Raw genomic sequence first — 72,089 nt, 5'->3', positions numbered from 1 at the left:
CAAATACTGAGCTTCAGTAAAGAGTAGAGTTGCATTTATTTATATTTCCCATCACCTTAAATCTTCACTCAAAGACAAGTATCTTTGACAGTGTATCTATAGATGTATTATATATAAGAGACAAATATTGTTCTTTTAATATGTTGGCATTACTAAATTTGGCTCAATGCTTACATATATGTGTAAAAACAAAGTGTACGAGCTGTGATAACTGTTTCTGATAGAATGAAGAGTAGACTGATAAATTAAATATTCCTTTAATGGGTGAGAAAATAATACCATGTCATAACTGCTTTAAGTCATACAGAATAGATATCAGAGCCTTAAACAGGCTGACTTCTGCTAAATGGGCCAAACTGGGCAGAAAGTATATAAACACATAACATCCTTATAGAATATGATGTAGATCAACTTACCTTAGAATATATAAAGCATATAAACAATTACAGCAATATGATGCAACAAACACAGCAGTGCTACTAATCCAAAATACTCAAAGCTTCACAGAACTGAAACAAACATTTATTTTTAGGTCCATTCTGCTGCTGATACATAGTATTTAGTATTTTAGTATTTAGTATTTATTTATTTATTGTCATTGTCAAGAACAATGAAATTGCGTTTGGGGCTTCCATACAACCCAAAAAAAAGAAGAAAATAATAAATACCCCTTAAAACCCAAGTGTACATATTTAACCCAGTGTGACTCCAATGCAATAAGACAATCCTTAGCAATAATGTTCGTAGAAATTCAGACAAAGACCTGAGAAACATGACAAAATACAACAATGCAACCCATTCAATATTATTGTACTGTGAGATATGATATCAGATATGATAGTTATCTATTTAAGAAAGAGGAGGGGGGGGGGGGGGCAGGAGGGGGAAGAGAATAAAGATATGATGCACCAATGCAGACCAGTTCATTGCTATTAAGAAGTTGGATATGGTTATTGTCCGTGAGAGGGGGGCAGAGAGTTCAGGAGCCTCACAGCCTGTGGATACAGGCTGTTGGCCAGTCTGGATGTTCTGGCCTGTATAGACCTGTACCTTCTCCCTGAGGGCAGCAGATGGAAAAGGTGGCGCGCAGGGTGATGTTGGTCCCGCAGGATACTGTGCACCCTCCTCAGACAGCGAGTGGGGAAGATATTACTGATCTCTGGCAGACTTGTTCCAATAATTCTGCCAGCTTCCTTCACCACCCGCTGGAGTGCTTGCTGATCGGCCTTGGTGCAGCTGGGGAACCACACTAGAAATCCATACGTCAGAACGCTGCTGATGGCACAGTTGTAGAAGTTCAACATCAGAGATCTGGGAATGTGTGCGCTCCGCAGTCTCCTCAGGTAGTAGAGGCGCTGTTGGGCCTTCCGTACAACTGAGGTGATATGGTTGCCCCAGGACAGGTCCTCGGTCACAGTTACCCCCAAGAATTTAAAACTGCTCACCCTCTCCACCGCCTCACTGCCAATGAAGAGAGGCAGATGGTTGTTATGACCCCTCTTCCGGAAATCTACAATGATCTCCTTGGTCTTTTTGGTGTTTAAGACCAAGTTATTGTCGTGGCACCATGACTCTAGTTGTTGCACCTCTGTCCTATAGTTTGTCTCATCATTGTTGGATATAAGTCCGAGCACTGTAGTGTCATCTGCAAACTTAACAATGAGATTGGACGCGCAGGAGGAAATACAGTCATGGGTGAAGAGAGTGTATAGCAGAGGGCTCAGAACACACCCCTGAGGGGCACCGGTGTTGACCACAAGGGTGGAAGAGGTGTTCTTACCCACTCTGACACTCTGTCTACGGTTAGTGAGGAAGTCCACAATCCAGTTGCACAGAGAGGAGTTAAGTCCCAGTTGGTGGAGTTTGGGACGTAGTTTGTATGGCCGGATGGTATTAAACTTTAGGTTTCTGAGTATTAAACTTGTTTCTGCCTTTCATAGTGTGTAACTTTAAGGCCCTGAGTACTTTCTCCCACACTGAAAACACTGGGATGATAAAATTATTTGAACATTACCTAATAAGACTGATTCAGGACAGACCATTAGTTATTCTAAACTTTTCTATCAGTCCTTCACAAACAGGGAACAGTCTGTCTATTCTCTCCATCTGTCAGCTACTGCTGGCTCTTCCTCCTACTCTTCCTCACACACTGCTGAGTTTGTCCTGGTGGATCATCAGGGGTGCAAAGCCTCACAGATGATGTGCAGCAGTGGGTCCCTCAGCCTGTCCTCACTCTGGACACTTGCAGTTGTCACACATGGAAATCAAATGTGTGATAAGCTGCAGGATTCAAACACAAGTGTAACTTATAAATACAAGTTCATACGTTTATTCCACAATCAAAGAAAAAGAGAGAGAGTGCAGGACAGAGAGACAGGTGACAGTCTCAGGTGTATACACTAGAGATGGACCGATCCGATATTACGTATCGGTATCGGTCCGATACTGACCTAAATGACTGGATCGGATATCGGAGAAAAATAAAAAATGTAATCCGATCCATTAAATATCACGAAAGCACCTCACAAAACTTGCAACACGCCGTAACTCACCTCAGAACGTTAGCATGTCGGAGCAGTATGCATCACGTGATAGAGCGGCTGTGGCATGCGGGACCTGTGGTCTGGATAGCATTTGGAGCTTCGCTAGCAACCTGGCATTTCATCTCCGACAAAGTTATCCCCGACAGAAGTAAAGCAAGTGTGTAAGTCCATCTCTGAATGTTTGTAAAGCATTCCTGCGTTAAGCTTAACGAGCGACTGCCTCTCGCTCTCCGGCTGCTACTTCAATCGTGAAACTGCTTAAATGATCAGCTGATCGGCTTTTCTGTCGCGAGTCCGTCTTTGTTTTTGGCCCACTTTGCACCAGAAAGAGAAAACCAGCGGCTGAACAACAGCAGCACGTTTAAGCTTGATCAGCTGTTGTTAGAATTTATTTAATATTACTTTCTACTCGAGGATCTTTTTCTACGTAGCTGACGCTGGTAACTGTGCAGGGGCGGATCTAGCAAAGTTTAGCCAGGGGGGCCGATAGGGCATTAACTGGGAAAAGGGGGCACAAAGACATACTTTTCTTTCTTATTCTCATTTAAAATGTCTAGCTTTTAATAAATAATTATCTGACACACAAAGTTTTAATTTGATGTAAAATGAATAGAAGTCCATTACTGTATATAGTGACTATTAAGTCTAATATATATACCCTAGTAAGCTATAGTACTTTTTCCTTTGGGAAGGTACCATCTGTGCAGTCTGCAATTTTGTTGAAGAAAGATGTTGAATCTATTTAATATTTCTTGAAAAATAATTGATTTCTGTGCATTTTTTTTTCACACTGCATCAAATTAAGGTTGATTACGTCGATTAAGCATCATGAGGTGGCGCGTGAGGGGTGGTTCCCTATTTTTTATTTATTTATTTTTGTTGTTGCTGGGAGTTGGAACCCTATTAGTTAGGTTGCTTAATATTTACGCTAAGTACTCTTTAAAATACCAGAATAGGGAGGATGGTGTAGGTCTAAGTTTATTAGATTGATCAGTATTGCTGAACTATGAAATATTTTTTTTGTATACAGGTATAACAGAATAGCTTTAGTGTAGTTGTTGTTTTAAACTTGAGTATGAACTTGCAGACTTGCAAAATGCAGCAAGATATTTAAAAAACAGTTTTGTTGATTAAAAAACACTATATCGGATTCATATCGGTATCGGCAGATATCCAAATTTATGATATCGGTATCGGACATAAAAAAGTGGTATCGTGCCATCTCTAGTATACACTACTACAAAAGAGCACAAGAGAAGGAGGATTTAGTGTTTGTGTTATTACGAGTGCTAAACAAAAAGAGTTCCCAGATGGTACAGTGGACACATGTGTGACTCCTGTGATTAAAGCATCTTTCTTCCAGCTTAACGAGTGAACCGTCAGCTCGTTCAAACACACGTTAAAGTCCGTTTGGCTCGACACCACCGAACAGAGGCAGCAATATAACATAGCTAACATTAACAGTGCAGTGAATCCTGCTTGTGCCGTGATATTCAGGACTGCAAACCGAGCAGCATCACTGACTTTCAGCCTGTTGTGTTTGTGGATATATGACTGACTTTAATTATCCGCAAAATCATCAGATTCTCTGTAAGATTAAGGTCGACTATCAAACGGCGTATAAATTAAAGGCTTTAAAACAAAGTAAATGCTGTACGTACAAACATCGCTAATGTCACATAACTTTGCTGGCATGTGGCCAACAGTAATGTTTTAATGTTCTTCATTATTAAACATTTACACAAAAATAAGTGTTTTCTGAAGTTGCAGTCCGTTTGGCCTCTCAGGGCCACCGTATGTTACAGACCAATCTTTTGAACATGTTGTTGCTGCCCAACAACAGTAACATGCACAAGAGACCGAGAAAATTTCCTGACTGGACCTGTTGCACAGGTGACATCCTATTACGGTACCACACTGGAGTTCACTGAGCACCTGAGAGCGAGTCGTTCTTTCACAGATGTTTGTAGCAGCAGTCTGCATGCCGGGGTGCTGATTTTATACACCTGTGGCCACAGAAGTGATTCACCTAAATATTGTATTCTTCATTCAGACCATGGGACTTCAGGTTTTCAGATATCAGGTGTGCTGCTCTGGTCTCAGCTCTAAAGTCCAGCCCCTCCCATTTGGAACATCTGGACCTGCAGTCCAGATATAAAGCAGCTGTTTTTGTAAAAAGTCCACACTAGAGGATTTGAGGTCAGTATAGGGTTCAATTTAGTCCATGTGAATTTCAGCAGTATTGTGCTAAATACATTTGGTATTAAAGTAAAGCTCCTCCTCACTGGCTGGTTTTCACAGTGAAGCAATGAATGGAAACTGATGACAAACAATAGTCACCCAATTAGATCAGCCAGAAGCTTCTGGTAACCATGTGTCTGCATTGATGTGAAGATAACTGCTGTTGTTGGTAGTTGGTAGTCATCTGATATTTCAGAAATACATTAATGTTCATCAATACACAGAGACTCTTGTTTCAGGAGGGATTCAACATTCTTTTTTACTTCAGTATTCAGGATTGTCAGTGATTTATTCCACTGTGGACTTGAAATGTACTCAATACTAAAAGTTATCATGTCCGTTCTATCTTCTTTCCACAACTGACTTGGTGTTCCCATTAGTTCACCTCTTCAGTGACTGTGAACTATGGGAAGTGGTTATGTGGGTGTTTTGTGCCAAAGCTCCATCCTGTGGCATGATGAAGAGCTGCAGTTGCTGTTTCAAACATCAAAAGTTGATGTCACACAGCCTACAGCCAGAGGTGGGTCAAGTATCCAAAAATTGTACTCAAGTAAGAGTATCATTACTTTAAAATATTATTACTCAAGTAAAAGTGAAAAGTAGTCATCAAAAAAGTTACTCGAGTAAGAGTAAAAAAGTATTTGGTGAAAAGGCTACTCAAGTACTGAGTAAGTAGCGAGTAACTGTTTGAAATGTCCGATTTATTTTATAAATAAATGCTATCAGACAAACAAAAATAAATAAATATACAAATTTTAGTATTTTCAAAAGGAATATATGTAAAAAGATCCACAAAATAAGGCACAACAATTCTAATTTCAAGATTTCAGTTTTTCACAACGTAAAGCTTTTTCAAGAAAAACCCACAGTAAATATATTCACATTTACAGCAGCCTCAGAGAAAACATAACAGGCTACAGCTGATGCGCCAGAATGTCATACTAGGGGTGGTTCTTTTAAATACAAGGAGGGATTAAGTAAATCAGAAACAAATGACACAGAGATGCAACAGGTATAATCAGGAAAAGTTTGTTCCCAAGGAGGACAGCAGGAAACACACACACACACACACACACACACTAAAATTCCACAGGAATAGACATTCTAACAAAACTATAAAATGTTCTTTGTATACTAAAATACCCTCGAAGTATGGACAGTGGATTAACACAATGTAATATGTAAAAATGTAAAAACTACACTAACAAATAAACACTGAAATCAGAGTAAAACTATTTATAAAAGAAATACAAATTTCCAGTATGTGGATGTACATATGTGTATGGCTCACTTTACCATAAATTGTTTCTTCAGTCAGTGAAATGGTGGTTCAGCTTCAGCAGCAGTTGGCTCTCAAGGTTCTTGCTGTGAAGCTGTGACCGTTTGGCAGTGAACAGGAGGGGGGTTAGGGAGGAGTTAGGGTTAGGCAGGAGTCCTGCATGACTAAGAAGTCTTTCAGAGGCTCCTGATGCAGGAAGAGCTGTATTGATTTTGATCGACAGCTTCTTGATGTGAGGAACGCCATGCAATAGAGCCACACCTCCAGTGAATGGACATGAAAGGTAACTCTCCAGCTCCCCTGCCTCTGGCTTTCCTGACCCCATGGAGCCATCATCTTAGTCGGTTAGGCTGCTGTTTGCGCTGGCCTCATCCAGCTCTGTGTCTAGGTGACGTCTGATGAAGTTGAGACCTGTGGAAAGATGTATGGTTTTAAAAAAAAAAAATTAGGTCTGGGCATTATAGTGCTGTATACACTGCCAAGCTGCAGATGTTTGGCAAGAAGATTTGATCACACTGGAGATGGTTTTTACTAACTCTTGTAGAAAAACAAAATCTTGTCATTCATATCCCGCACAAACAGTTTACAATGAATTCCAGATTAAGTTTAAAATAAGAATGCATGCAAGGCTAAGCAGTGCTCGCCAATAGATCCTCCTGTGGACACTGAATGGCGCGGCCACGTCCAGACGCCTTCCTGACCGCTCCGCTCCAACTATCCACTTTTCTTGTTTTTTTACTTATTTTTTGCTCTGGTTTACATCCCAAAATCCTCTAGTCTTATAGTATACGACAGCGGATCACTTGTGACATGAGGGACTGCAACATTCTGTGCTTCACGGAGACATGGCTGACCCCCACCGTGCCGGACCAGGCCATAACTCCGTCGGATTCATTCTTTGTGCTCCACGCAGACAGAACGGCAGAGTCGAACAAAACCAAAGGTGGAGGAGTGTGTTTCATGGTAAACTGAAAGTGGTGTGATGCCAGGAGCATTTCTACTCTTTCCAGCGGCTGCTCGCCACATCTGGAGTTCCTGAGCATTAAGTGCCGCCCTTTCTATCTGCCCCGTGAGTTCACCTCGGTCATTGCCACGGTGGTCTACATCCCACCCCAAGCGGACACAGGTATGGCTTTGTACGAATTACATGATGTGCTGAGCTCGCTTCAAAACAAGGACCCGGGCGCAGTGGTTAGACTACACGCCTTTGGAACAGAGGATCGCAAGTTCGATTCCTGCCTGGGGCGTCTGTATCCAGTAAGGGTCCTAAGGTTAGACCCCCTATGCTAAGCAAGCCTACCACAGATATGAGCGAGACAGATAAATATGAAGGCATGCCGGCTCGGACGTCGCCCGGATCAACAAGGTCCGCGTCAGGTGTTGAGGAACCAGGGCACCCTGACGAAAAGTGGGCTACTGGAACAAGAAGGCATCGGTGGGCAAGAGACGAAAACAGGGCGTTGTTGGAATGCTACTACGCAAGTAACCCCGGCGGAAGGGGCTATATGAATAGGATGAGGGACCTATGGATTCTTCGATACCCAACATCCACAATGACGGCGAAACAACTAGTAGCTCAGTGTTCCAACATTCGAAAGAAGGGACTGCTCTCACAGTTGATTGCGAGAGGAACTGACCTGAAAAAATAGGATCATGGCCAAGCTTGAAACCTGGATCCCCCGTAGCCGGTTACCAAGATTATGTGAAGTACCCTCAGAAGGTCTGCTAGATGATGTTAATGCAGCACTACGGACAATACCTACAACCACAATTACCGACACTAACAAGCTGATCTACAATACGGCAGCAGTGATCAGTGAGATGCTTGGCTACAAGTTGAACAGCCACAAGGGGCAGTACCCTCCATGGAGAAGGAGGCTAGAGGGCAAGATCAAAGTAGCATGGAGGGAGGTTAGCCAACTATCGGAGTTGCAGAAAGGTGCGACAAAGAAGGTGCATAAGAAATACAGCAAGCTGTCCATACCTGAGGCCTTGGAAACTGCCAAGCAAAGACTCACAGCCTTGGCCAGCCGCTTGAGGAGGTACACCAGAGAGATAGAAGGCAGGAGAATAAACAAGCTGTTCTCCACAGAACCAGCAAAGGTGTACTCTCAGTGGCAAGGGAACAATAATAAGAGAACAGCACCACCAAGGCTGGAGACGGAGCAATACTGGAAGAGCATATGGGAGAAGGACGCAACCCATAAAGGCAATGCTCAGTGGCTAGTGGATCTGAGGGCAGACCACAGCGACCTCCCTGAACAGGGTCCAGTAACCATCACAGTGGCAGATATCCAAGAAAGGGTCTCCAGTATGAAGAGTTGGACAGCACCAGGGCCCGACATGGTTCACGCCTAGTGGCTAAAGAAGCTGACTGCACTCCACGAGCGTCTGGCAGCACAAATGAACCAGCTGCTAGTTAACGAGAGACACTCGGAATGGCTAACCGAAGGTCGGACTGTCCTGATCCCCAAGGACCGGTCCCCTCCAACTACCGACCAATAACCTGCCTCAGCACTACATGGAAGCTCCTGTCAGGCATCATATTGGCTAAGATGAACAGGCACATGGGTCAATACATGAGCAGGACACAGAAAGGAATTGGCAAGAATACCAGAGGCGCAAAACACCAGCTACTGGTAGACAGAACAGTCAGCCGAGACTGCAAGACCAGACTGACCAACCTGTGCACTGCCTGGATTGATTACAAGAAGGCCTATGACTCAATGCCCCACAGCTGGATACTGGAATGCCTAGAATTGTACAAGATCAATGGGACCCTAAGAGCCTTCATCAGGAACTCAATGGGGATGTGGTGTACAACACTAGAGGCCAACTCCAAGCCCATAGCACAAGTCACCATCAAGTGCGGGATCTACCAAGGAGATGCTCTGTCCCCACTGCTGTTCTGCATAGGCCTGAACCCCCTCAGTGAGATCATTAACAAGACTGACTACGGATACCGACTACGGAACGGAGCAGTTGTCAGCCACCTCCTGTACATGGATGACATCAAGCTGTATGCCAAGAGTGAACGAGACATCGATTCACTGATCCACACTACCAGGCTATACAGCAATGACATTGGAATGTCGTTCGGACTGGAGAAGTGTAGTCGGATGGTAACAAAGAGAGGGAAGGTAGTCAGAACTGAGGGGATTGAACTACCAGAAGGCAACATTGCAGACATAGAGAACAGTTACAAGTACCTGGGGATCCCGCAGGCGAATGGGAACCATGAAGAGGCCACTAGAAAAGCTGCAACCACCAAGTACCTGCAGAGGGTCAGGCAAGTCCTGAGGAGTCAGCTGAATGGTAAGAACAAGATCCGGGCCATCAACACGTACGCCCCGCCCGTGATCAGGTACCCTGCTGGGGTAACAGGCTGGCCAAAGGAGGAGATAGAAGCCACTGACATAAAGACAAGAAAGCTCCATACCATGCATGGAGGGTTTCACCCCAAGTCCAGCACCCTGAGGCTGTACGCTAAGCGGCAGGAAGGGGGCCGGGGACTGGTGAGTGTCAGCACCACAGTCCAGGGTGAGACAACGAACATCCAAGAATACATTGGAAAGATGGCCCCAACTGACCGAGTGCTCAGTGAATACCTCAGGCAGCAGAAACCCAAGAAAGAGGAGGGAGACGAGGAACCATCATGGAAGGACAGGCCCCTGCACGGTATGTACCACCGGCAGATAGAGGAGGTGGCTGATATCCAGAAATCCTACCAGTGGCTGGACAAAGCTGGACTGAAAGACAGCACAGAGGCACTAATCATGGCAGCACAAGAACAAGCTCTGAGTACAAGATAGGGCTGAACGATTATGGAAAATAATCTAATTGCGATTTTTTGCCCCAATATTGCGATTGCGATGCGATATGCGATTATTTTTTAAGGTCTTTGTCTTCTGTATTATTAAACAAAGACAAGCAATACATCATATAGTATGGCCAATACTATATTACATTAATTTTAAACTGTTCTTTCCTGGAAGACAGACCTCTGTTATGATGACATGAGGTGATGCATGAATTGATGACTGACATTTTTATTTAACTTCTTCAATCACAACAGTATATTTGAACATACACAATAGTTTATTTTTAGCTTACAAACATCTGAGCATAAAGTGCTGACAAGGAACCCTGGTGTAAACATTAAAATGAAAGTCAGTACAATGTGCAGATTGCAGAAATATACATAAAAAAAATCAGTGGCTTTACCACACTCAGTTTTTCGACATCTGTGAACTACTAGACAGTCATTCAATTAAAAAATAATATTAAATAAATAAAACTAATAAATAAAAAATACACACATCTTACTGATCTCTGCAGTCAGTAACATTACACATAAAGTGCAAACATAATAGCAATTGTATAAACACACACAAACACGCCTTTAAAATTTAAAGGCGTGAAATTGGACGGTCTAGCCTTCTGAATCAGAAGGCTAGTTCTGATTAGCGTCACCGCTGTCTCGGTGGAGTTTAATAAACTCGGCCGTCTGCTTCTTGCTATCTAAAATATAACCAGACACTGGCGTAAATTCTCGACTGTCTCATACTTCTGTTTAATAAGTTTTCTGTTTGACGTTTAGTCAGCTGTGTGAAAACCAAGGAGGAACCCACCCGGGGGATTAATAAAGTTTTATTTTATCTAATCTAATAACTTTAATCTCAGCCAAACCGATTTACTCACGAACAAACAAAACACTGAAAAAAGCCCAACAATAACATTTTTAGGTTGTCTAAGTGACTTATATATTACGTTTAACCCGAGCAGCGAAACTCCGCGGTGATCTGAAAATGATGTGCCGGGAGTTGTGCCGTTCTCGGCCGCATCAGTAACCCTCGAGCTCCCGGCTAGCTGTCGAGCTGGTGGGTAGCAGACGCCTCTGAAAACGTCGAAGCACTTTTGCAAATATGGGATATCTTGATAAACTGAGCAGATATTTGATGTTTACACAACTACTTTCTCGCCTGAAAATATTTTAAAAGTTTATTTTGTGACCCAGAAAGATTAGTATGAGTAATTTAAAAACTTAGTAGCGGCCGCCATTGTTGGAAACTGGAGTTTGGCTGGGCCGCGCTATGAATTCTGGGATATGGTAGTAATTTGGACAGCCTTCGGCGCGTCGCTGTGACGTAATCGGTCTACAAATGCGGCCTCAGGAGGATGCAGCCCATGAATTTGGACATGTCCAGAGTATAATCGCAGCCTTTGCGGTTAGAAAATTGCACTTGATCATGTCGCGATATTATCGCAAATGCGATATATCGTTCAGCCCTAGTACAAGATCCATAGAGGCTGGAGTCTATCACACCAGGCAAGACCCCAGGTGCAGGCTGTGTAAAGATGCCCCAGAGACAATCCAGCACATAACAGCAGGGTGCAAGATGCTAGCAGGCAAGGCATACATGGGACGCCATAACCAAGTGGCCGGCATAGTGTACAGGAACATCTGTGCCGAGTATAACCTGGAAGTCCCGAGGTCAAAATGGGAGAACGAGGGACAGATTTTGTATGATAAGCTTCATGTTATGAATGCACAGTTTGAGCACTCAGGTCGCATCAGAGCATCAGGCCTTATAGTGTGAGACCCTGCATCGTGACCTATTAACTTCTAACCCCTGCGATTTAATTGTACAGTTTGAGCAGGTGCTGAATAACGCGACTGAAAGTGTTTGCCCAGCTTAATGCAGACTGTTTAAACTAAACAAGCTGCTGTTTCACATAATAAACCCTGTCAGTCGGAGTATTGCCTTCTGTTTTAACAGTTAAAGCAGTAGAGACGGGCTGTTTGCATGTGCGTGGAACTCTGGCGTCATTAACCAGGCTAGTTGTTAGCTTATAGCTCATGCTAGCTAACCAGCAAGCAGTTAAAAGGACAGCTGAAGCTGCACAAAACACCCACAAACTTATCTCACTACAACGTAGTGCCAAAAATATGACTCGCAGCTCGAGCTCGACACAGCTGCTGTAACATAAGACTGACATCCAGCTAACCACAGCTAAAAGATATTTAGAGAAAACTTACCATTTCCTCAGGTTACACGAGCTGAGTTTTTTCACGCTGAAAAGTTGTTGTTTTGGCTCTCACTGAAGACACTGACGCTGAAGACATAGCTGTTCTTTTGTACTGCTTTTTAAGCGAAACATCCTTTGTATGTAAGGCCAAGGGTGATCATCCTCTTCAGCTCTAGCCATAGCTGGACTGGCCATCGGGCATACCGGGGCCGCTGGCGATTTTTTGTTTTTATGGGCCGATGGATTTTTTTTTTTTCTTTTTTTAGTAAGGGTATATATAATGAAAGGTGTTGGATTGGCCAATTGGTCATGATCGACTCTGGGCTGGACCAATTACAGCCGAGGAGGCCGGATGCACCCGCCCCCTTGTTTAGCAATCACGTGATTTTCGCGCATTGCATGCCGGGAACTCGTGGCAAAACAATCCAAGTACCGCATCAAATGCAAGCATTTGCAGCTCCGCAAAACGTTCATTCTCCGGTTCCAATACCTTCTTGTTTTTTCTTTGCCGCACAAAAAAGGAATGTACAAAACAAAAGGAGAACAATGCCGGTCCGTACAAAGACAGACTCAACGAAAAGACAAAGAAAAGATACGAGGAAAAAATCAAAGGAGTGAAAGGGTCAGACCCTTACGAGAACACAGAGTGGACAAAATACGTTAGCGTGCTGCCCAACTTTCATCACGCTCAGATTTATAATTATACGGTTCTTGGAGTGAGTGCATACACTCATGAAGTTTAGTAACTTCAGGTCACTGCAACAAGCCCAGGTACAGTTTACCGACGGATGGGTACAGGACCTTGAAATGCACCGTGTAGAACGAAAGACCATCGTACGAACAAAGGTAAGTTTACCAGCCTCACAAATCGTCATCATAAATACACATTCATTAACCGTTTATTAATATAACCTTTGAGCTCAACGGTAATTAATTAGTAGTGGAAATAATTTCTGGTAGCATTACAGAAATGTAGCAGTGACAATAATATTGTATGCTGTAATCGCACTGGACAATTAGTGATACAAAACAACTGTTTTATCCTGTGAATAAAAGTATATGTTTTTGTCAATGTACCATGGTAATAACTAGGGGTGTGTATTGGCAAGAATCTGGCGATACAATATGTATCATAATACAGGGTAGACGATACGATATATTGCAATACTAAAAGCCAGACGATATTTGTGTTTAGTAGGACTAAATTTAATTAGGAAAACTCACAGTAAACAGTCCAAACTGTTTAATGCTTGACATGAAACATCTGAAACAAAAACACTCTAAGTTCAAAATGAATGGAGAAATTAACATCTGCCTTATTAGAAGTCATGTCAAATAAACAAACAAAAACTACTTTACTGAAATATCAAGTATTTTTTAACATGAAAAAAGTAAACATGTAACACTGAAGTCTTTCTAAGTACTATGATTGTAAAATACTTATCCAAAAACTGCTCTATGGAGCATCAAAACAAAGTACTTTTTATGTGACCTTAACATAAACAAATATAAATCAAAAATGAAATTGCTTGAAGAATCCATCCAAGTAAACATTAACAAAAAATGTAAAGTGCTATTACAATTAAGTGTTAATAAAATAAAGTACAGCTCTGCAGTGTCCATCAATGGAACACTTTTAGTACAACCTGAAAAAAGGAATTTACTCATCTAAATAAAAGTGCTTATGAGACTCAACCAAAATACCAAACATTCTCATATCAGAGATTTTACATGTGTAGTGTTTTCTCAGTGTTTATTTTTCAATTTCCAGATTTTTGTGCAGGAATACAAGCTGATCGACATGGTCAGCTCTCAGGACACTTCTCTGTGCATTTACTATGTCTCCTGCAGAGGAGAAAACTCTCTCTGCAGAAACACTTGTTCCAGGAATGCATAGGAAACTCCTTGCTACTTTGGATAGCTGAGGGTATTCCTGTTCATCGTCCTTCCACCAACTGAGAGGATTTCCTGTGAGAGGCAAAGGGGTCTCATCTCTATACCTCTTGATCTCAGCTGCAGCAACATCATGTTCTAATTTTGGTGCAGTATTGTCACTAGTAGAGGCAAACGTAGCTCCGAGCAAGTCCACCAATGCACATGAGGTCCTCTGTCTCTTTAGGGGTGGCCGAGGGATGGAGTCAAAGTTGTCTTTGATATGTGGGTGATGAGCCTCCTCTGTGGCATTCTCTTCCTCCACCTGTTTGTCAGTCTCCTCATTCTTTTGCTGCTGAAAAACATTAAATTCAAATAGTATTAATGTCAGAAAGTCAAAATTCAAATCCAAGATTCACCCTGTTTTTCACTAATATTTGATGACAAATGTCATCAATATGCATTTTTATTTTTTTGCTTTTTACTTTATTCACTTGCTTATAACTTCAGTTGAATTTTTCCAAATAAATTAATTTATTTACTTACATTTTCTTCCTTCTTTATCACAGTCACCACAGTGTCCAACAGTCTGGAATAGGTCTCACTGGTCTCTGCTTCAGACAGGAAGGGCAGGTCCTTAAACCGAGGATCAACAGTTGATGCCATCCATAGTGTCTCCCTCTCATTTACATATCTCTTTCCCAGATCTTCTGCTATGGCAGTCTTAATGTCCCTTACTGTCGGTGTATCATCAACACTTTCTTGTGCACCCATCACAAGCTTGGAATGAAGAGGAGCAATAATGGACAGGGTTGGCATACTCTCCTCTGACATCACCAGGGTGGCGTCCTTCATAGGCTTGAGTGCCTTGACAACTTCTTCTGCACATCTGATGTCAGATTCACTCAATGTGAAAATTTCTGCAGAAAGCAGAGCTGCACAGATGGCTGGTTGCTGTTCTAAAAATCGTTCTATCATATCATAGGAGCTGTTCCATCTTGTAATTATGTCCGTGATCAATCTGTGAGCTGGTAGCTGAAGGAGACACTGTTTTTGCTTCAACTGGTTGCTGGCTGTGGTGCTGGGCCTGAAAAAGGCTGTTACACGTCGGATCCTCCCGAGAAGTCACACCACGGATTGTATTTTCAGTGCTTTCTGTGAGGCGAGATTCAGACTGTGTGCAAAACATTGTATGTGCGTCATGCCTGCAAGTCTAGCCGCGAGAGCCATGTTTGGTGCATTCAATCCCCATTCAGCCACAGCGTCAGTTAGTAACGCTGCAATGTGCTCACCTGTGTGACTGTCATGCATGGCTCGGGTTTGCAGTACATGAGACTGAAGGTTCCACTGGTCCGTTATGTGATGTGCTGTAACAGTTACGTACGATTCAGTTGCTCTTGAAGTCCAAGCGTCGCATGTCAGAGCAACTGTCTCAGCTGAGCTGAGAGAGTCCAGCACTGTCGCTTTGACTTCTTGGTACAACTTTGGCAGAGCGATGTCCGTGATGTGTTGTCGAGAAGGAACGGTGTAACGGGGCTCCAGCGTTTTAATCATATTACGAAATCCTTTATTCTCCACAACACTCAGAGGGCGCATGTCTTTGCAAATAAAAACAAGTACTGACTGCGTTATTTTTGTTGCACGAGTTGAAGTTGCTGGTAGTTTCGAAAAGTTAACTTCTTCAATTGTCCGTTGAGAGGGATCACCTCGTTTCGTTTTAAAATTAGCATTTGACGCTACGTCGCTATGGTGTCTAGACACGTGTGTTCGTAAATTTGTTGTGTTACCGGAATATTTTACTCTGGCGGTGCAGATTTTACAGACTGCATAGCTCTTGTCATAGTCTTTACTGCCTTCTTTTGTCCTAAATCTAAAATAAGTCCACACATCAGCTTTGAAAGCTGCGGGGGCCGGCTGTATCCTCTCCTCTTCAGTCATCAGTTAGCTAGCATCACACACGTCCACTGACTGTTCTACTTCGTTCTTTTGGCAAACTAGACGCTTCTACAGTTATCGCGAGACCTCGTTTTTACGTTATAGTAAAGGCGGTGAAAACTGCAAACCAGTGGCTGGAGTTTGAATTCCAACATACAAAAGAAATAAACAGTAAATGCATGTTATTTTTCAATGAAAAAAAATCGATAACACTGATTTTAAATATCGATTCAGTATCATTGCGCGAAATATCGCGATATTTCGTTGTATCGATATTTTCTTACATCCCTAGTAATAACAGAAGCAAAACGCTGACCTACAGGGAGGAGGTCAGCGCCCTGACCCACTGGTGTCAAGACAACCATCTCACCCTCAACGTCGCAAAGACAAAGGAGTTGATAGTGGACTTCCGGAGGTGCAGAGAAGTACACACCCCCATCACCATCAGCGGCGCTGCTGTGGAGAGAGTGAGCAGCTTCCGGTTCCTTGGTGTACACCTGGCTGAGGATCTTACGTGGTCAGTACACACAAACAAAACAGTGAAGAAGGCGCAGCAGAGCCTCTTCTTTCTCAGGAGACTGAAAAGATTCGGCATGAGCCCCCGCATCCTCAGGACCTTCTATCACTGTGCCATTGAGAGCATCCTCACTGGATGCATCACCACCTGGTATGGCAACAGCACCGCCTACAACTGCAAAGCTCTCCAGCGAGTAGTGCGGTGCTCTGAACGGATAATTGGAGGTGAGCTTCCCTCCCTCCAAGACATCTACAGGAAGCGCTGCCTGAGGAAAGCGGGGAGGATCATCAAGGACTCCAGTCACCCCAGCCATAAACTGTTCAGACTACTTCCATCAGGAAGGAGGTTCTGCAGCATCCGGTCCCGTACCAGCAGACTGAGAGACAGCTTCTTCCATCAGGCCATCAGACTGCTGAACACGTCATAGACACCTCAGCTTCACTACTGGAACTTTAACATTATGCACTCCATACTGTACAGTAATGCCACTGTTTTGCACATGTCTCAACTCTGTATATTTTTATATATTTTATTTATTGTTTACTCTATTTAATTTGTAAAATATGTGTGTACACACACACACACACACACACACGTAGAAAAATATTTAGTATACACATCCAGAAATGCATATACTATTATATATTGTACATATATTTATTAGTTTCAGATGTAGCCATTCTTGTATTTTGCTTGTTTACATTATTGTATTTGCACAACTCTGTTGCTTGTGAAGCTCGCACACAAGAATTTCACTCACATGTGCTGTACCAATGTACCTGCACATGTGATGTGACAATAAAAGTGATTTGATTTGATATTGTGTCAGGACAATTCACTATTTATGCACAATAAATAAAGGAGCATAGCGCGACAATTTCTGTTCAGCGCCAGACTTGCTTGTAACCTATATCACCAATTATGTTAAGAAAAATGACGTACTAACTACTACAAAACTCTGACCTTTGTGGGAATGCTTGGAGCAGACTAACATGTGAGCTGGAGTGTTCTGAGACGTTATATTTGGTATATCCAGACCATCCGTCGGCTCTTACTTCGGAAACATGGCTTAAAAAAAATTCTCTTCAACGACGTAATCCGATAAAAAATAAATAAATAAAAAAAAGATCTCTTTACCCGTCGGCTTCCCGTGGCTGTCATGCGACCGGCTATTGCAGTTAATAATACAACAGCTTCTTGCCATTTTTTTGGGTTTCTTTTTATCGCTGTGTAACGGAGTTCAATTGAAAGCCTGTGTGCGCTAGTACCTCTTGCCACAAGTTCCCAGAAACCTTTGCGGTTTTATCCCTGAATGACGTCACATTTTCAATCTTTATCCTGGTGGGCCGGTCTCTAGTCAAAATGCCCGGGCCGATTTTTTGTCCCAGTCCAGCCTTGCACAGATTATCATTTCTTACAGTAGACAGTTGTATTCCCATTTTCTTTTAAACACAATAAAAGTTTTTGTTTTGTAAACATGGTTTTATTTCTGTTCTTAATGATCAGGCTAAGGATGCAAAAAATACTACAACTAAAGACAAATGCCTTAAGTCTGTGATTTATAGGTACCTTTTCATATTTTGATGTATTGTCAAATCTAAAGAACCACGTTTTTGGCATTTCTGCCTATTAAACATGAATCAGGACACAGATGCAGAGTTCACTCACTTTATATTTAACAAAAAGAGGAAAAAAAAACATCATTTGATGAGCTACAACAGCTTATGGTGGCAGCTGGATGGGCTGTACAGGTCCATCTGGTTTACAGGTAAAGCAGTCATCATATAAAAAATAAAACAAAACAAAAAAAAAAAATGTACAGTTAGTGGAATTTAAATGAACATGACGAACCAAATGTTGGTCGTCTCCATGAAGCACCACAAGATCAAAACAGATCCCGACAGTTTTCCTGTCGACCTGCCAATAAACTAACAAAAGTGCTTTTAATGGGGTTTTTTTAAAACACCTTTTTACATTTCTACTTCCTGGAACCATTTTCATCCACATTCCTCGCAATCTGCACAGAAACGTCCCTGGATCTGCAAAGCCTGACGGTAGTCAGAAGGGACGTTTTCTTGGTAAATTCCTCCCAAATACAACAAACAAACTAGAGCTGCTGTATCTCTTTAAACCCAGATTTATCCAAATAATTTTATTTACCAAGTGGAATTCCATGTAATATTTATCAGGACAAATGACTCATCCAATCAGTAAACTCATTTATTCCCTCAAATGTTTCTTTTGTACCTTTTAAATCCTTAAACCTGCCATTATATGAAAAAGTTTTGACTCCAATTTCAGTCAAGCTTGTAGATTTAGTAATTCTTAACAGTATTTTCTTCACATTTGACTTCCCAGATCACAGACTTGACACAACAAAGACTTTAATAAGCTCAAACTCTTCATGGAAGCAAATGCCGATCAGAGGAGAACACAGAGGACCGAGCCGTTGCAGATTATCGAATCAAGGGTTCATGCTATGAGTTCTTGATTCGTGTCAGTCATCTTTTCTTTATCTGTCTTCACACAGTGTAAGTCAGCTACAATAGTTTGTACAGAAAAAAGTTTGATAAAGCTCAGAGAGCAAATGAGAACTTCTCCCAGAGCAGATCATTGTAACTAAAGAACAAAGAAGCTCTCGTACAGATGTGGACACATATCGAGATTGTTGAGGGGGAGTGGGCTGCTAAAAATACTAGGATAGGACAAAACCGGAGTGTAACAGTTTCTTAAAAGAAACTGCTGCTCTTTAAAGATAACAACAAACAGGCAAAGGGGCCTCAAAACCCAGAGGGGGAAGAAAAAAATCTGAGATTAAAGTACTGTACTGGGTAATGTTATTGCATTGATGAGAATAGAATCTGCCCCCGCCAATGCTAATATGCAGATGATGTGATTATATTCATTTATCAAGTTCCTTAAACCCAGAAAAGCTGCTTTTGTCTGTGGCAGCTAAGCATCTGTACAAATATCTTAAACATAAAACATATTGCAGGGGTGGTTATTAGGAGGAAAACAGTTCTCACAGATTAATATATTGAGAAGTCATTAAACTGTAACATGTCTCTGAACTTCACTGGCTCCGTAGACGTTTGACCCCAGAATATCTTTCTACTTTCTACTGTCTTCAGATCATAAAGACAGTTTCTAAAAAATCCAGTGATGAAATGAGAAAACTTCAGTGGAAATATGAAATTCAGCTAGTCTCAACAGGACGCGTCAGAATAAAATCACTTTATCGCTACATGATACGAATTTTGTCAGTGACTGAAAATTTGCCCTCAGTCTCAGACTCCTGAATCTCAAAGTCCTGGCTTTATGTCTTTTTTTTTTTTTTTTTTTTAATACAAACTCCAAGATTAAATACTTTTTTGTTTTTGTTTTAATGAATAAAGGGGGGGGGGGGGGGGGGGGGGGGGGACACAACAAAACAATTATCAAGCAAAAAAAGTATCAAGACGAACTGAAGTTTCTGCTTGCCAGTGGTTTGGGGTTCTGATTAAAATGTTAAAATGTCACGTTTTCACTTGCACCCTGTATTTGGATTCTGACGACAATAAGGTGAATAAAAAGCCAGAAAAGTGGCTTAAAGACCGACATTAAAAAAATAAAAAATGTGTAGAACATCAGATTGTCTTCGAATTCATGCTGGTGTTATTCATCTCCTACAAAAGCAGGAAGGGAAACGAAACTTCTCTGACGATTCATGAAAAAAAGATTGAAGTTCACTCAGAGCGTAAAGACACAAATAGACTAACAGACACGAGCGTCTCATGTTTCTCCTCTGGTCCCAACATCTGCCTCCACGTTGTTTGACAGAGAAGAGAGAGAGAAAAAAAAAAAAAAAAAAAAAAAAAGATTTGGCACAACAGTCCTTCAAACATCAGAGCAACTTTAAACAGACAAGAAAACCTGGATATGTTCTTCGACTGGACTGATGGGAGATTGTCACCGTAAGTTTGGAGTGATTTTCTGTAGAAAAATATAATGAGGCAATATAAAAAAAGACGGAATGAAAAGTACTGCAAGAATTCAATGGATTTACAATGATTTACTATATAGCTTATAAATACGTTATCTACACAATATGTGGTACAAAAATACTATATAGCATTTAGTGGGCACTGGATTTCATTTGTGTGTTTTTCCTCAAAGTAACAACAACATAAAAAAAGGATATGAAGCTGGTCAGGCACAACATCGTGTTCTTGAAGGGGAACGCTGCTTCCACACGTGAGGAAAAACAACAACAACAACAACAAAAAAAAAAAACCCAAAACAGAAGTGGAAACTGAAGAGCGCCTCCTGCGTCCACTGTGCAGCTTTGGCTCGCTTCAGTTGCAGTCGGGCATGAGAACGTTTCGATGAGAACATAAAACACAAGCGTACGTTTTGGTTTAAATCCTGTCTGAACATCAACGGAGAGGTTTGAGGATGTGAGTCATGCTGCCTCAATGCGTTTGTGCCGTGTCTACAGAGGCTCCGGAGAGACACGAGCGCACATGTGAAAATGAGAAGGAAAAGAAAAGAAGAAAAAAAGATTCTTTTTTTTGTCAAGCACTGCGTGGAGGTCAGTGTGAGCACGACGGGTGCCAGTGGAAGTTTGTTATACCGGTAAGTAAAATGTAACAGGGGCTCACACCTGTAGTTTATAATGCACTGCATGTAGGTTAATGGTGTAGTACCAAGCAGTTTGCAGTGAGAGCCGTGGAGCTGAAATTTGCTGAATATAATATGCAGACCTTACACGAAGTTTGCAGAGTGCAAAATATAGCAGGTATTGCGCTGCAGGTAGTTAAACATATGTGTCCATGTAGTTTGTGGAGGGCAAATATGAAGCTGCAGTAACTCACAAGGACATCCAAGTCAAATCCTTGTCATGACTGTAGTTTTCCCATTGACGCTTGTATTTGGCGTCATGCAGTACTTTGCAGCGCATTAGAGTTTGTGCCAAAACTCTCTGCAGTGTTTGACACTTAAAAAAAAAAAAGTTCCTTGTGACAAACAGAAACAAACAAAACCAACAAACAAAACAGAACAGAAAAAAAAAAAGAATCCACGCTCGTGTCGTCTCTGGGGCTCTCAGAGACTGGACCACAGTTGTTTGAACCCCTGCAGCGTCGTCGATACTCAGTGGCTTCTGGTTTGATTTATTGGTAAATATGTGCCTTATTGCTCAGACCGAGTGTCCTGGATTCGCAATCCAGCACATGACTCACACCCACACAGACGAACCGTTCAGTAAAAGAAGGAGAGGTAAGTTCAAATCAAAGACCCAGTACCACATTCTCTCCAGCCGCTCCTCATCCAGTTTACATGGTAACTACAGAGCAGCGCGGCGATGGGAGGAGCCTCCGGGCAGAGCTCTTCTTGTCCCTGTAGCTGTCGATGTTTTTTATATTTGGCATCATAAGTTAAACGTCCCATTGATTTGTGTGCTTTGTGTCCTTCAGCCTCTTTTCTCCTGGTTTAAGGCAACTTATATTTGTGATGATTTTAATAAAACCTTTTCATAAAAAAATGTACAAATTTCTTAATACAAACCTCTATGGCATTATCAGTAAACACTGTATAGAAAATATATAAATATGCTTTTCTCTTTTCAATGTACAAATGTTCTGTAGCTCCCGGTTCACTTTTCCCTTTTTCGTCCTGCATCTCGCTCCTCCTGTTACATCAGTCTCTCTTTCCCGTTTTTTACCTCATATATGCACAATTGCTATTTACAGTGAGGGGGTGGAGCTGTGAGGAGGGGGTGGGGGATCACAGGGGATTTGGCTCATGAGGAGTCCGTGCAGGGCGACGGTGGCGGCGGATAGAGGTGATGGGAGTAGCTGCGCTCGGTGTAAGGCGACGGCGGGCAGCTCTCACAGTTCTCCTCCGCAGACAGGTACTGGCTGCGGGGCGTCGGCGGTGGCGGGAAAGGCTCTGAGTCGTAGTTGAGGTCGCTGGTGTAGCCCTTGGCGGTGGCGCTGGACTTGAGCGGCGCTCGGCGTCCCGGAGTGTAGTCGCTGTCGCACACGTCGGTACTGCAGGGGGTGGTGGGAGGGGCAAAGTGGCGGTAGGTGTAGGGCCGGTAGCTGAAAAAGAGAAACGGCAGAGTGAGAACAAAAAACATTCTTTTTTCTGCTTCTTTCACTTGGTGTAGAGAGGTCAAAGGTCACATGTGTTTTGCATGCTTGAAAAGCAGAGCAACAGCTCCAACTTGTGGAGAAAGAGTCAAATGCCCCCATGAGGCATTCAAGAAGGACGGAACTTCAGAGACAAGACGCAGACTGAGCTGTTGGGCCACAATGACAAGGTGTGTTTGAAGGAGTGAAGAACATTGGACCAACGGTCAAGCATAGCGGCAGTTCTGGAAATCATGAAGGAGGCCAACACCTCCACCTTTTGTGTACTGTGCTTAAAAGACGGGCCTGGAAACCAACCAATCTACCAAGAATTGTTGCTGAATATCAGCCAGAATTATGCCAAATGCTTGTTAATGGCCACCAAACGCACCTGATTAAATGTTAAAATTTGCACCTGAACCAAATATTTGGGAGGGGTGTACACATATAGCTGAGCCTGTGTGAATTAGAGAAAAACAAAAATAGATTTAAAATGGTAAATGGCCTGTATTTATATAGCGCTTTACTAGTCCCTAAGGACCCCAAAGTGCTTTACATATCCAGTCATCCACCCATTCACACACACATTCACACACTGGTGATGGCAGCTACATTGTAGCCACAGCCACCCTGGGGCGCACTGACAGAGGCGAGGCTGCCACCGGGCCCTCTGACCACCACCAGTAGGCAACGGGTGAAGTGTCTTGCCCAAGGACACAACAACAAGACTGTCCAAGCCGGGGCTCGAACCAGCAACCTTCTGATTACAAGGCGAACTCCCAACTCTTGAGCCACGATCGCCCCATGTCCTCAAAGGTTTATGCTATGCAAGCATTCTACTGGGGAGAAAGCTCCATGAAGTCATTAATGCCTCTTTACTTTATATGAATTCTTAACTTGAAGATGTCTGACTCTGAAAAAGTAGCAGACGCAGCTTCTTTCCACAAGAATCTAAATGTCCTCCTATATTAACACACACTTGGTCTCACGTGAAAAAATTGACACACAAAAAAAAAAAAAAAAGGCCGAGGGTCCCTGAAGGCATCTCCGAGGGGTAAACATTCACATGTGTGGCAGGAATTCTGATTACATTTCCAAACCAGCTCCATTACTCTGGAATCCTCTGAATACACAACCAGAGCACTTCAGGGATTTCAGGAATTCACTGCAGCAGACGCTGTTTGGAAGTTCCTGACAGACAGAAGCATACAGACCTGTAGGATCTGTGCGTGGAGGGGCTGTTGGAGGAGTAGCCGAACTCCACTGTGTATTGGGAGCGGACCGTGGCAGGAGACGGAGGAGGGTTCAGGATCTGCGAACCAAAAAAATAAGAGAAATTTACCAATTTGACCCAGGACCAGAGAGTCCACAAGGAGAGAGGCTTAACGTGCAGTGTTAAAAAGAGAAAGCTCAAATAACTCAGACACTGTAATGTTAGCTGCTTTTTAAATCAGCATGAATCCAAATCTACATTCAGCTCAAACCGAAAACAAAAAAAAATAAACAAATAACTGTTAATAACTTCACTGTTTCATTCTTTAACAAAACCTAAAACAAAGAGTTGTTCCTCAGACAAATAGTGGGGGGCAGCGTTTGCTAGTTTAGGCTAATTTACAGCACAGTCACGTTTCCAATCAATCAATGGATCCAGCTAAGGACAGCAGGTAGAGTCTTATAGAAGGAAGTGGGGAGAGTAAGCGTGTGTTTGTCTCTCACCGGTGGGAAGTACGTTCCCTTTGTGCTGGATGAGCTGCTGGATGAAGCCCCGGTGACGTGAGCGCGATCATAGGGCGGGCCGCTGCTCCCACCCATGATACTGAGGGAGCCAATCACAGACTTCCCCCTGGACATACCTGTCGATGGGTTTATACACAAAAATCAGCAGTTATTTATTAAATAAAACATGAATTTCAGATTTTTGGTCAGTTTGAGAAGAGCAGCGGGGAAAATTTGCCATGTGTGACCCAGGATGACATCATCACCTGGCAGCGAGCTGGACAGTGAGCTCGGATGCGGCACGTATCCCAGCGGCACAGACGACGGCCCGTGAACCACGAAGTCGTTGGTGACCGTTTCGCCGTCGTCCTTCATCTGAGGACAGAGGACCCTCTGACACACAAAGTAGATGGCGCCCACCACAAACAATGCCATGACCACGGCCACGATGGAGCCGATGGTGTTGTGAGGAGGCGGCGGTGGCTCCTCAGTTGGATCTGAAATCACAGAAGATTTTTTATTTTTATTTTCTATGGAAATATAAGTTCTAGTTATTATTTTACTAATATAAGATGGAGACAAAGAACTGATTCAGCTTTGGTGTCACACACACACACTAACTCTTGGTGTACAGTAAACCTGTGTGGGTATGTGTGTACCCTAACTCTTGGTGTAGTACACGTACGTATTTATTCATAACTGTTAGACGTTTTTCTGTTTCAGTGATTTGAAGTCTGACAGAAGCACCACAGCTAAGATGTTCCCGCAGGTCAGAACACAAGTGATCAGATTAAAAAAGATAAACCGGATCAAACTGTTCGGATGTTTTGGATGTTTGTGTTTGCAGACTCACAGCAGCCCGTCTCGTCTGAGTTGTCCATGCAGTCCATGTTGTGGTCGCACTTCTTGTGCTTCCCAATACACTGGCCGTTGAAGCAGGTGAACTGATCGGCGGGACACCGAACTGCAGACAAACATTTAGGCAAAAGACGCTCAACAGACTTGTTACAGCTGCCGTTTGTGGTCGGGCCACTGATATTTAAACACTGTGGCTCCTTTGACTTTTATTTCAGGAGTGAAGCGTTTAGAAATTATCAAACAAATGTTGTACACTCTCACAGGTACACACACACAAGCTTTGAAAATTAAATCGCTGAGGAATTAAAGTTTTACTTTGCGGCGATCCCGCCTCAAAGATTCTGTCTTACCCGGCTCACCTTCACACTTGTTCTCGTCAGATTTGTCCTGGCAGTTGATCTCTCCATTGCAGCGAAGGCTCAGTTCGATGCACTGCCGGCTATCGCACTGGAACTCTGAGTCGGAGCAGACCGGACAGTCCTCCTCATCGCTGCCGTCGTCGCACTCGGCATAACCATCACAGCGCCAGGCCTGTGGGATGCAGTCCACCTCGCCCGACGTGCAGGAGAACTGCTCCGGCGAACAGGTGGGCGGCTCTGAGGACGACGCAGACACTGGTCAAACCTTATATTAACGTTGAAACTGTATTCAAATATATGAATATATATCTATATCACATATCTGTCAATATCTACATCAGGGCTGTGCGATATGACCAAAATTTCATATCCCGATATAAGACATTTATTAAAATTCTGTGACTCTCGGGCAACTCGACTTGCGTGAAGTGTTTTCAGCTGGGCTTCGTGCACCTGGAGTTGAGTGTTACATAAGCTCAAACAGCTGCAATTTTCTTTGTGAGTATTTATTACACGGCGTGCTGCGGGGGAAAACCTGTTCTTATGTTTACTTTTTAGCACATGACGTGCTTCTCGTCTGTAAACACTCTGCGTACTCTTTCACGTGATTCGGTTTATTTTGAAAAACCTCAACAGGATCTACAGCTTTATTGTGAAAGGTTTATGTGGAAAATAAACATGCGGACAGCGGAGCCACGCAGTGCATTTATCGTCGCTGTTGCTAACGACAACGCACAAAAACAGTCGCTTGTCCGTCCGTAGTGTGGTTATATTAAATATAAGAGAAAGAGAGAACTTTAAGAAATTAATTCTACAGTGACCATCAAAATGATGAAAAAATGTTGCCGTAAACAGTTTATTTTGTGTCACCACAAAATAAACAATAGGCTAATTTGAAATGATAGACATTTTCCTATCCGATATATATCGTTATCTCAAATAGCCCTTATCTATCTATTTTATTTTACTGAGAGGAGGGTTGCTCAAATCTTTGAGCAATCTTTATTAATGCTGATGATTTTATGCTTCACCTCCACATGAAAGCTCGTCGGGCAGCAGCACCAGGTGAACAGGACATGAGCAGCGCGTCGTCCCATCTCCTTTCACGATGCAGATGTGAGAGCAGCCGCCGTTCTCCCACGTACAAGGATGTTTACCTGGAAATCGCAGAGCTCAGGTGAGCGCGGTTTCAGTTTGAGTTTGATCTGTTAAATCGTGCATGTAAAGCGGACTCACTGTACTCCCTCATGTCGAGCTCGTGGACTGCGTGGATGTCACTTAAGTAGGCGATGCGGGCCTGGATCTTGGTCCGTCCCTCCCTCGTCGTCTTGTCGATGCGTTCGATCATCTGCTGCTGTTTGTCGATCCAGTACAAGTGGTTCCCGAAAACAGTCAGGCCCACGGGCTGCAGGATGTTCGAGTCCGCAATCACGATGCGATTGGCTCCTAAATCATTTCAAAAAAGTGCCGGGAAAGAAAAAAAAGAAAAAAAAAAAAGAACAAGGTTGTAGGGCAAAAACTTCAGGAGCAAAGAAACGGGAGAGAAACTGAGGGGTGAGGCAGAGGGGAGGTGGGAGGATGGAGAGCGATACACCGAGGTCAACAGCCTGAAAATCTGCTCATCAAGGCGGAGTCCCAGAGGCACAAAATTCACAAGAGAAAAAGGATTCACGGCCTCCTGCAGCTAAAATCTGCAGGGCCGAGTTTCCTTTAGGAGGAAACATTTGAGGAACTGAACAGTTTACATTCCTGCCGGCCGGCACGCGGCGCCGGAGAATCACAGGAATGCCGGTCTCCACACCAACCCCCACCTCCGCTGATTTCTGACATTCATGGAGGTTTGTTTATTTCCTGTTTAGGTTCGTACTGCTGAGCATTAGGTTCAGAATCCACAGGAACAGATTTGATTTGAATGTGCAGCAGGATGAACTCCAGTTTTAAATAAATTCCTTTAATATCTTCAAAGCTGAAAAACACCAAACTCAGTTTTTAAGACGAACTCTGAGCCTCTGGTCAAGCTGCAGTAAACAGTAAAATATTTGGACAGGTGACACTGAAGTGGACCCGACGGCCCCAACTCACCCGAGAGGTCACTGCTCTCGATGCGCCGCAGGTCTGAGTCGACCCAAAACAGCTTCCCCACCTCGTTATCGATGGCCAAAGCAACGGGCTTCATCAGGCCGCTGAAGAAGAGCACCTCACGCTCTGTACCGTCCAGCGCCGCCCGCTCGATCTTTGCGGAGCGCTCCATTAGATTGGTGAAGTACATGTACCTGTGGGGACATAATGTACGGGCTGTGAGGACAAAGACTGGAGGTTTGTACACGTTCTCCCTCTCGCTGCTCTGAAGTTAACCAGAACATCTGCAGACTTCATCTCTCGACCACAAGGCCTGAAACTAACCTACAATTATGGCTCAGAGCGAGCGAGCGAGTCAGAGCCAGTGAACTGCAGCAGCCCGACAGAACAAACATGGAGGACAAATTAGAGAGTGATTAAAGGCAGAGTGCACACACACACACTGCCATACAGACGACCTGCAGGTGGGTCAGGTGACATTTTCTGGATCTAAATCAGATTAACTACAGAAACACAGGAGGATGAAAGAGCTGATTTACAACCAGGAATCATGTTAATGTTTATCATTCAAGTGTTTCTCAGCTGTTTAATGTTGAATCCTGAACAGATTTCAGTTTCCATAACGATTTTTTTCAGCCTGGGATGGTGTAAACAAGGAAGATGAAGTACCCCACAGTATTTGTTCCAGTTTATTACCATTACATGCCCATGCTACAAATACTGGGTGTTTTTGTCTGTTGTTAGGTGGTTGCTAGGCAAGATGATAACATCATAATATTTGATCCAGAGACAAACGTTCAGGGTTTGATTTATACTTCTGTGTTAAACCTACACCACAGGTCCATCTCACCGCAACCTGATGCTTTCCAGAAACAAAGATTCAACTCATACACAACAAAAAACACAAGAATCTGAAGAAATCTAAAAGATTTCATTCCTGTATTATCCTTTTGTGTTACACATTTCGATGTTTTTTTCCTCGCTACCTAGCCTGACCTGTCTCCCCAATGTGATGTTTGTGTATTGTATGGTCTGTCATCTCGGTTGTGGGCAAAAGACCTGCAACTGACAAATAAAGGCTATCTCATCTCATAGTCTCTCATTTGAACAAAAAATGTATTTATCGTCACTTATATTCATATATGAATATACTGTTATTTGTAAAGGATTTAATAATATTTATTACGTTGTGTTTTTGAGCCTATGTGGCCATGCTGACAGGGATGTGCATTTACATTTGTTTTTGTTTTGTCATTTTTGACTGGCCTGAAAAAAGTGCCCTGATGATGATGATGATGATGTAATGATGGCGATTACTGGCGTGAGGCCTCAGTGGTACTGACCCTCTCTCCGGGTTGACGACAATGGCCCGCGGCTTGTCGTGCTCCTCCCGCAGCACCACACCGACTCTACTGCCATCGATGCGGGTGACGTTGATGACGTTGGTGACCTCGCTGGTCCAGTAGATGAAGCGGCTGTAGATGTCGATGCTGAGATCGTACAGCTGCAGACCCTGACTGTGTCCGCCCAGAGAGCCCGACACCACTGTCATGCTCTGGAAAAACAAACCAGAAACGGGCAGTTTGAAATGTTTAATCTGTAAGAGACAAATGAAGGTTGTTTTTACTGCCCACACGCACAAAATGTCCTTTTTTTTTTTTTACATATTTATTTGTTTTATGTCTTTTTTTTCTTTTTTTTTTTTTTGCCTGTCCCGTTTGGCTCTTTTGCCATCAGAATTATTGTCTAAAGGCAAAGAAAGATGCCCAACGGATTTACTTTACCAAATTGACCATCCCAGCCTTGCCATAATGGTCCATTTGATTCACCTTTTATTGTTCATTTTATTTTCACTTACTGAATACGGGACAGACTTACGCACAAAATGTCCAAAATGACACCAGCACACCAACACCCTCCATCAAGAACGACATCAAAGTGGCGACATATCGTTTGCACATGCTCACACATGGCCCTCTCCTCTCTATAGATGCTGTCACTAAGGTCGTTTGCGGTGTTTATTTAGGAATGACTTGAACTCCCCCTGAGAAAACTGCAGGTTTAAGGTTTCTGTCTCATCTCTCTGTTTACGTTCAAAGTTGAAGATTCATGAAAAATGTCAAGACATTAAACTGTTGCAGTTTACTGAAACTACAATATATCCCATGATGCTCAGAGCTGATTATACAAAAAAATAATGCTTAACAAAAGCCAGATTTAGTCGTTAGCTTGTTTCTCGTAGTGGATGTAAACTGTCTCCATTTCTGTTTAAATGTGGTGAACTCATCAGGTTATGAATCGTAAATGTTAAAATTAAACTGATAATATTAAAAGGAAATAAATCTTGACTTTTCTGGGTCTGAAACAGCGCTTAAAACAGTATGAAGGTCAAATTGACTTCTGCACATTTACTACAATTATTGCAGTGAAAAATGCTCATGGGGCTCAGACGGGACCTTATTTTATATCCAGTGAGCCCGTCGTTTTCTTTTATGGCACCGGTTATCCGGTCCTTAAGTCTGACGTCCAAACTCCGCTTCAGGTCCTGAAGTCAAACGAACACTGCAGCATCACTGAGAGTTACAAACTGATTAAATTCTTTCTTCTTTGATAAAAGGATCAGTGTGCTGCTCTACCAGGGGTAACAATTAAGTGTAAAATCCAGGCATCCATGAAAACAGAATTTATCAAATTTAACAGAGTTAGAAGTTAGCAGGGAGTTGGCTCGCTAGTTTCCACCTAAACATGATATAGCATGTTCTGACAGAGTTTTGTGAAAAAATCAAAATGTACAGCTCTGCTATCACTTCCAACATAATTGAAGCCAGAAAACGAAACAGTAGTGACGTTACTAAAGTTGAGCTAGCTGGTATATAATGATGTGCTACCTGGTGGCTAGTGACACAGCTATGTTAGCATAACATAAACACAGTGAAGCTGGAGGATGAACCTTTTTCCACTCGATAAAAGTTAACGTGAGAGTTCCCGATGGTTAGAGACAAATGTAATCGCATGGCAGGATGCTGTAAACGGACCAAACTTCAGTCAGGAGAACTACTGAGATAATCCATCCACAATATGAGGTTAGTCATTAATATACTGCTGCACGGGCTGGGCTGTAGCTATATCATAAGGTTTTAAAAACTGTGCTTTAAAATGAGTAGTGGTACACAGTGATCACTGACTTTTTTTTCTTTTTTCTTTTTAGGGGCTTGTTTAGATTAAATAGAACAACATACAAAACATTAAAACATGTTAAAAACAAAACAGCCTTAATAAACAGCAGTTTGGACCCAGAAGCAGGGTTCATACCCCGTCACTTAAAGACCGGATTCATGTGTGTGTGCGGTGATTGGAGTATTTGTAGCGAACTTATGGTAGTGGTTACTCAACATTAGCAACACACCTATATTTGAATCTCTTTCATGTGAATGTAGGAGACAAATTTAAGTTTCTTATAGAAACAGACTCTCCAACTGTCCAAAAACACTTTCAGTTCCTCTGGCAGTTTTGATCTGACTGTTAACTAAAACCACCAGAATCTGGATTTTCTCCCCAGGGACCGGCAGTGGTTCCAGTTTTTCTAATGGATGCAGTACCTGGTTCCCGTCCTCCTGAGCACGGCGGATGACATTTTGCTTGGAGTCGATCCAGTACAGCTGCTTGTCCAGTGGGTCGTAGTCGATGGCGCGGACGTTCCTCAGGTTGTGGATGGGCAGGATGATGTCAGGGCTCTGCTGCTCATCAATCACCATGCGGTTGATCGCTGTCTTCTGGCTGAAGAGCAGGAAGGATGTGGGAGCTGAAAGACAGAAACACGTCAGACAGAATTCTTAGAGCTTCTGTGGGGCAGAAACAGTAAACAAAGATAACTCAAGCTATCAAGCTCAAACTTCAGCTGAGTCTGAGATGTCCCATAAAGGCCACCATACAGAAGTCAAAGATGACGCTTGCCGTTTCAGTTATTTTATTTCTCTCTCAATCTAGGTGTCAAAATAACTCTGCATGATGTTTGTATACATGCAGGGGTGTAAGCGTCTTCTCACCGCTGCAGGTCTTGTTGTCATAGTTGAGGGAGAAGTGGGCGGGGCAGCCGCAGACGAAGCTGCTGACAGGGACAGCAAGGCAGAGGTGGGAGCAGTGACCGTTGGTGGAGGCACAGGCGTTCCAGCCGCCCTGTCTGGACGAGTGAAACACCAGGATGTCCATGACGTAATCCAGGTGACCTTGGATGACAGTGCGGTTCTGCCCGCTGGTCTTGTTGGCACGCTCAATGCTGCGCTGGCTCCAGTCTGTCCAATAGATGTAGTCTTGATACTGGGTGAGACCGAACGGGTGAGGGAGGTCGTCGGCAATCACCTCACGGTCGAGACCTAAAGGGGACGAAGAAGTAAAAACTTTGATGCTTTCTATCGTTTATGTCACACAACACGAAGTGCGCTCTGCTACTCTAACATGAGCTGAATGGTTAGGTTGGCAGTTATGAGGTTGAGAGATTACCCAGCATGTTGGAGGACTCGATCAACGTTGTGTCCAGGTCGGTCCAGTACAGGCGGCGCTCTGCGTAGTCGATGGTGAGTCCATTGGCTCGCCCCACATCGGCCACCAGCGTGATCCGTCCTGTCCCGTCCATGGCCGCTCGGTCGATCTTTGGCTTCCCCCCCCACTCTGTCCAGTACATGTACCTGCAGAGAGGAGACAGGTCAGCACAAACCACACCCACCATCATGACCTGCAGACCGCTTCATGCGGTTCTCACCCTTCGGCCGGATCCAGAGCCAGAGCTCGGGGACTGTCCAGATCCTTCCAGACCAGAACCTGCCGGTGCTGCCCGTCCAGTTTGGCTACCTCAATGCGGTTCGTGCCAGTGTCAGCCCAGTACAGGTTCTTTCCCAGCCAGTCCACCGCCATCCCCTCCGGATAATCCAGACCAAATTCCACCACGTGCTCCAGAGCGCTGCCGTTCATGAAGGCCCGGCTGATGGTCTGCACAGGTCAAAGGTCAAAGTAAAGACTGGATAAACAACAGCAGTTCACAATAGGCCTGGGTATCCTCACTGATTTCTAGAATTGATTTGATTTGATTAGATTTTGACTCAGACAGTCAGAAATATCATCATTTATCAGTACTGAGACTTGAGAGACTTCATCAGAGGTGTGAGCATCACAGCAGATGCCTTTGTGTCAAAGTAAATGAGGATAAAACACAGAAAATCATGAAGGAGATTTTCCTGGCCTGGCTTTTTATAGCAGATAACCTTAAAAATATTCTGCTGTAGATCAAAAACTGAAGAAAAGCAAGAATCAACATATGGACATTACCTGATGCTACTGAAGCAGAGCAAAGTTACAGAGGTTTTATTAAGAGAACCAGCCAAGCGTTTTGCAGTTTGGCAGAATTTTAGTTTTAATTTCTTTGGTATTAAAAAGCAGAAATGAGGCTTTTTTGTTGGAGGTCATTTTTGGAAAACAAAACAAAACAAAGAAGTGACCGACAGCACTGTAAACAACGGTAGACTAGTGCGTAATAAGCAAGCAAATAATACAGAAAACAGTGGTTTGAGATGGGAAACACTTCTTGAAGTACAATTAGAGAGAACTGCCCAGGAAGTGTGATTTTATCATGATGGAAGCAAAACAGCAAAAGTAAGAGGGAATTTATGACAATGTTCATCAAATGTGAAGTGTAGTTTTGATCTTCTTTTGCTGCTGGTTCAGTGAATTTTGGTTGGAGAATGACAAAACCTGCAGCTTCAGAATCAGTGAGCTGTCTTTTTTTGCACCGATGGCGTGTCCATGTACATGCCGTCAGGTGAGAAAGCCGACATCTCACACATTCTGATGCGCAGGGTCCGAGCTTTTTGTTTACATCTTTGTGTGGAATTCGTTTACCTGCTCTCATTTGCCGTTTTAGCTGTTTGGTGGTTGTTGAAATCGTTTTGTGAGCTTTAACCTCAAATTCTCGCGTTTCTGGCAAATACATTTATATTTAGAAAATGATTCAGGATTTAATGAATCGATAGAGCTTTATTCACGCTAAAATTTATTTTTGAAACCCACCCCTAGTTCACAACCAAGGTTCTGCTCACACCAGGAAGTGTTAGAGAGAAAGAAGAAAAAAAACTAACAGAAGAAAAGATTCAGACGACGTGAGGAAGAAAGAAAAAAAACAAAAAAAAACAAAACTGAGAACGACTAAAAACAAGTATGTGAAAATGAGTCCCACCTTCAGAGTGATGTCGGTCCAGTAGATGCGATTGTCGGTGACGTCAAAGTCGAGTGCTGAAGCCTCCTTGACACCAGTGAGCGGGATGGCAACATTGTTGCTGTTGGTCTCCAGGGAGATCCGGCGGATGTCTGTGTGACGAGAGAAGAGCAGGAAGGCCTCGGGGACGATGCAGGTCTTCATGTCGGCAATAAGCTCCAGGCCGATGGGACAGCCACATTGCACGCCCTGAGGCTTGTACAGACAGAGGTGACTGCAGCCGCCATTATCATCCGCACACGGGTTCGTACCTGAGCATGTGAAGCAGAAAGTTAGCATCTGGGGAGAAAATGGGGAGGTTTATTTGCTGCAGACCAGACCATCATCAGCTGGACTCACCAAAAGCTTCATGTACATTCGTGGCCTTGAGGCCCATGAGGTCGGGTAGCTGGTCGATGATGAATTCTCTCACTGCGGTGCGTTTGTGCACGCACTCGATGCTGCGCCGCTGCCAGTCTGTCCAATAGATGTAGTCTCCAAGCAGGGTGAAGCCAAAGATGTGAGGAAGCTTGTCCTCCACCAGCACCCGTCGCCCCGTCCCATCCATGTTCATCACCTGAAAACACAAGGTAAGAAATTATAGTCTGAAGGAGAAGGAAGACATCAGGGGAAGAGGAAAAGCATAATAAAGAGGAAATATAAAGGAAGAGTATGAAAACAAAGCCAATAAGTGGAAAAATGGAATAAGTACATAAAGACAAAGAGGAAGAAGTGAGAATAAAAAGAGGAAGCCAACCTCCAAATCAGAAGATAAGAAAGAGTAAAGAATAAAATGAAGATATAAACAAAATAAGGAGAAGATAAAAAGGAGGAAGAAAAATGGGGATAAAATTTAAAAAATTAATTGTTATGGTTTGAATAAGAGTTTGATGTTTGCTGTATTAAAAGTGCTGACACCAGCAGGAAGAGTTTATAAACCTGCTTCCAATGCAGGTTGCCGCATTTCCAGTATGTTTAAACCAGCATCAAACTATAAACTGAAAGTCCATGCAGTCGCCAAGTTCCTGTAAAACAAAGGGATGAGCAGAGAACAGACCAGGTCCCATCACAGAACATTTCCTCTAGCCAGTGCTGCACAGATGGGGGGTTGGGCAGACTCACTGTGGATACAGAGCATGCTCATAAGGGCTCAGGCGTCCTGGCAGCACATCGCAGAGCCACTAATTAGAAGCAACAGCCGGAGCAAACAAACAACAGCAGCATATGGGTGCCACATTTCCTCCTCTTCTTCTTCTTCTGCTCTCACACAAAATTTGACATCTCACTTCGACAAATACCAGGACAGAGTGCTGTAAAGACCCACTCCACGGGACACAAGCACAGAAAAACTCACACATGAAGCTGCAATCGATTAAAACAAAGACTGAATTGACGTTACAGCCTCCACACACTGACGCACCATCAGAGGAGCTCCAACACACCTCCATCAGCACCACCAAACATGATGCATAAGGACTGAGTCACTGCAGAAACCATGTGGACCCTCAACACCGCTCATTTAACCATTAATTACACTTAGCCAACAACCTAAACGACTTTATTACTTTTAGCTTAACATTTCAACCATCTGTGACTTTAATGATTCATCTGTTCATGTATACATAAATATTTTTAACTTTTTAATAATAACAATAATAATAACTTTATTTATAAAGTGCTTTCAAACAAAGTGCTGTACAGCTATTTGAAAATAAAAAGATATACACTAAGCCACTTGTCTTTAGCTCCTGACTAGCTTACTTTAAGCTAGTCATTTGTTAAATTAGATAAATTAAACTTTTTATCCAGCACGTTTAACATTCAAAAGCCAACTATATGCTACTATTAGTTAAATATTTATGTTCGACTGTTTCTAATTGTTTCTCTTTTAAATCACCAATTCAACCTGCATACTCATAACTTAGCTGTTTCAAGTGTTTATCCTTCAGCTAAATATTTTATCAGAGAAAATTTAACTTAACCCAGTTATTGTTTTTTTAATATCATTAAACTTCTGAGCTGTACGTGCAGGTTAATGCAGTTTTTCCTGTATTCTCTTATATACACTGTTAAAAGTTCTTTGTGTAATTAAACCATGAAAAATAAAAGCTTTACATTTTCATGAGCCAGCAGACCAAAGCACAAAGAGTAAGGTGAGAGGAAGAAAAACAAAACATCGAACCCAAGACTCATTTTTAAAGGCAATTCTTTTTTTTAACTGCAGCAGTGTTGGTGAAACAGGCGAACACATGAAGAGGAGTTCACCTCGATAAGATCATTTCTGAAACATGCAGGGAGGCTCAAAGTGTCAACAGAGACAAATATGTGAGGAATTTGCAGAAAAGAAAAAACAGTGAGGCCTGTAATCTGTATAGCGTCCTTCCACCTATCAGTGCAGCGTGGAGCAATGCGATTCGCTGCTCCCAGAACAGCCCCTGCGTGGCCGGCTGCCATCTTTCAAAAACATCTCCACACACTGGGCCTCGGAGGAACGTGGTGTATAAATATAAGACGAAGTTTCCATCCTCAGCCCGACGGCCTCAGCCAAAAGGTCTCCGCTGGTTTGGGAGTTGAGACCGCAGCGCGGCGACGGTTTCAGATTCTGGGTCTATTCTAAACAGAGCCGACCGCAGCTGGAGCGCAGGCCGCAATCGGAACCAGATGTGGGATCTCACCGCAAAAACTGGGTCCTCGGAGAAACCCGGGGGGGGGGCAGAGGCCCCTCTGCCGGGGCACTGCCAGGCATCAACATGATCTCTGAGGGGGGGGGGTTTAAGAAGGGGTTCAGGTGGGGTCAGATGAAAACCAGAGATATAAAATCAGCTACAAACATGACAGCATGGCGTGAGGATGCAAACCGCAGAGAGAAAGAGATCAGACTTTTACTTTCAGACCCAGCTGGACGGTCGACACCGAGCACAGCTGCCATGAGCACAAAGTTTCACAGCTCTGCGACGAACAGAGAGCTGAAGAGACCGTCCAGTTGCAACGTTTCCTCTCACAGGAAAAAAAACAAAACAATAAAACATCAGCAAACCTTCAGGAGGCCATTTGAAAATAAAACTGTAAACCATTTTAATGTTCATTGTTCACTCTAGTCACTAGAGTGAACAATGAAAAACATTCAGAGCATAAAAAAAAGCACTAGAGTCTAGTGCTTTTTTTATGCTCTGAATATTTTTAGTAGAAAATAACGTCAGCACCAGATTATTTAAAAGGGCAATCAGTGAACATTATTCTGAACGTTATATATTTGCTTGTACTGTTCCTTGAACGAGTCGCTCACCGTCACAAGTTTAGGGTGATTTCATGTTCAGTTCAGCTGTGGTGGTTTGAATATTGGGCTATTACCAAAAATCTGGCTTAATGGCAGAATCTGAGGTTAGATTTTTTTTTGACAGGTTGAAATTACTGAAATTTTTAATTTCTATAAATTTATAATGATGCTTCAAACAAAACCCAAAAAACAGCCCAAAATGAGTGTTGAGTCAGGAGAAGAACGACTTCACTGTCATTTTATGTTCAGATCTACAACATCACAAACAGGAATCATAATTTCACAATAACTGAAATATTTATTCAACTGTTTAACCTGAAGTCCATGTTCCTCATGTTTTACCTGTGCCTGCATGTAAAGCACCATTACCACCAACAGAAAGCAGTAATGTACCTAACAGCTGTTTACCAGCTAAGATTAACCAACAGAACAAAAGCACTGCTAACTACAAGGCTGGATTGATCTAACAGTCCATAGTCAATATCCTTATCTTTCACATATTTGCTTGACATGCCTGCCTCCAACACAGATTATTTTACATACAGGACAGCTGGTGGTGTTTCGAGTGGCCCTATAAGAAGACTTGAAGCTCTGTGCTGACAAAAACTAAAAGAACCTGTGTGAAAACTGTTCCCACCACCCTGTTTAAAATTGACAAAAGATTGAAATCATAAAGGTTGACTTTTAAGAATAGCAGATCAGAGAACCATCAGGACACCAAGACTAAAGAATTCTGAGCATCAAAGTAAAATCTGGAGCTCAAACACAAACCTCGATCTTGTCCGTCTTGGCGTCTCCCCAGTAGATTTTGCGTTCTTCGTAGTCGAGTGCGAGGCCGTTGGGCCAACCCAAAGACGTGTTCACCATCACCACTCTCTCCATCCCATCGAGGTCGGCCCGCTCGATCTTCGGCACATCACCCCAGTCGGTCCAGTACATGTACCTGAAAAACAGGAGGGGAAAAAAACTTTAACCTGACCTTGTTGGTTTAAAGGAGTCAAACACCTGAACTTCTACAAAGAACGTTTTAAAATGATTTCACAGAATTAAACTCTGAAGTTTTGTTTGCAATAACTCCAAATATGAGATTCAGATCTTTGAAATCTTTGATTGAAGCCTCATCTGAGAATTTTTAAAATCCTGACATATGCTTATAAATATTTTGTGCCTTTATTCAGATCACAAAACTCTCTCCTTTATTTTCTTCCAGATGTTAGACTCACCCAGCCACGGGGTCTAGAACGATGGCTCTGGGCTCATCCAGGTCCTCGGAGATCAGGATCTTGCGCATGGTACCATTGAGCCGGGTCACCTCGATGCGGTCAGTCCCAGTGTCGGTCCAGTAGAGGTTCCGAGCGATCCAGTCGACGGCGATGCCGTCAGGGTGGTCCACTTGAGATGTGACCACGAACTGAGCGTCACTGCCATCCAGAAGGGAGCGGCGGATGGCCTTCACATCGTCATCGGTCCAGTAGACGTATCCCTCCACCGGGTCATAATCGATGGCAATGGCGTGACGGATGTTGTCCACCTGCAGGATGATGTCAGTGAAGTCTGGCATGTCAAGAGAGATTCGCCTCAGGTCAGTTCGCCGGGCGAGCAGCAGCATCTCCGTCGCACCTGAGGAGGAACACATAGGTTAGAAACAGGGTCAGAACATCATCACTCAAAGTTTTTTTTACAATTACATTACTGCATCACCTTTAAAAAGATGCCGATTCAAAGTAATGAAGATATCACAGCATTAGAGTTTCACCTAGGCTAGTACAGTATTCATAAAAATTGAGATCAGCAATTATCAACATACTTACTGATAATTTTATAGACCATCTATGGTGTCGTAATAATAACACATTACAGTGGCAGCCTGAACCATTTTTCCATCTCAGCTTTCAACAAGTATGAAGCTGTTTGGTAATCCGCCCACAGCTGAAAATATGACCCATACAAAATTTATCCACTCTGGACCAAGTTTAGACCTCGAATACTGCAGAGAACTAAAACTAAGTGTGATCATTTTGGTCTTGAGTAAAACTGAAATGTAAAAACTGTCCAGTGAAAATCTTTAGCCTTGTTTGAGACCATTATGTCTGCCTTCTTTAAAGTTAAAAGAAATGTAAAAGATATTTGAAGGTTTTGATATCTTACATATAAAGAGCAGTGTAAACCCTGAAGGGGAATTACTGCAGGTCTGAATCCACCTGGTGAAGATTTTCTTTCTGTTAGCACACAGCTAATTAAAAACATGCACAGCAGAAATGAACCCTGGGGCTCTGTGTGAAGGACTTTTACTCGCAGTCCTGATATAACACCTGACTTCATTTCTTTAACATTCAGAGAAGTAACAAACATCGACCCTTCAGCTCACCCCCCTTGGCTGAAATGGTTAAACCCCAGCAGTGAAAGGGGGCATTGTCTGCAGGGGAATCATGTGATCCCGTCTCTCACAAAGGCCTCCCCGCCTTCAAAACTCCCATTGCTCTACAGGCGAGGGTTACTGAACCCGAAAATGTAAATAAAAGGAGGCAGAGGGCGGGGAAACGTCGGGCTGCAGTTCAAACGGCCGGCCCCGCTCATGGAGGCGGATTACCATAGCAACAACAGGTCAGCCCAGCACCACCTTCTGCTTGTACATGACTACGATGAAGAAGAGAAGGAGGAGGAGGTGGAGAGTGGGAGCGAGCACATTATCAGGAGTTTTTAAATTAGAGGAAAAGCTAATGAGGTTTGGCACCAGAAAATCTGCCGGCTTCTCTTCAAGCAGGAACAAAAAGCTCAAACACACTAATGAATCCAATCTGCGTGCTCGGCCTGGATCCTTGTAAACAGTTATACAAGCTCGCATTTTGTGCTTTTTCCCTTTTTTCTGGGTGAAAATAAAAGATAATCTGCATGCATCGACGTTGCTCACTGACGCACTTCAGGAAATATTTGGACTCTTTTTCGGTTTCCATTTGAGTGTTTCTGAAGCCAAAATGCACATTTTGCGAGTTTAATCTGACTCTCTGGATTATATAGACCTAAATATACACCAACCACCTCATTAGGAACACCTTTGCAATCTAAGGTAGCTGAGCTCTAGCATAATTTCTTTGTCCTTATGTTTGTCTGCAGTTTTTGTTTTATTATTAGTCAAAGTCCAACTTTTGACTTTACTATTAAACCCAGACTAAAATGCTTCAGGTAAAAGACAAACAAAGAAACAAACAACAACAAAAAAAACAAAACCCTGAAAAACAACGGCTAAAAATTGACAGATTGCGTCAGGAACCGACAGACAATGAAGGCGGAGAGCGTTCTTACCGTCTCTGCAGGTCTTGCCGTCCTCCAGCAGTTGGACCCCAGTGGGGCAGGCACAGCGATAGAAAGGCCTGACAGGTGAGAGGAGGCAGAGGTGGGAGCATCCTCCATTGTTCAGGGAGCAAGGAGTATTCACTGCTGCCACGAAAGGAAAAAAAACAAGAAAAAAAAAATCCAGTTACCTTCAAGTTACAGCCTCAAAACTGCACTTTACCCTCAGCACGACCCTCAGGAAATCATTCATGTGTTCCAGATGACAGCTCTTACATCAGACACTAAAGGATAAACATCAGGCAGAGAACTGTGTGTTTGGGTGGTCTGCATGTCGCTACAGTGACATAACACAAGCAATTGTTTGGCATTTGTAATCATTTAAAAGTAAAAATGTGTTTTTCATTTTGAATACGTAAAAGTCCACTTTAAAAAAAAACAAACAAGAAATTGACATATAGAGACCTCGCTTGTTTTAAATTATCTTTTTATGTTTTAATGACTCTAACAAGGTTCCTGTGCACTTTTCAACAACAAATCAAGGACTTTTTAGGAACAAAACAGAAATCTAAACAGCATTTTCACAGTACAGTGATACCAAATCTGTCAGTGCTTGGCTTTTTAATTAGTGCCACATGTTCTCAGTGAGGAAACTTTGCTGTTGTTTGGCTTGAATTAACACGGCCAAGCTATTGTTTGCACAAACCACAACACCTCGTTGGGGTTTTTAAAGGATTTTCTAGAGCTTTTTTTTTTTTTTTCCTGTGAATAATTTAACCCCAAGTATAAAAATACACAAGACGAGGAATCTGACTGTGTTTCAGATTCTTTATCAGAGAGCCAACAAAAACATTTGTGCATAAATCCGATGAGGTTTGCTGCAGCTGGAGCTTCACAGACTCCATATGTTGGATATTCTCACATCTGGTTGGAAGGATGTGCCTCTGTTCAACACCTGAAGGGCTCTGTGCTCTCCACAGCCTGAAAGAGGACTGTCTGATCACAGATGAGGACAAGTGAAGACCGAGGAAACATGCAGCTGTTAAACACATCTGCAGAGAGGCCTGGTTTGTTCTTTTCAAAGCTCAGATTCTTACCCGAGTGAGTCAGTGAACATGTCGGAGGGGATGAAACTGTCTGGACTCACCGGTGGGTTGTCTCTTGGTGCTGAAGACGTGGATGTCCATGGGAGAGAAGATGTTGGAGTGGACAACACGCTGGCCACCTCCTGTCTGCTTTCTGCATGAGTGGATGGAGTGGGTGGTCCAGTCAGTCCAGAAGAGCGTGTCCTCAAACAGAGTGAGGGCAAACGGGTGAGGCAGCTCACCTTTAACCACCACCTCCCTGAAAACACACAGCATGTTACAGTTTTGAAAAAACTCATCACCCAGCTTCAAAAACCCTAAAGGTGGCGCTGCATATACCTGAAGGAGCCGTCCAGGTTGGAGCGGTGGATGAAGCTGTGCTTGGCGTCGGCCCAGTACAGTTTCTGCTGGCTGTAGTCCAGCGTCAACCCGTTGGGCCAGTAGATCTCCTTATCGATGATCATGGAGCGATTTGTCCCGTCCATGCCCGCCCGCTCAATCTTTGGGATCTCGCCCCAATCAGTCCAGTACATGAAGCTGAAGACACAGAAAAACGACCATCACAAAGACACGAAACACTAATCACTCCACACTAAACAGCGTGCCCACACATTGAGAGACAAGTGAAATTCACACATGCACCTCATCGTTTTCCACAAACTACTGCAGAACCAGCACAGCTCTCAGCTGTGCAGTAAAAGATGGGTTTTTACACACAGCAACATAACCTACAAGTTTTGACTTTTTCATTTTAAACCATCATTTTCATGAAATGAGACTGATGGTCAGGCAATATAAATTTTAGAGAACCTAAACATCTTCCCTCCCTGCATTACATCATTCTCCACTGCTGTGCGCAAACTACTGGCTGTTATCTGTTATTAATCTGTGCAGGGTTTCTAAATAAACTACAGGAACATCTCAGCTGCAGATAAATGCTATTATCTAGAAACCACCGAGGATACGTCCTTCAGAGGTTTTATTGTAAATATCTGGTAGTGCGGCTGAGTGAACACAGACTCTTGGGAGTGGAGCTCACATAAACAAAATGATGGATGCTGGATGTCCCTGAAACATTTGGATGTGTGATCTCTGTCAGCAGGCCTGAAGGCCTGTAGAAACCACAGTTTGCAGGCAGGGGGCTGGTATTTGATTTCCAGCCTCAGACATACAAACACAGAATATTCTTCATCAGTCCAAATAAGCTGAACTTTTTCCACTCTCTCTCTTTCGTAAAGCCTCAATATGATGAAAAAGGGATACCCAGGGGTGACACCATGTACCAAATCTAAATATACTACTCTTTAGAAAGTTTCTGGTAATATAATATAATGCAGTGTGTGATTGTGTCCTCTGTTATTTTTAGGTAGCTGTTGTCATCGTTAAAGTTTTCCACTGTTTTTACTGCTTGTCAGGTTTAGTCCAGGTCGACTCACCTATGACCAATGTTGGGCTGAAGATTGAGATCAGATGAACTCTACCACAGCCGATTAAATCACGAACAATACCATCAAACCCTGATTAAACGGTTTCTTTTTTTGAATAATCAGTGTTTTTTTGTGGTTTCAGGCTGCTTTGTGAAAGAAAAACTGTTTTAATGTGCTCTCCCAGAGTCCAACAGCTCTAAAAACCATGTCTTCCTCACATGAAGCACACATGTGGAGGTGTTATGAGGAAGGCGGGCTTCCTGCTGTGCAGCTAATTCTCCTCTTTGTTTGCCTTAATTACCATCACAGCTGGACAGCCTCTTTTTCCTCTACCCAGATCCCACACCTCAATCTCAAACCACCTCCCCCCACAGCCCAGGCAGGGATGGAGAGCAGAACAGACCCCTTTATCCCTAGACTCAGGGCCAAACTGAAATCGAACATCAGCAGATCCAAAGAGGCTGATGGAAAACTCACAGCTGGAGTTAGAACCTCTGAAGTTTGAAAACTGTAACCGGATCCTGAAAGTCTTCACAGAGGAAGCTCACTCAGACGTTACTTTGAGTTTGTGAGAAGCTCAATTTTCCAGGAAACAAATTGTAGGTGTGAGTGATCGTATAGCAAAGGGGCTGTGATAAGAAAAAGCTAGAACAAAGCCGAAAGAAAGGAAAGTGGGATTATTCTTGCGGCTTCATATTTATTCCTGGAACCTCTGGTTGCCTCCAACACCCTGTTGACCAATTTCTATGTGATGGACTTGTGTATAGTACAGTGTACAGTACTTACAGTGCATATATTCACACTTTGATGTGATTTAATTGACTGAAAGATGAAAAGAAGCCCACTGATCACACACTAGCCTAGCTGATTTTTCACCCTCAGCTTTAAGGCTTATACATTAATTCCCATCAATTAACTGGATATTTGGGATAACACTTTCACTGTGAGTCAGTCTGATGAGTAAACTGACACACAGGTGAGCCATAAAAGGAAAGTACCGTCACATCCTGTAACTTCATGTTTCTGAATGAAAAACTGACCCAAAAACGGAGCTGCTGGGCCTCTCCACGTAATCCCATTCAGACAAGACAAAAGCTTGAACTGATAGCCTGCCCAGCAGCCTTTAAACGCAGCAGCTGGTTGGGTTTCACTGCGAACAAAGCAAAGCAAAGCGGCCAGATGAGCCGTTGGCTGTGACAGGCCGGCACCGAAGGGTTTCAGTATCTCTTCAAATGAAGAGCTGTGTCCTGAGACGGCACGAGCAGCAGCAGCAGCAGAAGCAGCAGGTAGGACTTCAGAGCTCTGAAACATTCAGGGTGTGTTTTTCCCTCCCTGAACAATGAGGCCCCGGCCAGGCAGAGAGGGGAGAGAAAAGCTGCAGTGAAATGCCGAGCACACAACACATCCCCTCACCACAAGAGCTGCATTGTGTTTGGTACCTGATGCATTAATCATCCCGGTTGAACCGAGTCCAGCTCTGCGTTCCACTGTGGATTTGAAGAACCAGTTTTCCTCAAAGACTGTGTTGCTGCAACACAATGAACCCGACTGCAGAAACACTCGCTACTTCACTTCACCAGAGAAACTTTATTACAAACACTAAAAATGTCCCTCTTTGAAGCTTCTTACAAGCAGCTGTGAACTGAATTCCTGCAGGGTACAGTTTTTAGCATTACAGAGTAGCAAAGACAACTGCAACATCTTCAGACTGTAAGGAAGTCAATCTTTAATGCCCAAAAACTGTAAATAAAAGACGGATGCAGGTAGAATAACATTGCCAGGTAAAGCGTTTCAAGAATATCACCAAAGCTGGAGCCCAGACGTCTTGCGCCCTTTTCTTCGATGCGAACTTTTTTTCTTTTTTTTTTTTCAAAAAACAAAAGGACCCGCCTGTCGCCTGTCTGACTTGTTTAAAGATGAGATGATGGTTTCAAATCCTCTTTGAGGGGCTTCAGACTGGGGTGTAAAAGCACAAAACTGAAATAAGAGTTATAAGAGAGAGATATATAATAAGAGAATAAGAGTTCCTTGGAAAGTTCACATTTATTCTCTGGAAGTCAAAGTTCTGCATTTCTTAGAAATACAGATCATCTGATGGAGGAACTATGAATTGACTATGTGCACGAGACAATGCTAACTTCCTGGTTTGAGACCGGATGTGGGGTTGTGCATTTCCGGTAGCTTTACTTTGCGGTCAATCGCTACTGCGAAGATATACTCCAAAATCATGTCCAAAACTCGAAAACGGAAAGATTGCGTTAAGTTACAAAGAGCAGAAGGTGGGAACACTCACCGCTGTTGTGTCATAAAAAAATCTAATGATCAACTTTGACGTTTAAAGCGTTTAGATCGATCAGTTGTTTACATCACTCAACACAAGCAGAACTGCATCACTGCAGCAGAAGACACATCGTCCACATTCAGAAGCACATCTCTGTATAGTGACTGGTCTCATGATCTAAACAGGCAAATGTTCAGCATTCAAACTACAGGTGAAGAATAGTCAAACCAGATCTTTCCCCAGTTATGTCGATATCAGCTAGTCAAGTACACACCTACACAGCATGTTAACAAACCGTGAAAAAAGCCTCACAAAAAATGAATGATTGCTGGTAACGGTTTCTATACATTAGTATTTACGAAGGGTATGTTGTGACTTACCTTCAAAATTACAGTGGTCCCTCGCTATAACGCGGTTCACCTTTCACCTCGCTGTTTCACGGATTTTTTTAGTGCAAGTTTGCACGTTTTTTTACGTCACATTGTGTCCTGATCGCTGCAGACGATCTCCTCCGTGACGTCTCTCCTGTACAGTACAGAATCGCTGCATCGATCGCTAGCAGTGTGACTCTGAAGTGCAGTACTGTATGTCCACCAAACGTTTTGCACCGTCAAAAAATAAATTTGGCTACTTGATTTCACCTATCGCTGGTTATTTTTAGAACATAACACCCGCGATAAACGAGGGACAGCTGAGAAATATAACATTTGAATCCCTTTTCTCTTTTGCTCTGAGGCGCGGGGGAAAAATATCGACAAGTCGATGAACATCATTTACAGATATATTGGGTAAATGCCCAAGACATCTAGAGAAATGTAAATCGCTGCTTGATTCATTTGCTTAACTTGTTTTGGACCGTAAACCAGGCGCGAATAGGACACCGGAAACAAAGCTCCCCACAGGAGGTTCCGCACCGGAAGTAGCATATGCTAACGTGCACATAGTCAATAGAGAAAAAGGTTATACAACTTGATTCACTTCCTTTTCGTTACCAAAAACTAGTTCAAGGTTAGGCACCAGTTTTAAAGTGCTTCTCAGGAAAATTACAGATGAAACAACAAACAAGTCCAGCTACAATCCAACACCATCCACTTCAAAATTACAGTGTGTACAACATCATTTAGCATTTGCCTCATGACATTAACATACAGAAACAGCTTTCTAAGGCATCAGCTAACTAATGTCTTCTAGGCTTTAAACTGAGATAGAATCACAGATAAATAAGTATCTCAAAGAGCCTTTTGGTTCCTTGGAAACTTTCCATCTTTAGTCTATGGAAGTACAAGATCTGACTTTTTCCTGCTTTAGAAACAAAGGTCACTGTGCTGGAGGACATGTTTAAACCCAAGCAGGTTTCTGGAACTTTATTCTTTTTTTTTTTTTATACTTGACACCAAAATCTAGTTCAAGTTTAAGTATTGCTTTGGACCACAAACTAAAACTGCCTCAGGGGAAACTTAAATATGGGCCAATGAACAATTCCAGCTGAAGTTTAAAAGCTTCTACCTTAATATTTTGTTGGTGTTGTCATGAACTGGTACTGTCACAAAATTGGGGATAAAACAAGTCCAACTAGAACCTAAAATGGTCCACTGAACTTTAGTGCAGCCCTCATCCTTAACACATCCAACTTTTAGTTCCTTGGAAACTTCCCAAACTTCAAGCTGCTTGAGACGTCATCATGTTAGGAAGTTTAAAGAAGGTTTCCCAGACTTTATTCTGTCCTTAGCCAAAAACTAAAAGATGTACAAGTCCAGCTAGATTTTAATGTGTCAGTTCGTATTTTGGCACAAGATAACTCGACAACAGGTTTTAATGCATCTTTGCATACCTTCAGACTGAGGCAGAAATACCGATAACAAAGAGCTGAAGGTTTGCTGGAACATTCCTAAACTGCGGTCCCAGGAAATGAAAGTTCTGGCAATTTGGGGTGCTTTAGGGGGGGAAAAAAAAAAAAAAAAAAAAAAAAAATCATAGAGGTTGCTTAAAAGACGTTGGAAAATTAAAAGATCCTGGAACACTTCATATTCTTTAAATCTTCAGAATTACTATAATCATTTTTATAATGCAGTCATCAGCCCATCACATGTGGAGGGAGTTTATCTGTCCACAAGCTCACGGCTGAGGGGTCTACCTCCTCTCTGCAGAAACAACATTTTCTCCCCTCATCCATGACTGAGTGGAGCTGGCGTGTTGCTGCTGCAGTACCTTCGTCTGGCTTAGTAACCGCTGGAAAAACAAAACAGCTGCTGCGGCAACAATGGGCCTTTGTGAAACGCACGCAACCAAACAAAACAAGAGAAAACAGGGACGACTGCATTGGAGAAGGAGCCTCAGAGCGCGCTGCTGCCGAGCTAATGAGACGCACAGTGGGGACTGCGGCTGATTAAATCAGAAGCTGCTGTCGTTGTTTTACTGGAGCGTAATCACAGCTTTGTTCAACACTGCTCTTCATCCTGCCAAGTGTTCCTCACTCATGTTGGGAGCGTCATCAATCAGATCACATCCATGTTTAACATTTAAAACACGTTTCCTCCATGTTTCAGCCTCTGTCTGGACCAAATTCTGCCGCTTTCTCTCAAAACACAAGACAGTAAAGCTGAAAAAACGAGCTTCAGTTGATCCTCACTTCCTCTGATTAAATGTTTGTTTGTCTGCACTTGGCCATATTTTTTATGTTCACAAGACGTGGACAAAAATAGAACATCTGCATACACTAGCTTGGCTCAAAGATTCAGTCGGTGTGTGCTGTCATTTACCTGTTTTTAACCTGGCATTGGTTATCAAATCTTGACATGATCAGTTTTCTCAACATGTGGCTGTCTGTGTTCACAGCAGCAGAAAGAGGATGAAGGAAAATATTCAGCTTTAGTCACAAAACCAGCCGATTACCATCTGTGAACGAGGTGTACAGACTTTTAAATAATCACCTGTCCTGTTCACTGGATTCTGCAATAGTCTTTTATAAATTACTCTGGGTTTTAAACATGCTGGGTAACCTTTTCCCAGATTAAATGCTTTTGATATTCAATGTTTGAACAGACTGTAGCATAACTTAAAAACTGAGATGTTCCTTGACTCTCTGGAGGCCTCAAACAGCCTGCAGACTTTTATGTGAAAGACTCTGGATGAATTTAAAATCCAAAGGATGCCTCTCCTCTACTGCTAGCATCATCAGTGAGCAACACTAGCTAACCTCAGAAACGTAGGTCTCTAAACATTAGCGAGTGAAGAGCTCTGAGCACAACAAACTTCACTCATGGTCAGAACTAACAGTCAGCACGTGGGTCGTTACAGTAACGGCCGGTTAGCTGTAACTGGGTGGCACAGCATGTTTCTGACACTGTTAGCTTCATCATATCCAGGTCATCTTCCCTAACATTACTCTGAAGCTCAGGTACACAGTGTAAACTCTGCTCTGAAGAATCTTGAAATGCTCTGACACCGCTGAAAATAAACAGATGAACACTCGTAGTTTTCTGTTAATATCCAGGTGAGGCTTCGGAGCCAAAGGCAAAGTGAACAGTTGTTGGCAGAGTACTCCAATAACCCGGTTTCATCAGACAAACAACTCAAAAACAAACCAGACAAAAACAAGAGTGGAGCTCAGAGTGAAGTATCAGAGAGGGATCAGCCTCCTGCATGTGCCAGCGGCTCGGCGAGACTTTTATCTCCAACACAGCGGTGGATCAAACAGCGAGCGGGAAGAGTTTCCATGAATAGAAACCCAAGAGAGAAGAGAAGGGAAGACGGTGAGAGGCAGCGCGACGGGCCCGGATTTAAATAAAACTAATGAATACATTACAGGCCTCTTTTATCTGCACCCTAATGGATTTACATCGTAATCCAACCTCTCCCAAGAGGAAGACGCTGGCAGCACTGGGAGAGGGAAAGAGATGATGAAGGACAGGAAGAGGAGTGAGTGCTGGCCATGACAGTGTCGAGGCCGCGAGCTTTGGCGATGAATTAGGATCAGCAGGTGGAAGATGCTCAGGCAGAAACATCAAACTTCAGGAACACAGGAGAGTTTGAAAGAGCCGTAAAACCCATTTTAACAATTTAAATCAATAAAAATCACCTTTCAAGCAAGAAACTGCTAATTGTCGTCTGTTTTAGACTAAAGTGGGAATTATTTCCAAACAAGCTTTTGTTAAATAATTTTTATTATTTTCTATTTTTATTAAATTCTGCAGTAAACTCACAGGCACATCACCCTGAAGACCACAGTCTGTGTCCCGTTTGGACCTTTGTGTTTTATCTTCATCTTTTTGTACTTCCACTTTCAGTTGCTGGTTAGGTTTAGGAAAGGCTTGTGGTTTGGGTTTAGGCCACAGTTGTAATCTTGTACATTGCAAAATGAGACGGTCCAAGGGCAACAGCCCCGTCTCACCGACGCCAACGCAGGACACTTTGTGGGTAAATGAAACTTTCAGAAAACTACATTATTTCACACCCTGGGAGTAGCAGAGTCCTTCCTGGCTCAAATGGGGCTCTGATGCTTAACATATTTAACAGAAATCTGCTTCTTCCTGCCACGACTGACTACCTGATAAACAAAATGTCGATTACATTTAAGCAAATAACTATACAATTAACAAATCAGCAGATTATTAGTATTTTTCATTTTCCTTTTGCTCTTTAGTGGGTGCCAAAAATAGAAATACACAGGAAAAAAAACTCACATCCACCAGTTTTTAAATGATCCTTAAAAAGAAAAAGAAGAAAAAGTGTCCCGACAAAAGGTTTGCACACTACTAATCTTTCCCACCATTTACAACAATGTCTAAAAGTGCAGTATGAAGAGTGTGTGAAACTGCGTGCTGTATACCAGAGCGCAAAGTCTTCCCAGCCTCTTGCCTGGAAACAAACCATCTTGCAAAACTCATATACTCGTGCTGTGCCATACAAGAGAAAAAGTAAGAAGTAGGATGACTAAAGCAGGGGCCTATCATATCGCTAAAGACAAGGTCGCCATCCCATTTTTTGCACAAAGTACTAGATGATATACATCTACAGCTGTATGTTAATAAAAGTCCCTTTGTGATATCTGGGACACGTAGCTCTCAGGGCTCTAGAGTGCAACCAATTTGGTTTGATCACACATGGGACCTAATTTCTCAATGGTGCGACTAAAAAAAAATAAAAATAAAAATCCTAGTTGCGACCAGGCATTCGAGTAAAAATAAATAAATAAATAAATAAAAAATTCTGTCTCCGTGTGTGTTCAACAACAGCCACAGATTATGCACATATTGTGGTCTAAACCAATCAGAGATAGTCAGGGGAGACCTCTCTGATTGGCCGTGGTCCACATATCCTGTCAGCCAGTGCAGGGGGATAGACAGAGGTGACTAGGTGCTGCAGGTTTTGTCACTCTCCAGCAAAAATTCACTGAACCAGCAACAAAAGATCCAAACTACACTTCACATTTGATAAACATCGTCATCAATTCCCTCTTACTTTTGCCGTTTTGCTTCCACCATGATAAAGCTCACACTTCCTGCACAGCTCTCTCTCTCTCTCACTTCAAGAACAGTTTCCCATCTCAAATCTCCGTTTTCTGCATTATTTGTTCGCTTATTACCCACTAGTCTAACGTTTACAGCAATGTTTGCTGCTGGGTTTTTTTCCTTCCCAAAAATGACCTCTGACAAGAAAGCCTCAATTCTGCTGTTCAATGCAGAAGAAATGTAAACTTTTTAAAATGAAGCTAAATTGCAAAACTCTCAGCTGTGTCTCTAATAAAGCCTATGTAACTTTGCTTTGGTTTACTTCAGCAAAATCAGGTAATGTTCAAAGTTCATGCTTTTCTTCCGTTTTTGTTCTACTGCACTTTCAAGACAGTTACCTGCTATAAAAGCCATGCTAGGAAAATCTCCTTCATGTTTATCTGTGTTTTATCCTCAGTTACTTTGACAAAGAGGCATCTGCTGTGATGCTTACACTTCTGATGAAGTCTCACAAGTGTCAGTACTGATCAGTGATCAGAATTATAATATTTGTGACTCAAAACTGAATCGAATTGAACAGGGAATCGAATCGGGGACCGAATCGAATTGGGATCTTGTGAATCAGAATCGAATGGATTATAGAAATCAGTGACGATACCCAGCCCTAGTGAGTAGCCTAGGCCCGAGAGAAGTGGATGTAGCTGTGGGTAATAAGAAAAGATGAAAAGAAAGATTGATAACTTTTTTGTGAAGTAAAGCCTGATCCATCTGAAATTCATAGCCAGTCCTCTGACACGGAGCCATAAACCTCTCAGGTTATGTCTAACACTGGTCCGGAGACGGCATCAGATAATGAGCCACAAACGATCGACTCCGAGCCAGAGCGCACTGAAAGTAAAAGGGGGAAAGTGTATACATTTCAAAGACAGTGGCTTGAGCAGTTTCCCTGGCTAAGATAGAGTAAAGCTGAGAATATGATGCACTGCATTTACTATCGTGAGTGTGGAAAGACCATGGCCAGCAATACTGCATTTGTGACTTTGAATTGAAATACTTAAAAAACACAGTGTATCCAGGAAACACATTATATGTCACGATAAATGCACTGCCCAACTGTCCCCCTCTCTCCACTGCCTTTCAGGGGCAGGCAGCAGCAAGCAGTTCATTAAGTTTAACATTGCCAAAGCACTTTAAGCACAAGCACTTTTTCAATAGCTTATCTTTCCTGTAGAACTGCGCTCCAAATAAAGAAATTTGTTTTGACAAGATTCTTAGTTAATCATTTACAAATCAATCTTGTCTGTATGGACAGCAATTAAAAAAAAAAAAAAAAAAAAAGTGAACATGTGAAAGTGCAATGTTAAGCGATGCAGCTGAAAAATTTGGGTGCGCCTAACTCTTGTGCTGGTGCACATAAGAAAAGAAAAAAAAAGTTAGGCGCACCAGCGCAACCATGGCAATAGTTAGTCTAGAGCCCTGGGTTTGACTAAGAACTGTCTTTTTAACCCTTACATATGGGGTAAAAAATATATATATACACACATATATCGAGATACATAATAAGGTTGGGCAACTATTGACGATAGGCTGACGATAGCCTCAGCCTAAGGTCGATCACAGTTTTGACTATGTTAAAAAAAATAAAAAAAAAGAGAACGAAACATTTTAATTAAATAAAAAACCACAATGGTGAGGAGGGAAAAAAAGAGCAACTGGCATATTTTTTTCCACTATACAGTGGTCCTTCGTTTATAGCAGGAGTTACATTCTAAAAATAACCCGCGATAGGTGAAATCCAAGAAGTAGCCAACTTTCTACAGCAGTGGTCCCCAACCCCCGGTTCGTAAGTCGTTTGGTACCGGGCCGCGAGAGTTGAGGCTCAGGTGTGAAATGTATGGTTTTCAGGGTTTTTATCGGTTTTCAGCGTTATTTTGTTATCGTTTACTCGGTTTTCCTTGGTCTTTTCATGTGTGTTATGAATAAATTTTCTTTTTTTTTTTCGGTACCGGTACTAGTTTTATTTTATTGTATTTATCCGCAACACCTTGAAGGCCGGTCCATGAAAATATTGTCGGGCATAAACCGGTCCGTGGCGCAAAAAAGGTTGGGGACCGCTGGTCTACAGCCAATCAGGACGCAGAACACAATGTGCTGTAAGAAAAAAAAAAAAAAAAAACATGCAAAAGAACATGAAAAAAATCTGTGAAACAGCGAGGCCGCAAAAGGTGAACCGTATTATAGCACGGGACAACTGAAGCCGTGTTAACAGGCCGGTCCAGTGTTTTTCTGTCGACCTCGACCTAACAACACATAAGTCAAAAATCAAAACGTCTCTTCCAGGGAACATGAAAAAAAAAAAAAAAAAAAATCTCTGGTGTAAAGTGAAGTCTTTTCTGCTATTTGGTGCATCTCAAATAAATACACCAAAATGTATTTGACAGGGAGAAGCACATTTACTTTATCAGGTTTTAGCAATTTGTTTAACAATATTACCAGCGGTCCTGAAAACGCGTTCTAAAGTGTGCTTGTGGCTGGTATACACAGCTATATGTGTGACATCAATGTGAAACGTTTTTCATGCATTTTCCACCAAGCCAGTGGATCATCTTCTCCGTCTACAGCCTCCACACTGAGGTAATAGTCCATTTCTATCTGCGCCTTCTCCTCCAGTGTGCAATTTGGCAATTAGTTCATCCATGTTTGGACTTCTTCTGTGCTCTAAATTAGAGATGGACCGATCCGATATTACGTATCGGTATCGGTCCGATACTGACCTAAATTACTGGATCGCATATCGGAGAAAAATAAAAAATGTAATCCGATCCATTAAATATCACGAAAGCACCTCACAAAACTTGCAACACGCCGTAACTCACCTCAGAACGTTAGCACGTCGGAGCAGTATGCATCACGTGATAGAGCGGCTGTGGCATGTAGGACCTGTCGGTGGTCTGGATAGCATTTGGAGCTTCGCTAGCAACCCGGCATTTCATCTCCGACAAAGTTATCCCGAGAGAAGTAAAGCAAGTGTGTAAGTCCATCTCTGAATGTAAAGCATTCCTGCGTTAAGCTTAACAAGCGACTGCCTCTCCTGCTGCTACTTCAATCATGAAACTGCTTAATGATCAGCTGATCGGCTTTTCTGTCGCGAGTCAGTCTCTTTTGTTTGTTTTTGGCCCACTTTGCACCAGAAAGAGGAAACCAGCGGCTGAACAACAGCAGCACGTTTAAGCTTGATAAGCTGTTGTTAGAATTTATTTAATATTACTTTCTACACCAGGATCTTTTTCTATGTAGCTGACGCTGGTAACTGTGCAGGGGCGGATCTAGCAAAGTTTAGCCAGGGGGGCCGATAGGGCATTAACAGGGAAAAGGGGGCACAAAGACATACTTTTCTTTCTTATTCTCATTTAAAATGTCTACCTTTTAATAAATAATTATCTGACACCCAAAGTTTTAATTTGATGTAAAATGAATAGAAGTCAATTACTGTATATAGTAACTATTAAGTCTAATATATATACCCTAGTAAGCTATAGTACTTTTTCCTTTGGGAAGGTACCATCTGTGCAGTCTGCAATTTTGTTGAAGAAAGATGTTGAATCTATTTAATATTTCTTGAAAAATAATTGATTCCTGTGCATTTTTTTTCCACACTGCATCAAATTAAGGTTGATTACGTCGATTAAACATCATGAGGTGGAGCGTGAGGGGTGGTTCCCTATTTTTTATTTATTTATTTTTGTTGCTGGGAGTTGGAACCCTATTAGTTAGGTTGCTTAATATTTATGCTAAGTACTCTTTAAAATACCAGAATAGGGAGGATGGTGTAGGTTTAAGTTTATTAGATTGATCAGTATTGCTGAACTATGAAACATTTTTTTTTGCATACAGGTATAACAGAATAGCTTTAGTGTAGTTGTTGTTTTAAACTTGAGTATGAACTTATACAAAATGCAGCAAGATATTAAAAAAACAAGTTTTGTTGATTAAAAAACACTATCGGATTCATATCGGTATCGGCAGATATCCAAATTTATGATATCGGTATCGGACATAAAAAAGTGGTATCGTGCCATCTCTACTCTAAATGCACAAATCAGTCCGTGCATTATTACATTGCTCCGCCCATCAAAAAGCTTGCGCATTCGCGATTATATCGCATATCGTTAGTTACTGGACTGACGATTGTTGGTTGTAAAATTTTTACATACCACACAACCTTAATACATATTACATATAGGGCTGCCACGATTAGATCGACTATCAAAATCGTCAACGACAAATTTAATAGTTGACGCGCCGTTTAAAGCCTTGTAAGATCATGAAAGATGGAGGAATAAGTAGTAGGATTTAACAGTGTAATAACAGTCTGAAACAGAAGATGGCAGCACTGCATGTACAAGGATGCCAGCGGAGGATGCATTTGAAGCTCAATTACGTTACAGCGACGCAACGAAGGCTTTCCAAATTCGAAGACTTCTGCAAATGCAGCCGACAAATGCGTCCTACTTTCCCCCAGATATGAAGGATGGGTCGGGTGAATCCTTTGTGGCCCAACTTATCCCAGAATTCATAGCACGGCTCAGCCAATTTCAGTTTCCAACAATAGCGGCAGCTACTTAGTTTTAATATTACTCTTTCTGGGTAACAAAATAAACTTTTACCATATTTTCAGGCAATAATGTAGCTGTGTAAACTTCAAATATCTGCTCAGTTTATCAAGATATCACATATTTGTAAAAGTGCTGCGATGTTTTCGGAGACATCTGTTACCCACCAGCCCGATAGCTAGCCGGGTTCAAGGCTCACTAGAGCCGGCGAGAACAGCGGACTCCCGACAAATCGTTTTCAAACCCCCCACGGTCTTTTGCTACTCAGGTTAAACATGATATATAAGGCACTTAGATAACTTAAAACTGTTATTGTTTGGCTTTTTTCAAAGTTTTATTTGTTCCTGAGTAAATCCGTTTGGCTGAGATTAAAGTTACAGTTTTCACATAGCTGAATAAACGTCAAACAGAAAACTGATTAAACCGAAGTGTGAGATGGTCGACAATTTACTCCAGTGTCCTGTTATATTTTAGATAGCAAGGAGCAGACGGCTGAGTTCATTAAACTCCACTGAGACAATCTGCAAATTTCATTAAAAGTTTAATAAACTATCATCTGCTCTTTATTTTTAGTTAGCACATACCTTAAACACTTCAAGCTGTAAGCTAATGATAGTTATATAAGCGCAGATGCATGCTGATGCAATAAGCTGTACTTTTTACATCCAATAGATGCATGATCTGATTAGTCGACTAATCGCAAAAATAACCGGTGACTAGTCGACTATCAAAATAATCGCTTGTGGCAGCCCTAATTATATATCACCATCCAGCTAAAAAATATCGAGATGTGAATTTTGGTCTATATCGCCCAGCCCTAGATAAGCATGTCCCACCAGATATCCTGCATTTTATTTGTATTTTTTAATCCATCTGAGACAAAGCAATGAAAATATTACTGGACAATCTTCTTGTTCTTATTTTCAAAGCTCAGCTACCAACCAGCTAGCACTGCCACTCCCTGCATGTTGTTCCCTTACCTTTAGACTGTAGTGGGGATGCCTCTTAATTTATTGTCTTAGTCACATTGTCTTAAATACAATAAGAAAAGAACAATAAGTAATTAGTAACACACTAACAACTAAGAGCATCACTACGATGCATCATTCTGTTAGGATGTATGTAACTTACTGCGCAAGTGTCCTGGGGGAGGCATGGCTGCACACATTTGGGAAAAGGGGGCAGAAGTTTTGTGTGTGGGCTTTTCGGTTGTTGTAAAAGGAAGCTGTCCATTAAAGGTGGAATTCTAATGTCAAGTGTGAGATTATTGGACTATCAACTAGGGATGGAACGATCCGATATTACATATCGGTATCGGTCCGATACTGACCTAAATTACTGGATCGGATATCGGAGAGAAATAAAAAATTTAATCCAATCCATTAAATATCACGAAAGCGCCTCACAAAACTTGCGACATGGCATAACTCAGCTCATAACCTTAGCAAGTCCGAGCAGTATGCGTCAAGTGATAGAGCCGCTGTGGCGTGTGAGACCTGTCGCCGGTCTGGTTGAGCATTTGGAGCCTCACTACCAAACCAGCATTTCATCTCCGAGAAAGTTATCCCAGAGAGAAGTAAAGCAAGTGTGCTTTACAAACATCTCAGAATGTTTGTAAAGCATTCCCATGTTAAGCTTAACAACCAATATATGGAGCGACTGCCTCTTCTCTCCCCCTCTCCTGTTGCTACTTCAATCATGAAACTGATCAATGATTGGCTGATCGGCTTTTCTGTTGCGACTCCCGTCTCCCTTGTTAGTTTTTGGCCCATTTTGCACCAGAAAGAGGAAACCAGCAGCTAAACAACAGAAACAAAAATTAGAATTATTTAATATTACTTTCTACTAGGGCTGTGCGATATGACCAAAATCTCATATCCCGATATTAAGACATCTATTGTCCGATAACGATATAAATCACAAAAATGTAACATTTTCTCTAAATTCTGTGAATCTCTGGCAGCTCAAATTGCGTGAAGTGTTTCCAGCTGGGCGTCGCGTACCTGGAGTCGAGTGTTTTAACTGATGCATGAAACTATACATTTTTAGACATAAGTTGTAACGGCCGCCGTTTTCTTTGTGTGTATTTATTACACAGCGTGCTGCGAGGAAAAGCCTGTTTTAACGTTTGAGTCTAAGGTTTATTTTTTAGCACCTGACGGCTCTTTTTTGCTTCTCATCTGTAAACACTGTGCATCTTTCACGTGATTCAGTTTATTTTGAAAAGTCTCAACAGGATCTTGAGCTTTATTGTGAAAGGTTTATGTGGAACAAGCGGACATGCAGTGGTTTTACCATCGTTGTTGCTAACGACAACGAATAAAAACAAACGCTTGTCTGTCTGTAGTGTGGTTATATTAAATGTAAGAGAAAGAGAGAACGTTAAGAAATTAACTACAGTGACCATCAAAATAATGAAAAAAATATTGCCGTAAACTGTTTATTTTGAGACACGACGAAATAAACAATAGCGTAAATGAAACGATAGACGTTTTTATATCGTCATCCGATATATATTGTTATATCGTACAGCCCTAATTTCTACACCAGGATCCTTTTTTACGCAGCTGACGGCTGGTAACTGTGCAGGGGCGGGTCTAGCACAGTTTTGCCAGGGGGGCAGGTAGGGCTTTAACAGGGAAAAGGGGGGTACAAAGAAAAACTTTTCTTTCTTATTCTCATTTAAAATGTCTAGCTTTTAATAAATAATTATCTGAATCTTACACCCAAAGTTTTAATCCGATGTAAAATGTATAGAAGTCCATTACTGTACAGTGGGGCAAAATAGTATTTAGTCAGCCACCGATTGTGCAAGTTCCCCCACCTAAAATGATGACAGAGGTCAGTAATTTGCACCAGAGGTACACTTCAACTGTGAGAGACAGAATGTGAAAAAAAAAAAATCCATGAATCCACATGGTAGGATTTGTAAAGAATTTATTCGTAAATCAGGGTGGAAAATAAGTATTTGGTCAATAACAAAAATACAACTCAATACTTTGTAACATAACCTTTGTTGGCAATAACAGAGGTCAAACGTTTACTATAGGTCTTTACTAGGTTTGCACACACAGTAGCTGGTATTTTGGCCCATTCCTCCATGCAGATCTTCTCGAGAGCAGTGGTGTTTTGGGGCTGTCGCCAAGCAACACGGACTTTCAACTCCCGCCACAGATTTTCTCTGGGGTTGAGGTCTGGAGACTGGCTAGGACACTCCAGGACTTTCAAATGCTTCTTACGGAGCCACTCCTTTGTTGCCCGGGCGGTGTGTTTTGGATCATTGTCATGTTGGAAGACCCAGCCTCGTTTCATCTTCAAAGTAGGGTGACCGTGGCTCAGGGGGTTGGGAATCGCATCTGTAACCGGAAGGTCGCCGGTTCGATCCCTGGGCTCTCTGTCCGGGTCGTTGTGTCCTTGGGCAAGACACTTTACCCTACTTGCCTACTGGTGTTGGCCAGAGGGGCCGATGGCGCGATATGGCAGCCTCGCTTCTGTCAGTCTGCCCCAGGGCAGCTGTGGCTACAACTGTAGCTTGCCTCCACCAGTGTGTGAATGTGAGAGTGAATGAATAGTGGAATTGTAAAGCGCTTTGAGGTTCTCGAAAAAGCGCTATATAAATGCAATCCATTATTATTATTATTATTATTATTAAAGTTCTCACTGATGGAAGGAGGTTTTGGCTCAAAATCTCACGATACATGGCCCCATTCATTCTGTCCTTAACACGGATCAGTCGTCCTGTCCCCTTGGCAGAAAAACAGCCCCATAGCATGATGTTTCCACCCCCATGCTTCACAGTAGGTATGGTGTTCTTGGGATGCAACTTCGTATTCTTCGTCCTCCAAACACGACGAGTTGAGTTTATACCAAAAAGTTCTACTTTGGTTTCATCTGACCACATGACATTCTCCCAATCCTCTGCTGTATCATCCATGTGCTCTCTGGCAAACTTCAGACGGGCCTGGACATGCACTGGCTTCAGCAGCGGAACACGTCTGGCACTGCGGGATTTGATTCCCTGCCGTTGTAATAATAATAATAATAATGATAATGGATTGGATTTATATAGCGCTTTTCAAGGCACCCAAAGCACTTTACAATACCACTATTCATTCACTCTCACATTCATACACTGGTGGAGGCAAGCTACAGTTGTAGCCACAGCTGCCCTGGGGCAGACTGACAGAAGCGAGGCTGCCATATCGCGCCATCGGCCCCTCTGGCCAACACCAGTAGGCGGTAGGGTAAAGTGTCTTGCCCAAGGACACAACGACCAGGACAGAGAGCCCAGGGATCGAACCGGTGACCTCCCGGTTACAGATGCGATTCCCAACCCCCTGAGCCACGGGGGGTTGAGTTGTAGTGTGTTACTGATGGTGACCTTTGTTACTTTGGTCCCAGCTCTCTGCAGGTCATTCACCAGGTCCCCCCTGTGTGGTTCTGGGATCTTTGCTCACCGTTCTCATGATCATTTTGACCCCACGGGATGAGATCTTGCGTGGAGCCCCAGATCGAGGGAGATTATCAGTGGTCTTGTATGTCTTCCATTTTCTGATGATTGCTCCCACAGTTGATTTTTCCACACCAAGCTGCTTGCCTATTGTAGATTCACTCTTCCCAGTCTGGTGCAGGTCTACAATACTTTTCCTGGTGTCCTTCGAAAGCTCTTTGGTCTTGGCCATGGCGGAGTTTGAAGTCTGACTGTTTGAGGCTGTGGACAGGTGTCTTTTATACAGATAATGGGTTCAAACAGGTGCCATTCATACAGGTAACGAGTGGGGGACAGAAAAGCTTCTTACAGAAGACGTTACAGGTCTGTGAGAGCCAGAGATTTTCCTTGTTTGAGGTGACCAAATACTTATTTTCCACCCTAATTTACAAATAAATTCTTTACAAATCCTACCATGTGAATTCATGGATTTTTTTTTTTTTCACATTCTGTCTCTCACAGTTGAAGTGTACCTCTGGTGCAAATTACTGACCTCTGTCATCATTTTAAGTGGGGGAACTTGCACAATCGGTGGCTGACTAAATACTTTTTTGCCCCACTGTATATAGTAACTATGAAGTCTAATATGCCCTAGTAAGTAGGGCTGGGCGATATATCGAGTTTTTAAAAAATATCGATATATTTTCATACGAGATATAAGATGTGACAATATCGTTTATATCGATATAGCCTATGTTACGTTATAATTATACTTGTGGAGCCGCAGGTTTGCCTCTCTTTCGTCCACTTTTGTCTCTACGCAACGTTACTTGGCCTCGCCTCTCCTTCACTGAACACAACTCCGCCTCCCCCATAGCTTCACCTGCAGGCAATGACAAGATGAAAGCGGAAAATCTCCGTTAGCGAGTTACCGTGCGTGGGGCTGGGCGACGTCAACGTGTTAGCGAGCTAACCGCGCCAACGACATGCAGCCCGGAGGGGCTGCACGGCCTAAAATCCTTTCATTTTCTCAAAAATCGACAGTGCACCTTATGTATGAATTCTGGTTGTGCTTACTGACCGCGAACAGATTTTATGTGGTACACAGCGCTCAGCAATCTGTCAAAAAATGTTCTAATATGACTTTGCTAAGCTACGGAGCTGCACCGCTTGATGGATTGTCGGAGGATTATGGCTACCGAGGAGGAGCCTCGCGGAGTGATACGTACTGTGTGTGTATAAGGACCACAAATGGCACCTGTTCAGAGACGTGGTGCAGCTGTGAAATCTGTCTCTTTGTTATTATGCTCAGCGTCTATTTTGACTGCACAATTGTGAGCTTTTTGTTATGCACAAAAACAACATTGTTTTCTTTTATTTATGGACCATGATTATTTAATAAATGCTGATAATTTATTTTTGAGTAATTTCTTCATGTACATCTACGCTGTATGTAAATAAAAGTGCCCGTGTGACAGCTGGGACACAGTGTGACTAAGAACTCTCTTTTTGTTCTTAACTTATGGCTTTTAAAAAAAAAAAAAAAAAAAAAAAAAAAAAAAAAAAATCGGGATATATATCTTATATCGCCATCCAGCTAAAAAATATCGAGATGAATTTTGGGTCATATCGCCCAGCCCTACTAGTAAGCTATAGTATTTTTCCTTTGGGAAGGTACCATCTGTGTAGTCTGCAATTCTGTTGAAGAAAGATGTTGAATCTATTTAATTATTGTAGAAAAATAATTGATTTCTGTGCATTTTTTTTTTTTTTTTTTTTTTTTACACATGCATTGAATTTATGTTGATTGCGTCGATTAAGCATCACAAGGCGGAGGGTGGGGGGGGTGGTTGCCTATTTTTTTTGCTGGCAGTTTACAACCCCGTTAGTTAGGTTGTTTAATATTTTTGCTAAGTACTCTTTAAATTACCAGAATAGGGATGATGGTGTAGGTTTAAGTAAATTAGATAGATCAGTACTGCTGAACTATGAAATATTTTGGGTGCAGTGTATTTTTTGCATACAGGTATAACACAATAGCTTTAGTGTTTTGTTTTTTAAAACTTGAGTGTGAACTTGCACAAAATGCAGCACGATATTAAACAAAACAACAAAGTTTTATTCATTAAGAAAAACACTATATCGGATTCATATCGGTATCGGCAGATATCCAAATTTATGATATCGTTATCGGTCATAAAAAAGTGGTATCATACCATCTCTACTATCAACATGTCCTCCCCAAGAGGACAATGAATCACCCCCTCCCACAAAAGAGAGATAACAAAAAAAATCCTCAAGTGTTGACCCAACCCCCCCCCCCCAAAGACCAGCTGCTAACATTTTGGCCTAAAGGGGAAGAACCAAAAATGCCTTTTTCAGACAGAAGAAATTATTATTAGTTTGAACTAGGAATCATACAAAGCTCCAAGAACAAAAACAGAGCTGGAAAGAAGCAGATCAGAGTAGTGTAACATCATCTGCCAAACCTCTCAGTAACCTTCAAATGGATCAAGGATCAACTCGGAACCAAACCACCAGCTACATCCTGACATTCTTCTCCTGCAGGCCGGAAACCAGCCAGATGATCAGACTCACCCTCGTTCTGGATCCAGGGCGATGGCTCTCGGCTGGTCCAGCTCCTGCCAGAACAGAACCTTCCTCAACGATCCGTCCAGCTCAGCCACTTCAATCCGATTGGTTTCTGAGTCTGTCCAGTAAAGTTTACTCCCTAACCAATCACACGCCAGTCCATCTGGGGAGGCCAGACCTGATACCACCGTCTCCAATGCACTAGCCCCCGACTGGTTGAAGAAGGTGCGTTTGATGGCCTCCTCGCTCACATCACTCCAGTAGATGAGGCCCTTGGAGAAGACATAGTCCACAGCTGCGGCGTCCTCCAACCCTCCAACCACCACCGTGGCGTTAGCCTTCTCATGTGCCGCATCCACGAGCCGAAGATCTCGCCTATTCGCATATAGTAATAGAGGCTCACCTGGAAGACACGGAAATATCATTAGGATTGCACATATCAAAAAAACAAAGACATAAACATAGTTTTACAACATAATGCCTCATGAAACTGCCCTGAACCTCCACCGTTTGGATGTAAACAACAGATGTTTCAGAAAGCAGCAGCCATGCTGTATTCCTAGAATATTTAAAGGTAGAATGGGAGAGAGAGCCTTCAGTTTTCAGGCACCTCTTCTGTGAAACCAGCTTCTAGTTTGAATTTGGGAAACAGACACTATCTCTGCTCTTAAGATTAGGCTTAAAACTTGCCTTTTTGCTAAAGCATATAGTTAGGGCTGGATCAGGTGACCCTGAATCCTCCCTTAGTTATGCTGCAATAGGTGTAGGCTGCTGGGGGATTCCCATGACGCATTGAGTATTTCATTTTCAGTCACCTTTCTCACTCAACATGTGTTAATAGACCTCTCTGCTGAATCACACTTGTTATTAATCTCTGGCTTTCTTCCACAGCATGTCCGTCATCCTGTCTTCTTTCTCTCACTACAACCGTTCGCAGCAGATGAGCCTGGTTCTGCCAGAGGATTCATCCGGTTAAAAGGGAGTTTTTCCTTCCCACTGCGCCAAAGTGCTTGCTCATAGGGGGTCATAATTGTTGGGGTTTTTTTCTCTGAATGTATTATTTTAGGGTCTACTTTACAATATAACGTGCATTGAGGCGACTGTTGTGATTTGGCGCTATATAAATAAATAAAATAAATCGAATTGAAAATTGAATTGAATCATGCTTCTTTTCCTTTAACACAATGCTGGTGCTTAATCTAGAACTGGTTCTGATTGATCCCAGTGCCAACCGTCAGGTGCTACCTGAGCATGAGGTTAGAGCAACTAGAATCAGTGATTTCAGGAGAAATACATCAGTCATCTCCACTATGATTTGCTTTCCATGGAAATTATCCAAACTTCATCTAGAATTGTTATATAATCCTTTTTAAACTGTCAAAATGTAGACTGGACTCTGGACTCTTAAGCAGCTCCAGCAGCACTACAGATCTGCATCTGGGAAAAGATCCGGATCCAGTGCCAAACGTGGGACTGTCTGCATGTCTCCACCAAAAACGGTTGGTGTTTGTGCAAAAAAAAAAATGCAACACCAGCAGAACACGGCTATGGAGGATCTTCTTTAAGAACGTCACCAGTGACTGCAGACCCAGCCCACACATTGTGTCCACCATGACATCTGAGACAGCACTGCTCTGTGATAGTCATCTCTTGAACCTCTTGAAATGCGGACTGGTTCCCAACAAACACTAATGCAGAACCAGCTCTGTCCCAGCAGCAGAAAAAGTGTTACCCACGCTGTGGAAATATGGTCCAATAAGAGGCCCGCCATCTTCTCAGCAGCCATGCCTCCCCCTTTAGCCTTGATGTTTTCTGTTCAACAACCTGACTGAAGCAGAACGAGCTCTCAAAGCGAGCAGCGCAGTCCAAGCATGACACGGCGTGCTGACGAGCAGCCAGAGACTCTCAGCGGCATCCTGGCTCTGAGCCCAACCCACAATCTGACACATCGAGGCGACCATGAGCCCCACGGCACCCGCTGCCTGCTGGCCTGTTTTCACTCCACTCGAAGGGGGTGGGGGTGGAGGGGGGTTTCCTTCTCCAAATATTTACTGAACAAAGACATCAAAACTTCAATTTCAGGTCCCTCCAGGCTGCTTACAAGCCGAACCGTGCCAGGAGGAAACATGAGGAAATCCGACTCTTGGGACTCGCTGACTGCACACAGAGCTGATGTTTACCTCCATTAATCTGCTGAGCGCGTCTTCACTGACTGACTGATCGTTCTACAAATAGAGACAAATGTCCAACATCAGAGCCCAAAATAATCAAGACACTGCAGACACAGCTGAAAGCTGCAGGTAGTACACGGACTGTGAGCAACCACGCGTGAGGTAAAGACAAAACTGTCAGCCTCAAATTTCAATCTGATAAGTTTACGTCTAAAAAAGAAACTGAGCGAATGGGGTTTAATACTATTAGACTTACTTTTCTGAGTTGCTTTTGAGCCTGAACCCATCTTATATCGCAACATCAGTTGGAAAGAACTTAATTTGTTAAGTAAAGTGACTTTCTGCCGTCTCTTATTCTCAAGAGGTTAAGAGCGTGTAGCTCAACACGTTTGATCTGGCAGACTTTTTGAAAAATAATCAGAAGATCAAAATGAATCAATGAAAGAACAAACAAAATCCTTCATTTTCAGTGCATGTGATGATCTGAGCTGCGATTGAAGGTTTGGGAGAACCACAAAGATTTTTAAACTCAAACTGGGCGGTCTGAAGTTTGGGAATGTCTGGTTTACAGTGAGGTGTCAAAAAACTGCACTTAAATTATCCTTGGCAGAAAAAGTTAAACAGACAACCTGAACTACGACATCTCAGCCGCTTGGTGAGGTCATCATCCACACAGTGAACAGACGCTCGTCTGATCAGTTCATGGGTTTGACCGTGAAAAGTTACTGTATGATCATTTTAACTCTTCTAACTCAGCAAAGAGCTGGACTTATTTACAGGATCTGTACCCATATGTGTTGCCATATTTTCACAATAGTGGAGATTTGCACGAGTCACCTGCAATAATTTTACTTACCCTGTTTTTCTTTCATTCATACTCACATTTAAATATAAAGTTTAAATGAAGCTGAAACCTAAACAAAACTCATGAATAATCAAAAAGGGAATTGATGGAGAAACTTCAGGCAGAATATATAATGACTCCGGTATGTGTATGATCTGATCAATAACCACCCAATCATCAGGCTGCCTTACCACCGCGTCCCATTTAAGTCGTGAGTCAGAAAAAGAAACTCGAGAATGCAGGTGCAGGTGGTGGGATTAGTTAAACCCAGCTTTTTTAAACTTGGCTCTAGTGCTGAACCGCAGCACAGCAAAGAGCAACGTGAACACTCTGAAGCCTCTGTGATCTACATACGTCATTGCTTCATTAATATTTTTAATCCTCAACTTAAACTCATTTTATAACGAGTTTAGGTTCTTTAGTTTAGTTTTATTCTGTTCATAATGTTTTAAAGATGTTATTAAAAAAAACATTAATATTAGATTCATGTCCTTTATAGTGAGTGCTGGCCTAGAACTTGCGCAGAAAATTGTCTTTCTAGCAATTTTTTTCTATAATTCCTCGCTCATTATCAATTGCTTTTAATCACATTTTTTATATATAGCCTTTATTAATAATCTGAGTTTAAATGAGTGTTTTCCGTTGCGTTGGTACAACTTGCTTATTTCAAATAAATATATTTTAATTCCCACTTTTTCTGTCTTTTATATTCCTGATGTACAGTGAATCAATGTTCATTCATCCCAGATGCAGAGTCTATAGAAACAAGTCATAGAAGACAAGAAACAAGATAAAAACTAATCAAATACGCCCCAATCACCATCCCACAAAGTGATAACAACACCAGTGTCTCCACAACAAAGACTGACAAACATGCAGCTCCAAATCTTATATCTGTTAATCCCACTCAGTGTTGGACTTTGAATTCTTGCTGCAATCTGAATTTAACCAACTGTTAAGCATTTGTTCTGGTACTGAAGATCCAGAAATGCTCATTTAAAAGACACTTACACCTTACATTTGTGCTTTGGTCTCATTTTATCCTTAATATATAATAAATTATATATTAAGGACATTATTATCATCACCGTTTTTTAAACTGTTGCAACAAAAGAAATTACCAAATATAGGATAAAGACAGCATTTTGAATATTTATCTGATTGTCCATTTCTGGTGTAATTTGATAGCAAAAATATGGGGAAAATAACTAAATACATAGCAGATAAACCTGATATTTAAAAATATTTGTTTTACAAATGTTTAACACACATAATTATTGGGTAACAGTTTGACACTGAAATCTGTGTAATGAATATGTGATATGATAAATGAATGTCTCTCACTGACCTATAAACTTTCTTTACATAAGATGGCTTTATGGGTTTTATTTTTCATCCTCTAGTGTTTACTGGATATTATCAGGAGCTCCTCAGACCAAGATGATGATCTGTATGATATCGTAAGTGTGAGATGTACTACACAAATAAAGTTAGCCCTGTTCAGTTGCTGTGATATAGTATTTCTGCTCTATTGCACAGCCGTGCTGTGTAGCAAACACTAAACTAAATTTAACGGAGCATTTTTAATGGCGATGACACCTTCTTGAATTTACTTTATTCGGTTTACTTTTCTAAAGAGATCCGCCTCGGACTCATTCTTTACATCCTTTAGATGCAGCTAGCAGTTCGCTTTCATTGTAATCCGAGTTTAGAGGGGGTTTTTTTCTTTTTTTTTGCAGTTTTATTGTTTCTTTACTGTCAGATTTATACAAATACATTCATTTCTCACACGTGTCCAGCCGTGTAGCTGCTGTTTTGTGTGTAATACTGTACATTTATTGGCCTTGCTTTTCTTTATTCTGTTCATTGTTATCAATAAAGTTATTTTTCCATGTAGATGGTTTATTAGCTATTAGCTCCCTGATACTAACCAGCTCGCTCCCTAGCATTTGTTATGCTAACTGCTGTTGAGCCCGATCCAGCCTGTTTTTAAGTTACAAAACACAACCAGGAGCGACCAACTGCGCCAAATACATATTCCCGAGACAAAGGGGTGCGCTGGAAGGGAAGCTGGCGGTGCTATGAGTAGTCTCTGGTGGGGTATTTTCCAGCTAACAGGGCTGTTTGTGGTTTCTCCTCCAGCAGCAGCAGGCTAAGCTAGCTCGCTCCACTCGGGAGAAATCCGACCCGGAGGCCGAGCTCCAAACATCCACAGAGAAGGGAAAAAGCTCCCCTGGGCTGCTAACAGCACTTTTTCGCGTCTTTTACGCGAGGGGACGTGTGGGTAAAAGTCACAGTGTGGACACAAACTCACCTCGTATGAGAAAACAAAAACTACACAACAACAGACTCCGCAGCGCGACACCCATATTTCTCCCGATTCTCGGCCCAGCCGCGGCGGCTCGTCAGCGGAGTATTCCCATTGCTGCGGCCGCTTCCTTGGCTAAAAAAAAAAGCGGATTTCCCAGAATATTCAGGTCGATGTTCGGCTCCGGTTCGCATTACACCGTGCCCGCTTCCATCCCGGCTGGCTGCTCGCTAACTGCGTCGGATAAACTCTCGGTGTCTCACATTGTCCTGCAGGAGCTCCGTCGTCTCCTTCCGCTGTGAGGAAGCTGCCCCCCTTCTCCAGCCTCCGCCTCCACCGCCACCTCGCTGCCCGGTTTTCTATTGTTGTTCCGCCTCACAGCCGCTGGTACGCTCACAACACGGAAACGTCCCGCAGAACCGACTTCGAACCCCCACAGAACCCCACCCCCGAACACAGACGTTAACCCCACATTCCCGCGGGACTACTTTATCACACGGACAGGGGCCCCACAAAACAGGGCCCCAATATCATCCAACGGCAGGGGCGTTTCCAGGGGTTTTACATCAGGTGGCACAAGGCAAGGGGGGCTCAGGAAATCATTATGTACTATATCTGCTTTTTTATACCAAATTCAGTCATTTGGTAAAAAGCTTTTAATCACCTTTGTTTGTTAAATCGCTGCATCACAACATGTCTTAAAAATCCAAGTCTATGTAATGCCATAAAACATCAGAAGAAACACATTTTCACCAGAAACCCACCATAATCACAGATATAGATGAATCTGACACTTTTATTTGATTTTCACACAAAAAAACCATTATGTGGATTATTAAAAAGTGTGAAATCTGATATTGTAAATAAACCTACATAATGTGATAGATTTTACAGCACTTTTGATTCTAAATTTTCTTTCTAAATTTTGGAATTTTACACTTTTTACCTATAGCATCTGATTTCAGGTTTTCTCAGTTTCTTCACACCCTATAAAGTTTACATGTTGCATTTTTCTATTTTTGATTTGCATTTTAATGTTTTATGCCTTAGAGATGCAAGGTTGAGATGGGCAACAGCAGACAAGAAACAGTGGATAGACATGGAGCTGCCAGGCAGAATGAAGTACATGAAGAGGTGATGGAGAAAAATGATAGGGATAGGCCAAGATGGAGGCAGATAACCTGTGGTCGCCCCAAAAGCAACTTTGAATTTTATTAATTTCATGAAAGTAGCAGCAGTAGCATATAAACAAGAAAATTACTCTGGGATTTATAATTTTTACATCTCAGTGTTCTGTTGATAATAACTTTTTACAATATTATTATTGCTTTATCATTATTATCATTATTATTATTGAGATTTTATTCATGAAACATCAGCCCCAGTTTCAGGTTTCAAACATCAGAAAATGCAAGATTTCTCAAAAGCTTTCAGAAGGAGAAAGTTCAATGAGGATGTGAGGCCTCGGATTACAGAGTACACTTCCTATTTCAGAGTAACAGCTTTTCTAAAACCTCTTGCTGATTTAATAAAGTGTGGATCACTCTCGTCTTATCTAATGAATGTATCTGTGGGAGATGTGGAAGTGAAAGCAGGACTGTAAAATTACAAGCAAGGTGGACGGGACTCAAATGTCCTGCTAAGAGGAAAGGAAAGCATCTCATTTAAAAAATTTCAGGGTTTAATCACCAGGTCAGCAAAACTGCCTCACAGTCTCAGGAATATGAGGTAACTTGTTAGCACATTAACTACCACATACCTGATCATGTGCCTGTCATGAGTTCAACCACAATATACATCACACTATTTGATCAGTGACTGAGTTCATAGGATTGGGTTTAGACTTGATGATACTTTTGTAAGTATGGCGAATATCCAAATGAAATTTCAAGTGCTGAAAAACTCATTTAAGCTCTGTTAAAAACTTGAATCATTTGAGCTTCAGTATCATGAGATAAATCATTACTTGAATAAACTGCACCAATTTATTGTTATTATCTAGATTCAGAGCAACAGGAACAAAATTTGAAACCATGGATGTTTGATCTGTTTAATGATAATTCACTGAATAAAACTTTAAAAGTGCATTCTGGGTAAACTTTCAAGACTCACGTCAGCATGTGTGATCAGTGGCTGCTCCCTGAAGTCAGAGCAAAGGTCTCTTTTTTTATCTACATTTGATGCCAGGCTCATCTCTTAGCCACGATTCTTTAGGAGTCAAAATCATTCCTGAAACTGAGCAGATGATCACTTTCTGCCAAGCGCTGTTGACAGTAGCTCTGAAGCACCTGTTGCATAATAAACAGCTTTACTACAAATGTTGAGGTTGTGGACTTCATCAGGGTCATCATAAAACACATTACAGGCAACATTTCAAAGGGTAATAAGGTAAGTATGCTTCTGGTTAGATGTATATGATGTTTGTTATATTTATGATGGCCCCAATGAAGGCCACAAGCAGAAACACAGAGTATTAAAGTTTATTTTTATGCAGTCATGACCAAAGGTTTTTCGCAGTGCCACATATTTAGTGTTTTATATACATTTTGCTGTTTCAGTTTTTATCTAGCTTTTTTTGTACGTGTTTGTGATCTAGTGAAGAACAATGGTAAGAAATCCAGTTTCAAACACTTACAGGAGAGTCAGTATAATATATGATTTAAGTCCACTATAGTAAATATTACAGTGCTAAGCAAAGATTCTTGATGTGAAGTTTGGGAAGCTTCCTGGCCAAGGATCCAAAATGTTTATTTGATGATCTCGAAGCCTCTTAGTTACCACTTTTATCTTGCGACACAAGACAAAAGACATCCTGGAAGATCATCAGTCTGAGGATTTTTTTATGCTAGTTTTTGAGTCGAATAGTGATAATCTTGGAACCGTGATAAAGCAGGAGGATCACCATCTTGGGCCCAGAAACTGACAGACAGAAGGGTCGACCCTGTAAACGCTAACTTTTTGCATACATATTAGCCCTGTGCCATATTTATGGCCAATAAAAGTCTTTGAAACTTGTGAAATGCTTATGACTGTTCTTCACTAAATCATAAAAAAAACATTTAACCTTCTTCAAAATAATTTTTGTGCAGCATACATAAATATATCTGGAAAAGTGAAAATATAAAAACTTGAAATTTTGAGGAATTCTCAAACAATTCTCAACTGTTTAACCTGCACCAAGAATTTGTCCAAAGTTGGAGCTCAGCTGGACATGATAGAAAAGAAGCTTGATCAAGAACAGCATCGACCAAAAACTCAAGTTTATGAGAAATCTGCACTAACATAAGGCTGAGACCTTTGGGAGTTTGTTTGCAGTTTTTAACAGAGATGAAATGTGGGTTTTTTTTCAGCCCTGAAAGAAGTAAAAATACTCAAAAACTTATAATACAAGTTAGATAAATCTTAACTGTGACAGCAAGTTACTCTGAAAATACACATTATATGAAGGTAGAAGCATGCATGGCTCCATGACATATATTTAAGTTTTTGTAGATTTAAAAAACAGATGGGTCAGGTGGAAACTTTTCTCAGACTCAGGCTGATTATTTTTGTTGCTGTAATGAACCTGCTCCCAGTTTGGTTAATACAGAACAGTAATAAATGTGATGCTGTGATAAATGTGAAATTTTATTTAATTTGGAACAACTTTACAAGATTAATTTTGATTATTTGTTGGTAGATCACCCAGACGATAAAAAATCACAGTGGTTCTATTTAAAATCAAACACACTCAAGCAAAAATAAATCTGCAGACTCAGATACTTTTCAAAAATCAACAGTTTTTTAATCCTTACAAGAACGAAACATCAAAGTTCAAACTTATGCAAAAGCATCACTTCACAAAACAAGACCAAACTATTACCATCCATGTAATTATTAATTAGACAATCAAAGTAAAAATCAGAGCAGTATCAGTGAAAACGCCTTATTGGTGCAGCTTCAGTTTATCGGACTGCTGCTGCTGCCACCTGGTGGTGAAGTGACGCTATAGCAGCCTCGTTTCTGCACATCCAGTACAATACAAACGTCATTATAGGAAAATAGTGCGCAGCAAGTGTCCTCTTACTTATGAAAAAAAATCAGCAGATCATAGTCATTAAAAAAAACAAAAAAACAGGATACAATAGTGCATCGATTTTCAAAGGATTGCATCCATCGTTTGAATATTTATCCACATGTGAAATACAAAATACAAAAACACCACAGTGAGAGAGTGAGTCTGACATCTACACCGGTCAGGTGATTTAAGAAGCAATCACAGGCTCGTATGGCTGAAGCGTGTGGGAGGAAGAAGACATGCAGGTGTATACACAAAGGGCCCCGCGACCCCACGGCGAATCAGAAGAAGGCCAGAATCTGAATCAGAGTCCGCTTGTATAGAGTTTCTTCTCGCCAGTCCACTTCAGAAGCTTCCTGAGTTTCTACGAGTAAAAATATTGCTGTTTGTTCTTTGTTCCATCGTCAGCTGAAGTTTTGGACCAATGAGCTTCCCAGCAGAACTCTGAGTTCATTATGTGATCTGAGAGGCCACAGAAGGG

General features: G+C 42.1%; 1 protein-coding gene across 4 annotated transcripts; it reads right to left on the bottom strand.

The window, feature by feature from the left end:
* Positions 1–19,840: 19,840 nt before the first annotated feature.
* lrp6 (low density lipoprotein receptor-related protein 6) lies at positions 19,841–67,844 on the bottom strand. Of its 4 annotated transcripts, none has more exons than XM_085376757.1 (23): positions 67,558–67,844; positions 62,235–62,631; positions 41,776–41,973; positions 41,499–41,695; positions 40,364–40,498; positions 38,284–38,680; positions 37,832–38,003; positions 34,144–34,360; positions 33,766–34,055; positions 32,299–32,525; positions 32,040–32,224; positions 31,586–31,912; positions 31,139–31,341; positions 28,883–29,094; positions 27,543–27,733; positions 26,697–26,906; positions 26,492–26,617; positions 25,452–25,697; positions 25,097–25,207; positions 24,510–24,740; positions 24,244–24,380; positions 23,742–23,839; positions 19,841–22,497 (listed from the first exon to the last, which is right to left on the bottom strand). In XM_085376757.1, the coding sequence occupies exons 1-23, from the start codon at positions 67,610–67,612 to the stop codon at positions 22,197–22,199; spliced, it is 4,863 nt and encodes a 1,620-aa protein (XP_085232883.1). In that variant the 5' UTR covers positions 67,613–67,844; the 3' UTR covers positions 19,841–22,196. The 4 variants fall into 4 exon arrangements, with proteins under 4 accessions (XP_085232883.1, XP_085232886.1, XP_085232885.1 ...); XM_085376760.1 differs by having other exon boundaries at positions 25,461–25,697; XM_085376759.1 differs by having other exon boundaries at positions 40,364–40,495.
* Positions 67,845–72,089: the final 4,245 nt, after the last annotated feature.

The sequence above is a fragment of the Diplotaxodon limnothrissa genome, linkage group LG17 (genome assembly GCF_057381915.1).
Source record: "Diplotaxodon limnothrissa isolate DT_005_m linkage group LG17, D_limnothrissa_male_GT1.1, whole genome shotgun sequence".
In the NCBI taxonomy this organism is placed as follows: domain Eukaryota; kingdom Metazoa; phylum Chordata; class Actinopteri; order Cichliformes; family Cichlidae; genus Diplotaxodon; species Diplotaxodon limnothrissa.
The sequence above is the reverse complement of the archived record's forward strand: the minus strand, read 5'-3'. Positions and strand labels throughout refer to the sequence as shown.

Coding starts and splice junctions, on each gene's coding strand:
- lrp6 (XM_085376757.1), bottom strand. CDS start 67,612: ATGGGTGTCGCGCTGCGGAGTCTGTTGTTGTGTAGTTTTTGTTTTCTC. Junction 32,526..33,765: donor GGACCGACATCACTCTGAAG/GTGGGACTCATT, acceptor TGACCTGTGCAG/ACCATCAGCCGGGCCTTCAT. Junction 32,225..32,298: donor GCTCTGGATCCGGCCGAAGG/GTGAGAACCGCA, acceptor TCCTCTCTGCAG/GTACATGTACTGGACAGAGT.